This window comes from Callorhinus ursinus, unplaced genomic scaffold (assembly GCF_003265705.2).
Source record: "Callorhinus ursinus isolate GAN/ISIS: 27379988/994484 unplaced genomic scaffold, GSC_fseal_2.0 scaffold62, whole genome shotgun sequence".
NCBI lineage: Eukaryota > Metazoa > Chordata > Mammalia > Carnivora > Otariidae > Callorhinus > Callorhinus ursinus.
The window spans coordinates 6,804,282-6,876,008 of NW_027397124.1; the positions used below are offsets into that span (position 1 = coordinate 6,804,282).

The following is a 71,727-nucleotide window of genomic DNA, read 5'->3' on the forward strand; positions in this document are numbered from 1 at the left end:
TTCATTCATTCAGTTAGTCAGTCAGTCCAAAGAGCACATCTCATAGCTCTGCACCTCCAGGCTCAGCCTAGCACCTGGCACAAGGGCAGTCCCTGGATGTGAACTGAAGATCAGGCACAAGTGTCAAGAGAGACAAAGAGCACTGACCTGGGAGTCAGGAGGCTGGATTCTAGTCCTACCTCTACCAGGAACCTGCTCTACATGTCCTTAAGGAAAGGAATTCAACATCTTGCTTTTGTCCCTTGTGTCTGCTAAACTGCAGAAAGAGGAACACAGGATCTTCTGTTTCATCATAACACAGAGACTTAGAATTCAGACCTATTCCCTTAAAATTATGTGCCAGTACTATAAGGTTATACAAGACTTACATCAAGAGTTTCTTGGGGCGCCTGGGCGGGCTCAGTAGCTTAAGCGTCGGACTCTTGATTCCAGCTCAGGTCATGATCTCGGAGTCCTGAGATCGAGCCCCACATCCAGCTCTGTGCTGAGTGTGGAGCCTGCTTGAGATTCACTCTCTTCCTCTCCCTCTGCCCCTCCCTCTGCTTGTGCACTCTCTCTCTCAAAACAAACAAACAAAAATAAAAATAAAAAACCAAAGAGTTTCTTAAAGCAAGTGTTTCTGCCCTCATGGAGTCCATTCTCTGCTGAGGAAAATAGACTAGTCAGTAGATTACTTTGGTCTAGAGGTAAAATGCTAAAAGGGATAAAGAAGTAGAAAGCAGATGTTCCCCAAAAGGTATGCTGCAGTGAAGAGGGAAGGAGGGAGCCAGTGTAACTGACCAGAGTGGTAAACACACAGGCACACCCACTCAAGGTTGTGAGCAATTTTTTTTTAAAGATTTTATTTATTTATCTGAGAGAGAGAGAGAATGAGAGATAGAAGGCACGAGAGGGAGGAGGGTCAGAGGGAGAAGCAGACTTCCTGCTGAGCAGGGAGCCTGATGTGGGACTCGATCCCGGGACTCCGGGACCATGACCTGAGCCGAAGGCAGTCGCTTTGACCAACTGAGCCACCCAGGCGCCCCTGGTTGTGAGCAATTTTTGACATTAGGGACTGTGACTTATTCATCCTGTTTCTCCAGCAGTAAGAACAGAGTAGGTTCACAATTCGTTGAATTATGAACAAGAAAATTTTAAACAGACTTGTTCTGACAAAGGATGTATATTCATAAGCTTGCTTGTCGCTTCGCATTTCAACCAGTCTGATCATCCTTTTCTTCCATTTGCCCCCTTAAAGAAAGCAGACTTTTTATTATAATTTTACGTGCTTTAAAACTTAAAGAATTTATAAATATTCTACCAATTTGGAGTTAAGATAGTTTGGACAGAGATTGAGACTACAGTTAGCTTTCCGTTATACGAAACCAGGATTTGCAGTGAAGATTAAAATGCAACTCTTGAGTTTCTTTTAGGTACTTAAAGAACAACTTTTTAAAGCATCCTTCAGATAGTTTGGCAATACTTACCAGAATTGCAAATGCATGAAACCTCTGATCCAACAATTCTACTTTTATAAATGTATTGTATATCCTTGCTTGATCTTGCAGCTGCTTTCTTACAGCAAGAGATAACAAAATAACCTAAACGAACGAGGAGCATCTTTATTTACTGATCTGAAACTATCTTCAAGATACATTGTGTAAATGCTAACTAAAACAAACAAAGGGTAGGACACAGTATGCACACACACACACTTGGCTTGTATGTGTACGAACTATTTGTGGAAAGATACACAAAAAACTGGTGGCTTTGATTGACTTTGGAGATGGGACCAACTGTGAGAAGGGGATTACTTATACCTTTTGTTCCTTTAAATTTTTATATTTAAAAAATGTTGTAATTCTGAATTTTATTTTAAAGATTTAAAACACTTCTTAATTAAAAATGTAAAATGCTTTCAGATCTACCATTTGCTTCAAGAGAGAGAAATTGAATATCTAATTATCAGGGGAGCCAGGGAGAATTACTTTTCATCGTTTACATTTTTGTCACTTTTAGATTTTGTATCATGCATATTTAGGGGAGAAAAAGGAAGTACCTTTGAACATGTTAGACCTTCCATATCACTTTGTTAATTAAGTGATTATATAAATTCCTAAATACAGTCAAACTAAACTTAAAAATCATATAAACCTTTATAATTATAAATTCTAAATTTATTATAATTCAAACTGACCATCTACATCTATATCTTTGGGGTTTTATGGTTTTGCTACTGACAGTAATTTTTCAAAACTGTCACTTATAGCTCTATACTTCTAGATATTCATATACTTAAGATAGTAAAAGCTTATTTTAAAATCATATTTCTCTTATTTGACCTTTAGGAGTAAGTTGTAGAAGCCACAGAATTAAGGTTGACATGATGTTCTCTGAAATAAAATTAATGAAATATGTAAATCTATTACCTGACAAGCCAGTTGTTGAATATATTCAACGTGATCATTATATGATCACTTCTAATTGTCTTTCTAAGCTCTAAGCATCCCATTTATCCAGAAGTTCAAGCCCAGAGGCCTTTCACGAATAATAGCTTGGATATCAGGATGCCAATCCCAACCATTCACTAAAATTCAGTCTTAGAGTTCGCCAGGATTTATATGGCCCAAATAAAATTGCCAAAGTGATTTTTTCATGGTTATATTATTCAGAGAGATAAGCTGTTCCTATGATGTATCCGTAGAAATGATGCTGAACTCTTCATCAGTTCATATATGAGATCGTCTTTCAATATTTAAAGCAATCGCTTAGGCCCTCATATTCAGATTGGCAACATTCACTGTTTCCTGAGTCTGTCTATCTTGGATCACTCACGAATCCTAGGCTCAGGCTTCTGCCTTCCAAATAGACAGTCCTGTCAACACCACCAGAAGAACTGATGAATCTGATCATTTCTGACTACACACAATTTTCTGCTGCTGCTATTTCCATTATGGCCACAGGGGGACACTGTTGAGAACTGGTGGTCATATTCATCCAAAGCTAGAATGCCACCATGTAATGCTACTGGTATCTCAATGTCTTAATAAAAATTGCTTGCACTGAATTGGAACTCACTATGAGCCTATGCTGTATTATGTCTAATCACATCATCTTATTTAAACCTCACAATATGCCTGTGAGTGATATTATTATCCTTATTTTATAGATGCAAAAACAGATGTAGAAAGATTAAGTAAAATGACCAAGATCACAAAGTAGTAACTCTAACCCAGGCTTTTGTTTGGTTTTGGCTTTCCTTTTTTTTCTTCTAACCCTAGTTTGACTGACTTTCTAGCCACCGTGATTATAAGTCCATCCCTTCAATATGTTCATGCTTGTTGACCTCATAATTCCACTTCTAGGATTAGAGAGGCACATAAAAGTTTACGTTCAATGCAGTATATAATGTAGGGATATTATTGGAGACAATCTAAAGGTTCAACAAGGAGACACTAGTTAATTTATAATCCATCCACAGATTATAATGCTAATAGATTAATTTATTAAGTGAATTAAGCTAGTCATGGTTCTAAACATTTTGTTTCTTGACTCAGTTAACCCCCCACAAAACCCTAGGATAGAGCTATTATTATCATATTTCATCCAGTCTAAGATACCATTGTTATAAAACACCCCCTTATTTTATGCACCACTAACAAAAATGCTGCCAATTAATCTAGGATACAATGCTTTCTCATCGTCACGGTGAAGTACACTTTGATTTCAGAGATTTTAAAATTTGGGGAAAATGTTTATCTTAAATTCGATAAAATAAGCTATTATCATGTCTCATTTTATGGGTGAGGAAACTGAGGCACAGCAAAATTAAATAATTTGTCCGAGGTTAAAAAAAAAAAAAGGCTGTAAGTAAAGGTAGATAGGTAGACTAGTGATCGGGGTGACCCACGGTCCCAGTTTGGTCGATCTCTGTGTGTCTGTCTCCTCCTCGGTCTGAAGGAAAAATATAATATTTTAACAATATTAAAAAAAAAACCCAGGGACGCCTGGGTGGCTGAGTTGCTCAAGTGTCTGCCTTCGGCTCAGGTCATGATCCCAGGGTCCTGGCATCAAGTCCTGTGTGAGGCTCCTTGCTAAGCAGGCATCTGCTTCTCCCTCTGCCTGCCACTCCCCCTGCTTGTGCTCTCTCTCTGACAAATAAATAAAATCTTTAAAAAATAAAAAATAATCTCCTCCCCCCCCCCAAAAAAACTATCAAAGATCCTCAAAGAGAGTAATTCAGGCGCCTTAGACTACACAGAGGACTTTTGGTCAAGCCTGAAATCATAGGGAACATTTCCATCAGGGCTATAAGAACACCTTCTATTTGGTGAATTACCTAGAGCTCTGAGCTACAGAGTTGCAATTCAGGGAAAGAGCTCTGTATCTTCTTCACCACTCTCTGAAATGTTTTATGTAAATGAGTAGCATTGACAACTTTTCTCTTTCCTGTAAGATTTGTTTTTTTCCCTAAGCGATTGCTGCTCTTTTGGGAACTTGAATGGTCAATTAGATTTAACCTCATGCACAAGGGCTTGCAAATAAATGTTTTGAAAATGTGTGAACACCAGCTTTTGTGGCTGCAGTTTGACTTCATATATTCTAGCCTGAGTGTTTTTTCTCTTTTTGGGAGGCTAGGCTTTCTAAAGTTGGTCCAGGGACCTGACTCTTTCCTGAGAAGCATTTGGCGAGATTATTACAATACAAGAGTTCTGGGCTTTACCTGCCGACTTATTGAATTGGACTATGTAGGGGTGGGATTCAGGAATCCGCCTCTTTTACAAGCTCTTAGGTGTGCTATAACTGGAGAACCTCCCCCGAAGACCATCACCACGTGTGTGTGATGCCATGGAAGTCTACACTTTTCTGAAGAAGTTGTATTACCCCATGAAAAACACCTCACGTGATCTAGTTATTGCTAGAGTTACTTTTCTCCCCGGAGAACAGGTTAGTACTTTTTTTGCCATATTCAGAATAATAATAATAGTAATAATAACTGTTTGCTAAATTTGCTTATACTATTTTTTTTTTTTACTTAGGTTACAAAGAGTTCTATGGATTCACATAAATGTGAATTTTGATTGTGGAGCCAACTTTAATATTGAGTTCTATGACCTTAGACCCTAACAGGCCCACATACTCAGACTCATAGTCACCGGTGTAGAGATACTCATTTCCCTTCTTGCCACATTTAATACTAACTCATATCTTCTTTTCCTTAAAAAAGGAAAGGAAGAAAGAAGAAAGAAAAGGCTCTTGAAGAGGCAAGAGGGAAGGGAGATGGCTTTGCCATGTTTCTTTCCTCTGAGTGTTGCTCCCTTTCAGAGCCTGTGTCACTGGTCCCTTTGCCCATCCCTCTGGAAATGCCGCTACTACCAAGCTATAGGAAGACTGTCTTCTTATGGGCAGAAATGCCTTCCCCGGGGCTGCAAGACAGAAGAAACCAGCTTCTAGTGGAAGACTGGTATCCGGGAACAGTGTGATCTTACCCCTCTGGATGGAGCCAGCATTTTCTCCCCAGATCAAGCCACTTCTGCTTGGTCTGTGGCAACCCAGCTGGGTTAGAAAAAGAGAAGTCTGCCTGATGAGCTTCATAGCTAAAGGCTCCAAGACATCAAAAATTAAGCTTATTCCAGGGGCGCCCATGTGGCTCAGTCGGTTAAGCATCAGCCTTTGACTCAGGTCATGGTCCTGGGAGTTTTGGGATCGAGCCCCACATCAGGCTCTCTGCTCAGCAGGAAGCCTGCTTCTCCCTCTCCCTCTGCTCTGCCCCCTACTCATTCTCTCTCTCTCTCTCTCTCTCTCAAATAAATAAATAAATAAATAAATAAATAAATAAATAAAATCTTTAAAAAAATAGGCTTATTCCAGTCTGTTCCAGTGTTCTAAAAAATAAGTACTTCATGCAGTTCCCTGAGACATAGAATAAGCCTTTAAATTGACCTTTCCAAAGAGACAGTTAAGACCTTCCTAAAACCTCTACAAGCTATGGAAAACTTTCAGTAATTTCTTAGTTGGGTTTTTCTTTAAAAATGTCCTGCTTCTTATCAGTTTTAGATATTTTTCCAAGAACCCCAGGGAGATTTGCAGTGGGATAATCCAGTTTCCACGGTAAAAATGAAACCACAACCACGTAGCTTATGATGCAACAAATAAAGTATAGTAAAAGAAGCACTGAAGAAAACCGGAAGGTTTGGTATCTTTAAAAGAAAAACCACAGCAAGATGGCTTTGACCCGCTGACATGGTTCTCCAGGTTTCTCCACGCACTGACCCAGGGTTTCTGTTTCTAACCAGAGCCCTCTTCAGGTGAAAGAAAAACCCAACCACCACCAAATTCTACTCTACGCCCCATGCCTACAAGATGTGAAATTTTATCACTGGATGTGCCATTTTCCCCCTGTACTCTCTTACTACTTTCTCCATTCAAACATTGAATAATAGCCATATTTACTAAGCATCCTCATTTCCTAAATAAGGCAACTACAGCTCAGAAGGATTAAGCGGCTTTTCCAAATCACACAGCAAGTGAAAGGAGAAAAAAAAAAAGACATCTGGACATCACATAACACTAAAACATGTTCTTTATTTCGCCCTAGACTTGCATCAGGAAAAAAAAAAAAAGATCATGCAGGTGATTATATTTGATTACAGTGTATTTATGGGAGTTCCCAAAAGCAATATTTCTTTATATCACTCCTCTCTAAAAGGAGCTGTGTGTTACAATGGTAAGAGACAGGATCTGTGGGTCAAAAAAGCTAGCCTCTGAACATGGTTCTGTTATTTGTCAGTAACGTGACTTTGGCTAAGTCACTCCCTTGACCTCATTTTCATCATTTATAAGTTGAAGGTGTTGGGTGAAATCACCTCTAGGATCTTTGCTTACTTTGGGAATCTATGCACATCAACTAATAATACAACTGAAGCATGGATTTAAGTGACAAACAGCTATTCCTACACAGCAACTTTGATGTGTACCAGGTTGCATCAGACATCATTCTCTTTATGTGAGGGCTACATTCTCAGAAAAGTCCTCTCTGACCTACGCAAGGTCTAGTCCAATAAGCGTCTCTCACACCCCCTAACTTCCTCCACTCTGTTTGTTTCCTACAGGGCACTTGTCACAAACTGTGCTCCTGTATGTGCCTCTTTCTCACCTAGCTGTAGGCTCCCTGAAGGCCACTGAGTTTGTCCACTGCTATTTCCCAGAAGCCAGAACTGCATAAACACACACTCAAGGATGTGTTGAATGAACGAATGAGTGAGCAAATTGCCTGTAAAATAGTGTGGTGGTTATTCTTTGTTTCTCACTTGTCAAGTTAATCTTAGGAGCAGTTACGCAAGATAAAGGCAACAAAATCTTCATTTCTGTGAATGACAAAGAAAAGCAGAATGATGTTCACCCAAACGTTGACTGTCCTTATCTCTGATCCAGGATGAGGGGAAAGGAGGTATAAATTTCACTATCTCTATTTTTCTACAATGTCTTGACCGAACATAAATTGCTTTGCAATCAGATTGAAGTTTTAAGAAAGTACAAACTCTTGGTGTGCGCTCTAGTTTGGTGTTCTTCTGGGAGCAGGTAATGCTGTAACCTGTGCATTGGGACGGGGGATTTCCGGGGAACCATGTGGTACCCCTGGAGCTTCCCCATCTTTAAATCACTGGGGGCAAAAGGATGCATCTCATTATGCCAGCCCCCCTTAAAGGCCTGTGTCCCAGACTATGCTCATGAATCCTGGATCTGATGGGTGAGGTGGGGAAGCTGACCTGACAGCAATTCACTTAGCTAGGACCCCTCGTCGTCATTGTTGGTAGGTCGTAAGCAAGCAAGGAGGTGGGAGCAAGTGGGGGTGGACTCAGAGCAGGGCTGTAGCCGAAGTAGGGAGTACTGGTCTGTGGCTCCATGGACAATAAATAGCAGCAGCTGGACAGGGTGAGTTGTCCCTGGAGCCCAGTGATTCCCATAAGTTCTCTTGAATGAGTGACTTAGCCCCTGCTAAGGCCAAGAATATAATAATCTAATGGCTATGTAATTCTGAAAGCCACATATCTGGGTCAGAATGTGGGCTCTGTATATTGTCTGAGTGATCTAAGTCACTTATTTCCAGATTTCAGAGCCTACATGTAAAACTGGGCTAATTACAGCAACTTTCAGGGTTACTATATTAGTAAAAGCTAATAAGTAGACAAAATTATTAGGTTTTTCTAAAGTATTATAAAATGGTATAAATTCACATAATAATTGATTTAACTTTTCTCCTAATGTCAAAGCTGTGTGTTGTTATCAGCTTTTGAAATTGTAAAAAGTCAGTCATTAAAAAGTAAAATGAAAACAAAGTAGCTTTTGTTTTCCTTTCCATAAAACAAAACAAAACAAAACAAAAAACCAAAGCTGGATGAATTCAAGTGATTAGCAGTGGGTCACATGGACAGAAAGTGACAAAGCAGAGGTTTGAATCTCAAAAGTACTCTTTCTATCTACTTGCCCAGTATTTCCCAGTAACATTCTCCTGGAGTTTTCTGAAATTCAGATCTTAGGGCCATCATCTACTGAATGAGACTTCCCTAGGTAATTCCAATAGGCCAATATGGAGTCCGGATTCCAAACCCAGCCAGGGTCAGCAGAGGAGTTCAGATTAGGAGTGAAAGTGTCTCCTCCCACTGCTCACTGCTGGGTGGCCAGGCTCACTGTGCCCCGTGCCCCAGGGGCCTGATGGCCACTGATGCCCTTCTCCCCTTCCTGGCTCTGCTGTTAGAATAGGGATGGAGCTGGACAGGAAAGCCTCCACTCATAGCAGGAGGCCCACCGTCAGCCTACATCATTGAAGAATTTTGCTACTTGGGTGGAAATGAGGTATTTAGATGTATCATGGAATATTAGGAAGGTGAGGGTAGGGTGCAAAAACAAAGTCAATAACCTCAAACGTGTCGAAAGTACCTGAAAACATAAAATTTATCTATAGGCCATGGTGCGCTGCTAACTATCTAAAAACCAGCCTTCTCAAAACCCTGCCCCGGTTTGTAGCATTTGCACTTTTCTGTGGTGTGACTACTCCCACCGTGGCCTATTTTAAGCTACCGGTGTGAGGCCACTGACTGCAGAGTTGCAAAGTGTAGTATTTCCACCACACATACACATAATAGATGTGAGTAACCTCGGGAGCCCGGGGAAATGATAAAATGCAACAAAATAATCAGAGGTAAGTTTTCAGTATTTATCTTAGTATTTATTACCTTGGTCTTTAATATCTATTTTACTTGTGATTCCATATAATTTTATTTTTCATAATGACTGTTTAGCAAGCAGCTCTCACAGATCCTGCAAAGTTCAACACTGGCTCTGGGAGCTGGTAAAAATGGGCTCCATCTATCATGTTACTGCCTGTAGGGGTCTGGGCAAAGGACTCTTGTTTTGGGGGACAGTGCTGGCCTGGGGACTGTGTATCTGTGCCAGAGGTGGGTGGGCGAGTGGGAACAGTGCTCACCCGCCATAAGAACATCTTAGACCCCAGCAGCACCTACACAAGCCTATGTTCCACCCCAGCACCGGGGTGAGAGGCGCAGAAAGTCCCTCTGGGTTCCTGCAGACCCCAAGAGGAATTAAAGCCAGTTTACTGTAAGGACAAGCAAAACTGGTGTTCTACTTTGGAGGCTTCCTGGGGCTCAGCTCTCCCCCTCATCTCGACTCCTGGAATATCACTGAAATTCCTTCGAACCTCTCCTCTCCCAATGAGAGATCAAAGATTAAAAATATAAACACCTGGCTGAGGTAGGCCTGAAATCCACTCACGTCATGAGGAAGGGTGCCAGAGGTGAGAGGAAAGGAGAGGCCAGGATGGGAAAGCAATCCAGGGCATTTCACAACTGGCCTATGGTCAGTCCTGTTTTCCTCCAACGCCAGACATGCACTGAGCTGCTTTTGCCGCGGGAGGCACCCACGTGTGGGGTGATGCAGGAAGTTATTATTTGGGCTTGGGGTCAGACAGGCATGGATTAGAATCCAGTTTCCTTGGACACACTACTTAAGTTCTTTAAACACAAGTAAATCCGCCCCCGCCCCCCCCCCCCCCCCAAAAGGAGACATTAGAACCCACCTCGGGACTATTGTGAAGTAATCTGGCTAAAGGGAGTGCCTGGGTCATGGTAAATCCTTAAAACGTAGTAGCTATCACTGTTATTTTAATATGGTCAAAGTGTACAGTGATGCTTGGTTATTATGAAATGCATCCATCAGGGCATCTTGATACTAAGAAAAAAAGTTGTGATGAACAGTAATCCATGGCTTTAATTAAGAAAGAGTTGACCCCCTCCCCCAACACACACACACTAAAAAGTTGGAGTCTGGCGGCACCTGGATGGCTCAGTGGGTTAAGCGTCTGCGTTTGGCTCAGGTCATGATTCTGGGATAGAGCCCTGTGTCGGGCTCCCTGTTCAGCTGGGAGCCTGCTTCTCCCTCTCCCGCTGTCCCACCTGCACCCCTCCCCCGCCCCATGCTTTCTCTCACTCTGCTCTCTCTCACACTCTCTCTCTCTCAAACAAATAAAAACAGTCTGTAAAAAATAAAAAAAAAATTAAAAGATGGAATCTGTTGGCAATTGTTTCTAGCACTGTAACATAACTGCAAGGGCAAACCACAAAATGTGCTTGACTCACTTGACTTAAAACAACTCACATGAAGATAAGCACACCACGACTTTTATAGGCTGCTGAAATAATGCGACCTGTTGCCCCACATGCTGTGTGTGAAGAATACCATCTCAAAGGAGGAGAGTTAAGTTCATTATTTGAGGAGGGTGTGCTATTCTAGTGTGATTTTTTCCCCCTACTATCCATTTACATTTGCAGTTATCTATTTTTTATTTTTTAATTCCAGCATATTTTTTTAAAGATTTTATTTATTTATTTGACAGAGAGAGAGACAGGGAGAGCAGGAACACAAGCAGGGGGAGTGGGAGAGGGAGAAGCAGGCTTCCCGCCGAGCAGGGAGCCCCATGCGGCTCCATCCCAGGACCCCAGGACCATGACCTGAGCCGAAGGCAGAAGCTTAACGACTGAGCCACCCAGGCACCCAATTCCAGCATATTTAAAAAAAAAATTTAATTGCAGTATAACTAGCGTACAGTGTTACATTAGCGTCAAGTGTACAAGGCAGTGACTCAGCAATTCTGTGCATTACTCAGTGCCCGTCACTGTACTTAACTTTATGCAGCAATGCCTCCCCTCAGCAAACAATACCTTGCCAATACTTACTTCCCTCCCATCCTGGGCAGTCCCTTTTCCATGCACCACTGGCAAGTGATTGCATAGTATTGGGGTGGGGGCCTGAGGTTAATCAGGAGTGACAGGAGGTACCTGAGGTTGCACATGGATAAGCTCCACAATCCATGTGGGACTGCTCTGGGCAATGTGGGAGAGCCCCACTGCTGGGCCTTTCTCCTCCTCTAAAAATGTGAAAAATGAAAGCACTTGCCCAGGCCCCAGGCCAGAGCCTTGCACAGTTTCTGGGGGGCAGCCTGAGCCGTGTGGCAATTTTGGAAGCCCGAGATTAAGAAATGCTGTACCAGGCAGGACTTTCTATTTAGGAGGTAGAAGAGAGAAGCATAGAGTAGTTTCTGTTTTCAGAGGGTGGCTCAAGGACCTCAAATTTGAGGAAGTCATAGCACAGAGCAATTAATAAAAACATCATAGAGATCACACAGAGCAGTGCAATTTAGGCACTTTGAAAGACCTACGTTTTAGCTCTCTGCACATGAGAACAGGAGATCTCTGATTTGCATACAGGCCCAATTGACACACAGCCCTCCTAGATAAACAGTGGCCACAGTTGAGAGCATTCCGGAACTTCCCCTCCCTTCCCAAGGCTTCCAGGGGATTTTTCTCCCCTTCCCCCCATGTGAGGACTCCATCTCTGCCTCAGGCCCCATTTCCCTTGTTCAGTTGCTATTCCCACTTTGCATAGTGCTGACAAAAGTTTATGAGTACAGTGTCCCAAAAGGAAGGAGGACAGAGAAATTGTCCCTTTCATCCTTGGCTGCACCCCTCAGACAACAGTCCTAGGGAGCATCTGAAGTGAGGGCTGTAGGATCAGAGGGCATAGTCTTGCACACAGTTGTCCTAGGAGGGCATTATAGAGACTCACCCCTATTCCTTAAGGAAATCAGGTGGGGCCAGGGGCTCTAGGGCCTGCCCCTCTGCAATCTCATCTGGGATGGGTGCCGCTGGGGCAGAGCAGAATTTAATGATATACCATGTGGTCTCTACAGATCTAAGGGACATCCCTAATCCACCTCCAGATGGTGAGTGAGGCCAAGCAAGTCCATCAGCCAGCAGCTGCCATGACCCAGGCCCTGCTGGAGGAAAGGTACCAGAGAAGCATGGCCCAAGGCCACGGAGACTTAGCAGTGGGGGTGGGGCACGAGGGAGGCCTGGTGGTCCTTGAGCAGGGGGAGTCCGCCCTGAATCTCCTCCTCCACTGGATACTTCCATCCTCTGGACTAATGTGTCTTTTTAGTGTTGTCCAAGCTAACTGCTATAACAGCGCATGCATGTTCTGCAAATTAAAGCTTTGTCATTTTGAAAGACTTAAATATGAAAAAGTCCGATTGTAATTGAAACCCAGGTACATTAGCATAAGAAACTTGTGTGCCTGAAAGAAAAGAGCTACTGGATTTTCTAAACAGCATTTCAACTTTAAAAAATTTTAAAGATTATAATAATGATTCTAAATTCATTACCCACATGTCTACCCGTACAGTGTCTCATCTGAAGGTTATTATCAGAAGTTTGGACAGATCATTATTCAAGTATGTTAATTGGTAAATATGTATAGTTGTTACAACAAACACCTGCAGAAAAAAGTTATGCTCATGAAATCAGCCTCAAGTTCCTCTTAACTTTAAAAATATTTTATTTAGGGGCGCCTGGGTGGCTCAGTCAGTTAGGTGTCTAACTCTTGATTTCCGCTCAGGTCATGATCTCTGGGTTGTGAGATTGAGCCCCTGCTTAAGACTTTCCCTTTGCAAGCTCCCCATTGTGCATGCTCTCTCTCTAAACAAACAAACAAACAAACAAAAAAAAAACCCCGAAACTTTAAAGCTTTATTCAAATTCAGTATTTAATTATCATCTTCAAATACTTCATATTTTACTGTTAAGAAAACAAAACACATTTTCCACCAAGCTACATACAGGTATCTCCCAGCTTATTCCAGTTTATTCCAGTATTCTCTAAGCATCATATTTTTTTTAAAGATTTTATTTATTTATTTGACAGAGACAGCGAGAGAAGGAACACAAGCAGGGGTAGTGGGAGAAGGAGAAGCCCCCTTCCCGCAGATCAGGGAGCCCGATGCGGGGCTCTATCCCAGGACCCTGGGATCATGACCTGAGCCGAAGGCAGACGCCTAAGGACTGAGCCACCCAGGCGCCCCTAAGCATCATATTTTATGAACACACACAAAAAAACTGGAAAGCAGCGTCTCATATTCTGTTCATTAGTGTAGAGCCCCATTTGGGGTTACATAAGTTCAATGTTCTGCCCCCTGACCTACCCATTGTTAATTATTTTGTTTCCATGAGTAAATGAGTTCTGATTTGCAAACTACGGTTTACAAACCCACTATTGTGCCAAGCTGTAGGTGGAGAAAACCTCAAGTAAACTGCAACCAGTTGCAACTCAACTTTAAAGCGCATTTTGTTGGCTGCCAACAGCTTCCAAAGAGCTGTTTTGTAATGTACATCATAATGGCTTCTTGAGTAACTCCCCTATGGTTGTGCACCGGCGCTGTCTCAGGTGGTTTCTCCTTGGCAAGCTGAAACCTCACTTTCCCAGCAAGCTCCTAAAATAGCAGGATTGCTTTTGCAAGTCTGTTGCAACAAAGTCCTGACCAAGAAAAAGGCAAGCAGTCTGCAAACTTTTTCATGCCCATTCACTCGTTCTCCATGTCCAGCCTCTTCCAGGACACCAGATCCAATCTTTGTTAAACTTTCAAAAATGCTTTTAAGTCAAACTTCCTCTTAATTCACCCCCGCCCCCAGATGAAATCTGCTCTCCTATACGTCCTGAAGAGCCAGAGCACCCTGCTGGGGCAAGCCATCTCACCAGCTCCCTAAAATGCAGCTGTATTTGGGATTTGGGAGCCCTCTCTGTAGGAAGTAAGGCTAATACTTAGTTCCCAGAAGATGAGGTGTGGTTTTAATGAGCTCATTCAACCGGGTGGAAGCGGGAGTGGTTCCATGTTTCTATTTTTAAAATACTTATAAAGATCATCCCTTGTTGCTCAAAGACAACAGAGGAGGGAGAGAAGTCTCTCACGTTACCATTAGAGATAACAAGGGCGACAACCTGGTTCCCAGAAAAAAAGCTACAGTCCTTTAGACTTCAGTTTTCTGCACACGTTGCCTCTCCCCAGTCAGAGCGGCAAAGGCAAAGTTAGTCCCTCCCTCCACGACCAGAAAAGCCCCGGCGCCCAGAAGGGCTTCTCCACTGGCCGCTGGGGACCCCTTCCACCGCCCGAGACCACCTGGACGGTTCCAGGGGTTGGCACGCATCCCGCGTTATTCATGTCACAGCACTCCGGGAACTAAAATAATTGGCCGGGGGAGGGGGGGTGTAGGGATTTGGTGCCGACATAGTCCGTCAGCCCTGGCCGTTTATTTGCTAGTTCGGCTCACTTTTACTGATGGGCTCAGCTACTTGTCAATCACTTTTTCAGCCTCATCCCTGCCTGACCGGAAGCACAGAGAAATGATAGGAGTTAAGGTCCTACGAGGGCCTTGCTTCTCACCTAAGCTAGCCTAGGTCCGTCAGCAATTTTCATAGGACTCCTCTGGATCGGAACAGCAACTCACTTTCCACAGAAGAAGCGTGGAAAGCTCTAGAGCGGGTCCGACGCCGTTTTGAAAGCGCGGGGTAGAATGAGAGTGGGTACTGGAAAAGACCGGGCGTGGATTGAGTCGAGGGGCTTTTGAATCTGGGCCCTCTGCCTGGGACGCCCAACGTCCTGGTCGGTAAGAGCCAGAGAATATCCACCTTACATTCTCTCTTTCTCCGGGCCGTCTTGCAAAATGTCTGGTTTATAGTAGGTGCTTGATACTAGGGAAGTACTGAGAGGCGAGGGGGTAGTGAGTTGCGACTCAGGTATTGGGAATGCCCTGCAGAGTGATTTTGTGGACAGAGGCGCTATTTTCCCTAAAACTGGCTTCCTGCGTCACCTGGAGGAAACAATTTCCACTCAACAAGGAAGAATACTATGAACACACTTTGATCTTCCCAAGCTGTACAGAAAACCCCAGATTCGCAGCCGGGGTTAGGAGGGGGCGATCAGTACGGCTACATTTCGTAATGGGACGGTGCCGCCAAATAACCCGTTCCAAGAAAGGCTGCAGAGAACAAAACTAGGTTTTTGCTGTCGGAGGACACCGGCCCCTCTCCGGGTGCTACACCACCAGGTTCTGGCCCCCCTTGCGGTAACCTCTGCCAAACCTTTATACTGGGGGCCGTGCGTGCGAACCACGGATCCTGGCACTCACTGTGTGTGGACGTGAACCGAAAAGTGGCAGGGCGAACCCGCGCTACCCGCCGTCGGGTGCTCGGACGCGGTTCTGAGAGAAGGCCAGAAGCCCACTGCGCCTCGGTCCTCCGGAGCGTGCGGGTGGGCGCAGGAAAGGGCCAGGGCCGCTCGCCCTCCCCGCCGCGGTCCGGGACACCGGAGTAGCGCGGAGGGCGCCAGCACATTAGGGAACACGATCTTCTTACCGGGACTAGGAAGGGGTGCAGAGGCGCGGTCGCGGGGCGCCTTACACCACCAGGTTGTCGGGTCCCCCGGTTGGAGGGAAAATCCCTAGGTGTCCCATGCCCTGGACTAGAGCCGCGGCTGCTGTCCCGGGGCCCCTCGGGTGGCGTGGCGAATAGCCACTCCCGCGCTCGGCCGGCGCCCCACCCGGCGCCGCGCTCCGCTCGTCCCTAGTCCCGCCTTCCGCTCCGCCCGGGCGCCCCGAGGACACGCGGCGGCGGGGCGGGGGGGGGGGGGAGGAGGACGGAATTTCCCAGAGAGGGGGCTCCGGCTTCCCCGCAACGCGGCAGTCTGTTTCTGTTTACGGAGTGAAAGGGGAAATGGAAAAGGCGGGGAGGCGGCGGCTGGCGTCCGCTGCGCCGCCCCTCGGCCGGCTCAGACGCCGTGAGTCAGGGGCGGACGAGGGCGGCCTGGGAGGACAGCCTGGGCTGGAGGCACCGCGCTCACTGGTGCCCTCGGGTCGGGACGACGCGCCCCGCTCCGGGATCGGTCGCCCTGGCTCCAGCTTCCGCTGTCGCCAGACCTCGCCGTCCCGGCGCCCTCGACTCCGGGAGGGGGTGGGCCACCAGCGGTGCACTGAGCCGTCTGGGGGCCGCGGCTGCAGCGCTCCGCCCGCCAGGTAACCCTCCGTTCGGGGGCTTCTGGGTGTCTTTGTGGTGGCAGCCCTCCAGGGTGCCCCGAGGGTCCCCATCCTGAAGCGCGGCTGCCCCGGGCCAAGGGGCGAACTCCCGGGCTCCCGGAGGTGGGGGCGTGTCCGCCTTGCGCGCTACTGCGCTTCCGCGGTTCGCGCGCGTCGCGGCTGCCGCAGGCACAGCTGGAAAGCACCTTGCGCAAGGGTCTCACGCGGTGCAGACTCCGACTCCTCCCCCTTCCTCCTCCTTCCCGGATCCCTAACGCGCGAGCAGTGCCGGTCCGGGCAGTGCGCGGGGACACAGAGACCCTCTGTCACCGTGCCTCCCGCCGCATACACCGCCCGGCCTGCTGCACTCTCCCCGCCGACGCCGGTGAGTGCGCCTCGGAGGCTGGGGACCCGGCTGCCGCCCGCCCAAGTCGTGGGGGCTTTTTATAATTTATAAGCCCTTGGTAGGCTTCCCCGGCTTTAAAGAATAGGAGGAGGGGAGTGGGGGCGGCGGTTGACGGAGCAGAGAACTTTTTGAATAGCTGAAACTTAATTTCACGCTTATGTAACCCGGACGCTATTCTGTGACTAAAGGGTCGTTATAGCAGAACGTGAATGGTGGGCTTTCGGTCTAAGAAGAAATGTTGGGGGGAGGGGAGAGATTATTTCACGGATGTTTCCCGGTCGTAATGTGATATCGGGACTCCAAAATTCTTCTAGTTCTGGGAGGAGAACGACGATTAGACAGAAGAACGGCGTGCACAGAGATTGCCCCAAAAGTTAATAAGGAAGGCCAGGAACTGCCTTTAAGAGAAACGGCTGTTTCACTTTTGGAAAGACATTTTGGCACGGAATAAAGAACCCCTACTAAAAACAGGGAAAGAAACACGACTACAGTTGCATTAGGTATCTGTGGCCTGTGTCTCATGTATTTGCCAAGTAGAATATAACCCGAATCCAGCAGATGCCCCCAACTCTCTGACGCGTTGAGGTTTGTATGCAGTACTTGCGACAGCTGGCCCTTAAGGCCTTTTTCTTACAAGGAAAATTGGGTAGTTGAGGTGTCTAGAGGTTTTGAAGCAGAGTGGCTGTGCTCCTATATAGCTAGAATGTGTAATTCTGGGGCTTTTGGAGAAAAAATATAATAAGAGATATGCCCTGAGGGGCAACGTACTATTTTGGCAGAAAAATCTTTTAAATGGGAAGTAACCAAAGGTATAATTATCCTTTGTTAGGCAGAGGTTTATATCTATAATCTTGGCCTTTTTTCGTTCACACTTGCTAGGAATTTCTCCACTTCTGTTTATGTAAATGGAAGTAGCCAAGAGTGTAACATTAATGAATAAGAATAGGGTTTCCTCTTGGTGTTATTGCTGATTTCTGAAATAACTCGAAGCAAATCATTCTGACAACAGCTGCCCATTTCTCCATTTCTAAGATGGTTGTAGTTGTCTACTCCATTGTCAAGTGGGGATTTTATGAGGATTTTTTATTGTAAACTCCCGTGGGGAAGAGTCTTTATTGGTAAAGTAGAATACCTTCACAATCCACAGTTTTTCTAGATGGCTACTGATCTGTATAACTCAGAAATCACTAGCGTGTTGTCTGCTTAATGAGGGTCTGAAAGTGCTGAGGCTTTTTGCAGGGACATTTAGCAGGCTGACTGGTCATCAGGGTTGCTGGGGTGTACTGATTTGCGTGACAGGAGCCCTGCTGTTGCTAAGGAATTATCCCTGGCATCAGTGTCCTACACTGCCCTCCCTCCCCTCTCCCCTCTCCCCCCTCCTCCGCCTCTCCCTCAGCACATAACTTAGGGGTGTGTGTGTTCAGACCGCTTAGGCTTCACACATAAATGCTCCAGACTTTCTGCAGAACTTAAAAATCAAAACCTGTCTTTACTCACTGGATCAGCTGACTGACTTGTAAACTGTGTGGACTTTTTTTCTTTCTTTCTTGAGTCATGTTACTCCTGGGAACTTTATTTTCTCTCTGGTGAGCCATTAGCTAAGTCCTGGAGCCTTGGAACTTTTCAGCCACTGGGGTCCTCCATCTGGCTGGTTTTGTTTCAACTTCCTTTTCTCAGTAAATTTTGCAAGCAGAAACTGCAACTGAATGGCCCAGGGAAATCAGAGTCGAATGTTCCTCTGTGAACCTAAGCAATTCCTTTCCTAACTCAAGACTCTAGGAGCCTGAATCGGTCTTCCTCAAAGGCACAGGAGATCTGTGAGGGGAGCTTCCATCGCTCTCTAGATGTGACTGTGGTTAACAGCTATCAAAGCACTTCAGAGGTTTTTGCTTTTTTGTCTTTGTCTCTTGTTCTAGATACAGCATTTAAAACCTTACTGTGAAGAAACCCAGGGAACAGGTAGCCGCATCCCATTTGCAGATAAGAAAGGAGGCCTAAGCAGTATCTGCAAAGCCAGGACTTCTCTGTGTTGTGCACATACCAGCAACTACGGAAGGCAGAGCTTTTTGACTCTGCACCAGACACCTTACACACCTGAACTTCTTTAAACCTCACAACTGCCCTATGAGGTAGGTGCTGTTATGCCTCCATTTCACAGACAGGGGAAGTAGAGGTGCAGAGTGGGTAAGGTGCCTGCCCAGGAACCTGTAGGCCATGAAGGAAGGGCTGGGAGTCCAGCCCAAGCAGCCTGAGTCCAGGTGGAATACCAGACTGCAGGATGCGAGAGATAGCATGCTTTCTGCAGAGACAGCTTGCATATCAGAAAATGGTCATCAAGTAAGTGAATAGCGTCCCTGGATTGCCTTGGTCTTTTCTCAAATGAATTTGGCTCAGAGGCCAAAGGTGGAGTGGTGGTCACCAGCGCTATAGGTGCCCCCCCCTCACCCCCCAGGTGGAACATTTCCTGGAGCTTTGTACTTGAGCTCCTCAGATGGAGGCCTGTGGCTTTTAGCACTGAGTATTGAATGCGTTAAAGGTTTGTGCTTTCAGGAACCAGAAGCATCTTTCAGAGAGGATTTCAGGAGCACAATAGTTTAAGTAGAAGTTCATGCCTCTAAATTCTCTTTTGTCTTAAATCCTTTTATCTTTAATCCTCTGGAATGGAATTGTTCTAAAATCCTCAGCAACAGCATCATTTTTTTTTTTTAATCCTGGGTTTACCTTCTTTTTCTCATTTACAGATCCCAGATGTAGCGCCTGATTTGCATAAAAGAACTAAAATACAGCACTGGTTAATGTAGTTAGCTTAGCTAGCCTTACCCGTGTCTTGCTTAGGATAGATTCGGCTGTCCTGGCCTCTTTGTAATACCACAACTTCTAGAGGGTGATTGATCTAAATATTACATTAACTTTCTTGGGTCATTGAGATACATTGTACAATTAAAGAATTCTGGTCTCAAGAGGAGACAGCTGATTCGCAGCTAAAAGAATCTTCCCCTTTCTCATAGGTCGCTGGCAGGAGGATTTGAGGCTTGTGGTCCCCAGTCTAAATAAGCTGTTTAATTTATTTGCATTGGAATTATTCCTGAAACTTGACCTATCATCATCAGTTTGCTTAGATTCAAATCCATTTTACAGGCTTTTGGCTGAGGGAGAAGCAGGCTCCCAAGGAGCAGGGAGCCCGATGCGGGACTCGATCCCAGGACCCTGGGATCATGACCTGAGCCGAAGGCAGACGCTTAACAACTGAGCCACCCAGGCGCCCCAGTTCTTTTTCTTTAAAGTCACCCAGGGCATGGAGGCCACAGAAGTCTGTGTGGGGAGGGTTGCTCCCTTGGAGGAGCAGTAGGGTTGGAAGCTGTCAAGGGCCAGGAGCCTCAGCTCCTCAGATTTCTGAGCTGCTCTTATTCATTCATGTTTATGTTTAGTGAAAGTTTGTTTTCAGTGGCTATAGCTGATGCCACCAGCTCAGTGAGTGAGTGAGTAAGGAGTAAGCTCTCTGGATCTCAAGTTTCCCTTCTGCAAAGTGAATGGCCGGACTAAAGGTTATCAAAGGTCCCTTTTTTCACCATCTGTCAACTTGAATTTACACACTCTTGACACAGAGCCCTCATTTTATAAACCGAGGCATATGGAAGCCTGTTCCCAATCCTTTGCTGTCATTTTCCCATTGGTCTTAAAGGCAAATACAAATATGGTAACTAACTGTTTGTCTTTTCTTTTGCAGACTCTCTAGAAAGCATAACAGTGATGGAGTACATGAGCACTGGAAGTGACAATAAAGAAGAGATCGATTTATTAATTAAACACTTGAACGTGTCCGATGTAATAGACATTATGGAAAATCTTTACACAAGTGAAGAGCCAGCAGTTTATGAACCCAGTCTCATGACCATGTGTCAAAACAGTAATCAAAATGAGGAGCGTTCAGAATCTCTGCTGCTCAGTGGCCAAGAGGTGCCTTGGTTGTCATCGGTCAGATATGGAACTGTGGAGGATTTGCTTGCCTTTGCAAACCACATATCCAACACCGCAAAGCGTTTTTATGGACACCGGCCTCAGGAATCTGGAATTTTATTAAATATGGTATGTTTTTTTCCTGATCAGTTGAGTGCTGTGTGTTCAGCTTTACTCCTGCAGCTTCATGTAAGCAGAGGGCCAGTTAAACTTGGTTTAGACTGGCTACCATATGCGACTTTTAAAAACATAGTATCTGTAAGAATCATCTCCGTGTTAAAGATGCAAAAAAGGTCTTCAGTCAAAGTTCCACTTAAAGAATCTTTTCCATGTGTCAGTGACAGTCATACGAATAGGTCATTAAGAAGAATGTCTTTTAACTTAACAATTCATTAGAAAGCTCATTCATCAGGTAGGCAGAAGAAGACTTCATCTGAGGGGAATCAATACTTTATCTTTAATTAATATTTTTGAAAACTGGATTTTTTTTGCTCCTCTCTTGTCACATCTTGGAATGTCACAATATTAATACTGGCTAACTTCAGTTCTTGCAGAAATATGGTTTGCAGGCAATAAATAGCAATGCACAGATTCACTCTCTTTAATTGGCAAAGTATGAATGGCAAATGAGATATTTCTTTAGTCATACCAAGTATGCAGATAATCCAAAATATTGTGACAACACGTTGTCACAATAGTTGATCAGATGATGTGTTTGGGTGTGCCTGGGATTCTGGCAGTCTTAGTGTGTCAGAGGTGAATGTAAATGTTGGCTAGAGGTCATCTAATCTTTTAAAAAGGACATTTTGCAAAAGAGTAGGTAGTAACTTGCAAAATGTGCATATTGATGGAAGTGACTCCTTTTCTTTAGGTGCTAGTTTTATGTGGCAAAATGGCTAATGTAGGGGGAGGGTCAGTGTTGAACGATTGGAGTCTGGACAAACTACTTAACTTTTTTCTTTTTTTTTAAGTAGTACATTCATTCAGTTGAAAACAACACAGTAATTTAGGTCAGCTATGTAGTAAATTGTTTTGTTAGAAACCAGTTGTGTTTAGCTCCAGCTCAATTTGGAGCAAGATTACTTTTTGCATAGTTGCATGACTTGCTTTGGTCTGGATATACCAAACTGTGTTTAATAGTTGACTAAGTACTTTACCTTGAGAATATTACTTCTTATACATGGAAGTAATATTGAACTAGGAGCACTACCTAATTTTCTTAACATTAGGACTACCTAATTTTTTTAACATTGTCCTAAACAAAATATTTTTGCTTATAAATATGTAGAAACTTGCATTCATTTCTCCTGGCCCATCAGACTGAAGAGAGGTGGGCCATGGAACTTTATTGGGAATGTACAGAATAGAGCAGGAAAATTATAAGGAATACAAAGAAATAGCTTTCCTAAAGGTTTTGGAGTGGAGGAAAACAAAAAAGCCAATGCAAAAAAGGAGAGAAACAAAGACATTACAAGGAAGTGCAAATTTTTTTTATAGATTTTATTTATTTATTTGAGAGAGAGAATGAGATAGAGAGAGCACGAGAGGGAAGAGGGTCAGAGGGAGAAGCAGACTCCCTGCTGAGCAGGGAGCCCGATGCGGGACTCGATCCCGGGACTCCAGGATCATGACCTGAGCCGAAGGCAGTCGCTTAACCAACTGAGCCACCCAGGCGCCCAGGAAGTGCAAATTTTATCAGCAAAGGCTAGGAGTAAAATGTTGTCAGTCCCAGCTGTGGAGTCTATGCTCAATAAGTGAACAAATGCATATTCAGGAGAAAATTTAAGACTACATATCATAAAAGCAGGGATCTTTAAAACTTTAAAAAGATTTTAATTTAAAAATGATCAAGAATATAAAGCAAGAAGTTTTAAAACCAGAGTGGAATAACAGGAGAACCTCAAAATCTGCAGGAATGCAGACCATGCCTCACTGGGAAAATCATCCCAGTGGTCGATGACTCTCGGGGCTGTGGTTGACTCTTCTGTTGCTAAGCTTAAGAATCGGATACATCCTATGACTGCTAGTAACCAATGCCAGGTCCATGCTTTATAAATAATGGCATAGGAATCGTGACTTGCCATGCTTGACCTTTGGCAGTTCGAGACAAGCCATGGTTTGCTTTTGGCTCCCACTCATCCTCACATGGTGCTCTCCTTGGAACCATCCTGTGTTCGAGATCTTTGTCTTCTTGAGGCCCTCCCCCTAAGACCCTATCAAAACTTTTCCATTCTGGGCTTCATTTGCTGCTATCTGTTTCTCTGCTTTAATAAATGATCACTCATTATCTAACAGACAGACAAGCTGGTTCCAAGGTAAAGTTCATCTATAAAGTGTATCTGCATATGGACCAAATGTCTTCATTCAAGTATTCATCCATTCACTTGCCAGACATAGGTCAGATATCAACAATGTATCAGGTACTTTTCCAGGCGCAACAGATCCAGTATGGAAGAGTCCGGGCTCTCTGGTAGCTTACTGCCTGGTGAAGGCCTGAGGCAAGTAAACAGGTGATTATAATGCCGTGTGCTACTTCCCGATACAACTACACCCTGATTGCTATGGGGATGCTCAGACAGGGCACCTCACGTGGCCACAAGGGAAGAGAGACTGCCAGAGAGGCTTCTAAAAGGAACTGATGCCTAAACTGTTGAGTTGGAGTCCGCCAGATAAAGGGGATGGAGAGTGGAGAGTGTTCCAGATGAGAATAGCATGTCCAAAGGCCCAGGGGCGCATAGACACATGGTGTGTTCCTGGCAGCCAACAACCATAAAGCCCATGGAGTTAATTAGACAGGGTGGAGGATCAGGAATTACAAAAATATCCTGCAACATTGGCACATAAAATGTTGGTCTGCACGTGTATGCAAATGTGTGCTCTCTTTCTAAAAATATTTGATAAAGATTCTACCAACATCCGGCAGGACCTGGGGAAGAAACTTTAGGAGACCAACCTAGGTGTTGCTTGGTATGAGAGTGCTATGGGTTATTTATACTCTAGACCAATTCATAACCTGAGTGGGGAATGAATAACTGAAAATGGGTTGCAAAGACTGAACTCATTGATGATTAAACGGGGAGCTGGAGGGCCCCAAAGGGCTCGCTCATAGATACGGGTGTGAGATGTGGGAATGCTGTTCCTCAGGGGTTAGTCATGGAGTCCTGGCTTCTCAGGGTTGGAAAAACCTTAAAGATACTTGAGTCAAGCCCTCTGTCTGATGCTTACGTCACCCTGATCATCATATTCGATAATTGTTGGAACATTTTGGTCTGTGCCTGAAAATCTCCTTTGACAAAGTTTATCACATACTGGGGCATTTAATTTCATATTTAGCTAATTCTGATTGTAGGAAAGTCCTCCCTCGTAATGCACTAAAGTCTGTCTCTGACTCTCCTTAGCCCTAGTCCTACTTTTTGGCCATAAAAAAGGTATAGATGTTGAGTAGTGTGAGGATGAAGGCCCATGAATTACAGTGCCTGGGTATGTATTTCAGCTCTGAGATGGATTAGCTGTGTGACTTTGGGCTAGTAACCCCTCCATGGCTCAGTTTACTCATCTGTAAAATGGGTCACATCATAGCACTCACTCTGTGGGGCTATTGTGTGGGACAAATAAGGAATGCATGGGACCTGTTTACACAGAGTGAGTGTTGAAAGAGTGCAAGCCATTGTGGTAGTTGCTGTTGCAAATAATTGTTACTCTCCTTTAGGACGGTCTTTCCAATACTTTAAAACTTGCATGTTCCCCACATCTTCTCGCCTCTGTCGCAAACACTTCTCATTGTGTCTGCTACTTGTCACCGGAGGGTTGCTTTCATCCTCAACCTGGGTTGCACCCTTGGAACTCAAGCCCGGGTCAGTGTCTGCCTTACAGCCCCGAACTTGAAGCATGGCAGTCCATTGAGTAGGAAAGAGCCACCTTTGCCTTCATTCTAGATAATATGCCTCTAGATAATAGCCCAAGGTTGTATTTGTGTCCTAGCAGCCATACATATCCTACAGGTTCTTTATGGAATTTATTCCTATTAAAGTACTTAAGAATTTTTCTCAAGGCCTGCTGCTGGGCCCAGCATTGTTTAGTGTCACTAGTCTGGAGAAGGAACTCAAAAGCCTGCTTATAATGTCTGCACTTGATGGTGGCTTTGCTTAAGCTGAAGAATTGGCAGACACGAGCAGCATAGAGTTCCATAGGATTATTTGGTAGGGTCCCTAAAAATAGGAAAAGAAGGGGGGTGGGGAAAACCATTGCAAACCCAAAGAGGGAAGGTCTAGGGCCAGGGGAAGAACCGGGGACTTTGCAGAAGTGCCTACTAGTCTGTGCTCGCCTATCACACTGAATGTGTCGGGGCCTATCATCAAAGGAGAACCTGCCTTTGGAGGCGTATCACCAGAACATGGGAGCTTGTAAGACAGGAATGAAGGAACTTGCAGTATTCCATCTAAAGAGGCGAAGGCTGAGGTGCTCAGTGACTTGTAAATGTAGGCTTTTAGTAACTGGCTTTTGATCCTGGCTAAGCTTTAATTCCTGTCTTCTGGAAGATAGAAGGCACACAGGAGATGGCTTTGGGGGTCAGACAGACCTGCGTTCGAATCCTGACTTTGTCATGGCCTAGTGAGTTACTTAACCTCTTGAAACCAGTTTCCTCATCTGTAAAGTGGAGATAAAAATAGTTCTTACCTCCCAGGATGGCTGGGAGATCTAGATGAGAGCTGAGCACAGTGCCTTCCTTATAATTAACACTCATTGTATGGCTGCAGTGACTCTTCTTCATCCCTTGGGTCAAATTGGGCTATCACAGATTGAGTTGGACAAGAGTAAAACGTACACGAATGAAACCCTGAGTGGATAGCTGGAGCCGAGGTGAAACAGGAAACATAAATACTTAATAACGAGAACGAGGCAATGAGCAAGTATGGTTGAGTGCCGTGGGTATGGTTCTGTCTACATGTGGCAAGGGACTGCATTTATCATGTCCTTAGTGTGTTGTAAAAAGAGGACTTCAGTAACTTGAGGTGACACACTTCTTGAAAGGAGGTCATATTTCAAACAAGGCAAGACCCTGGGCTGTGGTGCTTCTTCATTTTCCTGCTAGGGCTCCACTCGGGGGCTGGCTCAGGGGAGTGCGCAGGAAATACTTCATTTTAAATGTAGTGACTTCACATCTCGAAGGATTGGAGTCTCCTCCTCTTCATTCCCTGACTAAGAGCACGTGCATCCATTTGTGAGCAGTAATGGAGCCTGAATGAATAACCCTGGGATTATTACAACTATTCTCTTGGCAGTGGCCTGCTGAGGGGCCCGCACATCTGCCAATGAATCAGGTGGTCATTCTTTTCCCATGTGGTCTGCATTCCCCTTCAGCCTCTTCTGCGCTTGAAATAACTTAATGTCACTTGGATAGTTTCACACTTCCCGAATTCATAATCTGAAGTCGTAAAGTTGCTAATTACATGGAGGCAAACCTTGTATTGTTGAGACTCTGTTCCCCTTGAGAGAGAACATGGTAAACATATTGTAGGCATGTGCTCCAGGTCATAACTCAAAATAACACATCTTATTAATTTATTCTCATATTTATCACTATAATTCTTTCTTTCTTTCTTTCTTTCTTTCTTTCTTTCTTTCTTTCTTTCTTTCTTTCTTTCTTTTTCTTTCTTTCTTTCTTTCTTTCTTTCTTTTTACTCTTAAAATTGAGATATACTTTATATGCAGTGAAATACACAGACCTTAAATGTCCGTTTTGTTGAGTTTTGACAAAAGCATCCACACTGCTCCCAGGATATATGTCTTTTAATTTTTGAGTCAACTGGTTTTGAAACCACTTGTTCCCAGTGTTGGCCTATTCAGGAGCTCTTGGAGGTTAAGGGTCATCTCTCTCTCTTGTTCATAGCTGCCCTCCTCGGCACCAAACACAGTGCCTGGTGCTTTTTATGCACTCAGTATATACTAAGTGAGCAAGTAGATGAGAAATAATTCTGCCCCTTACTTGATTTATGCAGCACTTTCAACTCATAGCTCTGGCATAACACCTTATTTTCCAGAATCCTCTACGATCATCAGTTTATTTCCACGCTCTCTCTCCGTATGCGTCATGTGTGAGTAATAGCTATGCGGACTAACAGGTTAGCACATTATAATTGGAAATGAGTCAACTTGCAGGCACAGTTTGTATTTATGCAATCTTTATTTTCAGCCTTTTGGTCACAATAGTCATGTTCCCTTAGATAAATAATTTTAAAAATTTTGACAATTAATTACTCACCAGGAGGTGGAATACGATCAGGTCTGACCAGGGACGTGTTTCTGTTACATGCTTTCTCTGGCTTGCTGAAGCTCTAAATATAGTCTCCCTACACTGTTAGGAATTACATAACAGTGACATTAATTTCAAACACTGCGCTGAGGAATGGGATTTAAAGTAACCATTTTCTAAAGGTGTGTCTTTTTGATCTAATGTAGCCAGTTTCTGAAGGGTGTGTCTTAGAAAAGGAGTCTGCTGGAATTCTCATCCTCCTGCCTGTTTGTTTTGTTGTAGGTAATCACTCCCCAGAATGGACGCTATCAAATAGACTCTGATGTTCTCCTCATCCCTTGGAAGCTGACTTATAGGAATATTGGCTCTGATTTCATACCTCGGGGGGCCTTTGGAAAAGTGTACTTAGCACAAGATATAAAGACTAAGAAAAGAATGGCGTGTAAATTGGTATGTACTTTATAACCAGACATCCTGCACCGTATGTATGTTTAGCACCGTGGCTCTTGTTTGTTGCCATTTGATTGGATCTTATGTAAGGGCGCCCTGTCCGAAAACATCCTTCTTTTTTTTGGACTTGCTTGCTCCCTGGGGTTCAGCCCCTAAGTCTGTTTAAGTGCATAGTTGGTTTTAATCTAGTTTGCGTTGATAAAGCAGAAAACGCTGCTGGCTTCTACAGCAGGACCTTGGATAACATCATCCCTCTTGCGGTAGGGTGGAGTGGAGGGGAGCTCTCCTGCAGGAGCAAATCTGTGTGCTGCTCTTTTATTCCCACCCACAGGGGAGGGAACCAGGCAGGGAAGCCAAGCTGGGAAAGCTGCAAGGCTTCACAAGACTGTAGATTAAAGGATTGAATATAAATAGACCAATTATTGCAAAGACCCTGTCTCTTCTTAAGTAGCCATTGCTGAGGCGTCCCTGCTTTGGAAGGCTGCCGAAGCTGGACACGTACACACCCTGTGACCCAGCAATTCTACTCCTATAGGCACACACCCAAGAGGCATGTGCACGTGCTCACCAAAAGCTATGCACGACTGTTCATCATAGCACTCTTTGTAATAGTCCCAAACTGGAAATTCTCCAGATGTCACAGTGTGGTATATTTACACAGTGGGATACTGTACAGTGAAGAGACCAAATGGTTTACAACTGTAATAGTGTGGATGAAACTCATCACCATATGTTAAGCCCAAACAGCCAGATACAAAGTAAGTTCTACTCTATGAGATTCCACTTCTATACAGGCCCAAAATAGGCTAAACAAATCCGTGCTGTTGGAAGTCAGGATAGTGGGTGCCCTTGAGGGGCAGTGACTGGCAGAGGTCAGGAAAGGGTTTCTGGGGGGGGGGGGGCTGGTAGAGTTCCATTTCTTGATCTACATGGTGGTGACATGGGTGTGTTCAGTTGAAAATTCATTGAGTTGGATACATAACCAGTTTTATGCATTTTGGTACGTCTGTTTCACTTTAAAAGTTTTTAAGAGTGCTCAAAAACTAATGATGTACTGTATGGTGACTAAGATAACATAATAAAATAAAAAAGTGATCCATATCCATCAAAAAATAAAAAGTAAAGTTTTTAAGAGTTCAATAAAATAAACTCCCTTTTGATTTGCTGAATCTGGCCATAGTGTATCTTATTGTAATTTAAAAAAAAAAAAAAGACCAACAATAGATTGGCCTCATTTGTTCCTTCATAAAGATTTGCTAGAGTATCTGTTCTCAAAAGAAAACAAGGAGATATTATAATAAGCCATTTGAAGCTTGCATTTAGAAGAGACATGTTCCAACTCTTTTAAGAGACTCTAGTGACATTTTAGAAAGGTCTTAGAACCAAAATGTCCTGTTTTACAGTTTCATCACAAAAGGCATGAAAAAAGAGCTTTGCAGGTTTGTTTTCTCTAGAGTACTTACATTTAATTTTTAAGCTGTATTTTTTTCTTAAAAAGAAAACCATGTAAGATGATTAACAACACTTAGCAGATTCAAAAGAATGTAGGTTGAAGAATGAGCTCTCTTTCCTTGAGGCAACTACTGTGAATGAGCTCTTATACGTCTTTCCAGAAAATTTCTATGGACATGGGTCATGTATGGCTTAAAGAGATTTTACAGATGGGAGCATAATGCATGTACTTGTGCATCTTGCTTTCTTCATCCGACTCTGTATTTTGGAGACATTACATATCTATCTGCACTGAAAGATCTACTTTTTTCTTTATTAGTGACTTTTGATTTTCCTTAGGATAGATTTTAAATGCATTGCCAGAGCATGAGCTGTGGGTCCAAAGACGTTATATTATCTCATAACAAGTGGAAATATTGAAAAGACAACCTAAAATCTAGGTGCCATAGAAAGTACATGCAAAATAGATGGGAAATTATCTCTCTTTTGATTCAATTACAAATAATTCTTTGGTTGGATTGCTACATTCTAAGTGAAAATAATATTTTACATTTTGTCCTTATTTTCTTATTTTGAACTGTTTACCTAAAGCTGATGTAATGTAAAAGCAGGTTTGAACATTATTTTAACTTGGCAGTATAATTTCATGCAGATCATGATCTCCTTGAAGGCATTTAATTGCCCTCTGGTTTGTGAGTTGACCTATCTCATATATATTTTTGTCTAGAATCTTACTGGTATTTTTGTGTTCTAGATCCCAGTAGATCAATTTAAGCCGTCTGATGTGGAAATCCAGGCCTGCTTCCGGCACGAGAACATCGCTGAGTTATACGGCGCTGTGCTCTGGGGTGAAACTGTGCACCTCTTTATGGAAGCAGGCGAGGGAGGGTCTGTTCTCGAGAAACTGGAGAGCTGTGGACCAATGAGAGAATTTGAAATTATTTGGGTGACAAAGCATGTTCTCAAGGGACTCGATTTTCTACACTCAAAGAAAGTGATTCATCACGATATTAAACGTGAGTTACGTTTGGATGTGTAACCCCTTTGGCTTAGAGACGAGTTGGACAGGAGGCAGATGGGCTCCTCTCTTCAGTCTGAAGATCCTCGGTGGTGGAGAGGAGAGCTGCCCTCGAGGGCTTTCCACCTTCCTCCCCTGTGCTCATGCAACAGGTTTTAGCACCAAATGCCAAAGACCCACTATCAACCCTTACTATTTAATGCTACATTGAACTAACAAAACTTTTACTTTAAAAAAAAATGGGTATTTTACTTTTTCATTTTTGGAAAGTGGCATGATAATAATATGCTTATATCTTAGGATTTGAAAGTCCAGCTCCCGAGCATTATTATATTTTTCCAGCTTTATTGAGATATAACTGGCATAACATTGTGTAAGCCTAGGGTATATGATGTAATGATTTGCTATATGTATGTATTGCAAAAAGATTACCCCAATAGGCTTAGTTAACACATCCATCACCTCACATAGTTAAAATCGTGTGGGTGTGGTGAGAACTTTTAAAATCTACTCTCCCAGCTACTTTCAAATATATAATACAGCATTATTAACAATAGTCACCATGCTGTGTATTACATCCCCCCCAAACTTGCTCATCTTATCACTGGCAGTTTGTATGCTTTGACCGCCTTCACCCATTTCTGCCCCCCCCCCCCCCCCCCCCCGGCAACTGCAATCTGTTCTTTTTATGAGTTCATTTGTTTTAGATCGCATGGACTAGTGAGATTCGTACAGTATTCGTCTTTGTCTGACTTCTCTCAGTGATTTCGCTTAGATCTTCAAGGTTTCCTCCATGTTGTTGCAAAAGGCAGAATTCCATCCTTTTTTGTGGCTGAATAATATTCTCTTGTACGTGCACATACACACACATCGTATTTTCTTTATCCACTCATCTGTCCTGGACCCTTAGGTTGCTTCCATGACTCGGCCATTGTATCTTGAGCGTTGTCAGCGTGTGCAAGCATTTACTCCCGCACTGGCCGCGCTCTTGGCACATATGAAGTGATTTGCACTCGAATTCTCACTCGTATTTATCCTCCTCTTTTGAATATAATATAGTCGTCTCAGTAGGGAGCACATTTCAGGCTGTTCTGATTTGGGACTCATCATTTCAGGTGATGTTTTTATTTTATTTATGGGTATACAGGCAATTTTATCCTAAAAAATGTCCTCTTTTTATAGCTAGCAACATTGTCTTCATGTCTACAAAAGCTGTTTTGGTGGATTTTGGCCTAAGCGTTCAAATGACTGAAGATATCTATTTTCCTAAGGACCTTCGTGGAACAGAGGTAATTCTATTCCCACAGGAAAGGTCAATAGCTTTTTAAGAGTAAAATTTAAAAATGTTCTGGTGTTGTTGCAGAAAGGACAAAAAAAGGGGAGGAAAACCATTGCATCAAATGTTACTATCATGGAAACATGTTTAATGAGCAGTTGTTCTGTGCCAAGTACTAATTTTAGCATTTTATTTATTTTTTATTTTATCTTATTTTTTTAAAAGATTTTATTTATATATTTGACAGAGAGACAGCGAGAGAGGGAACACAAGCAGGGAGAGTGGGAGAGGGAGAAGCAGGCTTCCTGCTGAGCGGGGAGCCCGATGTGGGGCTCGATCCCAGGGCCCTGGGATCATGACCTGAGCCGAAGGCAGACGCTTAACGACTGAGCCACCCAGGCGCCCCTAATTGTAGCATTTTAAATTAATTATATTATTTAATCCTTATTATCATGCTATTATTAGTAAATACTGTTATTGTAGGCAAATACTATTATTTACAATAAGGGAATAAGCTTGAAGAAGTTAAAATAAATTGCCCAAAGTTACTCAGCTAGTGACAGATCTGGGACTTAAACCAATTTTTTTTGGAGTCTAAATTCTAACTACTATGTAACTTTTTAATATAACTAGTATATATATTCTTAGTATAACATATATATATATATTATTGTTTTGGTTCAATTAAAGTCATAATTGTCATAGTCGTTAATAATATATATTGAGGAACAACAATATTTTAGGCTTATCTTTAATTCTAGAGAGCCTATAATAAACTTAAAATTTATTATAGCACAAATAAATTGTATTTAGAGATATAAACTAGCTCTAATATTTATTTCATTTGTGAAGCAAAAGCAAAACCAAACCACAAACTTTTCTGAATGTAAATGAGTTTGTGAGGAATGCATTCATGGGTTTTCAAATAATATATTTAATTTAACATATACATGATTGGGCTGAAGAGTGGATTCATGTAGAAGCATCTATTGAACATGGCTATGCGTCAGGCTGTTGTGGGTATCGGGAGCACTGGCCAGGGGTCAACAAGGACTGTGGCCTTGGTGGTACTTCAGCAACCCCCACTCTTTGGTGAGAGGACCTATTTTAAATTTACCTGAATTATTAAAAAAGCAACAGTTTAGTTCATGGTAGATTATGATGGGCATGGGGTTGGATGCAACTGGGAAGGTAAATGTGAGTGGAAGCTGCCTCCCCGGCCCATGCTTAACTATCAGACCCTCCCAGCCCCATGCCCTCTCTCTGCTCTAAGTGCCCCCAGCAAATGGAGGGAGGGCACTTAGCTGTGCCTTTTCCTTAAGATTACCAGGTCAGGGGGCACCCGGTTGGCTCAGTCGGTTAAGCATCTGACTTCGGCTTGGCTTATGACCTCAGGGTCCTGGGATCGAGTCCCAAGTTGGGCTCTGCGTTCAGTGAGGAGTCTGCTTGTCTCCCTCTGCCTCTACCCCCCCTCTCAATTAAATAAAATCTTAAAAAAAAAAAAAAAGATTACCAGGTCAGTCTTAGTGTTTAACCAAATGACAGCCCTTAGTCTAGCTCGTAGATATATTGCACTGAACCCGATTGCAGTGCAAAAACAAGCAAACAAATAATCATCGTCTGAAACTAAAATTGTATTAGTTTTTTCTTAACTCTCTCAAAGCCAAAACTCTCCTGGGAAGCAGAAGAAATTGCTAGTATTACTGAAGTTATTCTGTAAAAGACTTGAGGAAGGATCCTCGATAGTTGTCTTTGAGCAGAATGATATTTAGAAGAGAAAACTCTAGACTTCTTTAAAAGAATGTTTTAGTCCCCAGATCTTAAGAATACTTCACCGAAGCACAAAATCTAATAAGACTTAATGCTTATGACATGTTTTTTTTGGAAAATGTTTCAGCATATTTTGGCATTAGTCAGAAGTTCAGATATGTGACATTCTACCCTTTTTCCTGGAGCCAGTTTGAGAAACAAACTATTTATGGTATTAAAGATAGAAAATACCTTTCTCTTCCCGGCAGTGTGATCAAATTGAACATTTTGCAATGGCTGGACAAAGAATTGTCTTCCTTGGGATTCTCTAACAGAAAGAGAATGTGTGCTTGAGCATGAGATAATAACATAGTGTTTACTCCTAAATAGTATTTTGGATTGAGTTATTTTCAGCAAATGTAAATTGCTTTTTACAAAGCACTAAACTGGCTTTGATGTTGAGAGTTATAAACTTTCTTCAAATCAGCCTGCATTTACTATCTGTATGGTGCTCACCAGTCGAAGTTTGATATTGGTGTGAAATCACCATTGAAAGCTTTCAGTGAGCTTATTTTAACTCTTCCTAGTTAAAGAGCCAATAAGATGTTGCTAGTTAAAGTCAACCATGTAGACTTACTTTCCTTTGGAACTTGATCACTTGACTGCTGAATAGCTGTAGATGATTGCTGATCCTTGCAGTGCAGCTGGTCTCCTCTGTTTGATCTCTCCCAGCATTCATATTCAGAACATTATACTGTAACCATAAAATATAAGCACAGTGTTAATCTGGCATATACTTAACTTACTGTTTTTTAATTACATCATACAGAGAAAGAATAATGAATGTAAATAGCTAATTAGAATTACCTTTTTTTTTTTTTTAAGAGAGAGAGGGCGTGGGGATAGAGGGGCAGATGGAGAGGGAGAGAGAGAGAGAATCTTAAGTAGGCTCCACACCCAGCATGGAGCCTAATGTGGGGCTCGATCTCACAACCCTGAGATCATGACCTGAGCTGAAATCAAGAGTCGGTTGCTTAATTGACTGAGCCACCCATGCGCCCTTAGGATTACTTTTATAGCGTGATTCTTTTTTAAAAGTTCTTATTTTCTTCTGAGCCTGTGATTGGGCTTACTTGATGTAAGTTAACATGTCATCATCACATGCACGCGCACGCTCATGCACACACACACACGTGACACATTTCTAATAAATGTGTTGAGAGGTGAAGGCCTTGACCCCCGGACATACAGGTTGCCTTGCATGGTTCCCACCGGGCCTATTTCATGCTTGCAGTCAGCCAGCCTGAAGAGTTCTTGAACACCATGCCCCGTTGCTCTGGCTCGGGTAGAGCCTACAGAAGCAGGAGCTCTGAGCCATGAACACTGGGGGATCTGCGTTCCGTGGTAGGGGGTGGGGGAGGAGCAGCTACGCCACCAAGTGGAGAGAATGCTGCATCCCTAAATGTGCCATCCCTGGGGGCCTCCAGAGCCCTGTATACAGAGCTGCTGTGGGTTACACCAAGAGTAAATACTTTGCCTGCTCTTTGCTTAGGAGGGCAAACAAGGGGAGAGGAGGTACACTATCCTCTATGGACAGCTAATCTCTCCCACTGCATATGTTTAACTTTGTGATTATATTTAGTAAGAAAGTCTGTGGGGATCCAAATGCTCTGCCTTCACTTCAGGAAATGTTTGAGAACAAGGAGCTCAGTTTAGCCTGTTCGTTCAGACAGACAGACAGAATGAGCAAGGGAACAAAAGCAAGCCAGCCAGGAAGTGTGTTGTAGGATGGTGTTGAATATGGTTAAGACGGGGAAACTGGGAAATTTTCCCAGTTTTTGTAAGCCAATTTTTTTGTTTTTTGTTTTTTTTTTTTTTTACTTACTGACTCTGAAATATATTCCCGGAACACTTACCCCTTTCTCCATATTCAGACGATGGGCAGCATAAACATTTCTTAATGTTAAATATTGATAATTAAGATTTTAACTACTGTATCTGTACCAGCCATAAATACAGATCATGGGTCACCAGCATTTGCTTGCTTTTTCTTTCTTTTTTAAGTTTATAAGCAGAGACTTCTTAGGAGAACTATTTCTGAAACTAGCCCTGCTTTTCCAGCCTGAAACCAATTTTAAAATGGCATGCGTTTAATATTTAGTCACCGGGCTACGTGGTAGGTAGAAATAAGAAGTAGTTTGTATAAATGACCAATTAGGACCACTTTTACAACATTACACTCGAAGTGCTTCTCTCCCATGTGATTGGTGTTAATACCCAGTGGATCTCTGCCACATTTTATCGTGGCAGATAAGTAGAGGTTTGGCAATTTAATGACAAATGTGAAGTGAAGATGTGTATTTGTAGTATTCATTTAAATATTGAAAGGAATTGTTTTTTTTAAGATTTTATTTATTTGCTTTTGTGCTTGTGCGTGAGAGAGCATGCGTGTGTGGGTGTATGAGTGGGAGCGGGCAGAGGGAGAAGCAGGCTCCCCGCTGAGCAGGGAGCCTGATGCAGAACTTGATCCCAGGATCCTGGGATCATGACCTGAGCTGAAGGCAGACGCTTAACCGACTGAGCCACCCAGGTGCCCAGAAGTGGTGTTTTAATAGAGAAGTTAAGCCTCGGTCAGTGCCTTCCAGAACCTTGATGAGTGGGTGTTCTACTCATCATCCACCCATCAACCCAGATGGGTTCTTGGCTGCAGGCCCATGGCTGCCCGGTCTACCTGTGTGTTCAGTATGTGGAAAAAGAGTGTTCTTTATTAGGCTGCAGATACACCTCAGGCCAAAGCTGCCTGACCACCTCCTCTGCCCCCCAAGGGTGTCCCTCTCCCTAGCTTCAGGGAGCATAGCCGTGACATGCTCTTCTGAAGGGCTAAAACGTGCAGTAATATGGTAAAGGTGGATGAGCCAGCTTCCAGAAATGGATGAGGGAAATGGACACCCCGGGAAATGGGGGAGAGTCAGACTGATGTTTTCTCCTTCTTTTTTAGATTTACATGAGCCCAGAGGTGATCCTATGCAGAGGCCATTCAACCAAAGCAGACATCTACAGCCTGGGAGCCACACTCATCCACATGCAGACGGGCACCCCGCCTTGGGTGAAGCGCTACCCTCGCTCAGCCTATCCCTCCTACCTCTACATAGTAAGTGGGGCTCAGCCGGGGCTGAGGGCGCAGGGGAGGTTCACCTGCTCAGGAGAGCTGCTGTCCCTCCTCTGTAACATACCCGAGTGGGATGATGTGAACTGGTGACTCAGGAGGCGAAGCTGAAAGTTCTTCCTACATGGAGGAAAGTCCCATTCCTGCAAAGAAGGCATTGCTCTTGCAGTGGGAATTGGCTAAAATGTGCATTGGGCATATATGCTATTCTGTTATTCGTGCCTCATAAAATGCCACTTAGTAGAGTCTGAGTAGCATAAATCTCTGAGCCAAAGAAACTGTGTATATGTTCTTTGAACACTTTCATAGAAGAGATATGAGATTATAGATCCCCAAGCCAGCTTGGATATAAGGAAACATGCCACTTCCATTTTACCACTGGGAGATCACAGAGCAGATCCTTCCCCTTTACAGCACCGTGACCCTTGAACTTCATTCACCCAAAGGATGGGTTTAACTCGGGGTGATTACGGAATTAAAGGGAAACTCGTGTAAGGGCATGACTGTAGTCGCTGCAGGGCGTGTAGTGGGAAACAAGTAACTTTCCAGGTCTTGTTCACCAGAACACTCGAACTGTTGAGGGTGTATTTTCGTACCGTTGGTGGTAAGAGAGCTGGTGTGTTGCTAGATCCACAAGCAGGCGCCCCCGTTGGAAGATATTGCGGATGATTGCGGCCCTGGCATGAGGTTGCTGATAGAGGCCGCCTTGGAGAGGAACCCCAATCACCGCCCGAGGGCAGCAGACCTACTCAAACACGACGCCCTGAACCCCCCCAGAGAGGATCAGCCACGCTGTCAGAGTCTGGACTCTGCCCTCTTTGAGCGGAAGAGGCTGCTGAGTAGGAAGGAGTTGGAGCTCCCTGAGAACATTGCGGGTATGGACACCTGCTACGTGCAGTGCCCCTTGCCTCCCTTCTTTCTCTGTCTACCTCAGACGGCCGACGCTGGTCCCGAGAGGGGTGGAAAAAGAGTACCGTGACGTCTTGAGTGCCATCAATTGTCTAGGAAGTCTCAGCAAGGATGTTATTTAGCAAAAGCATTAAAAAAAAAAATTGGCTAAATGACCAGCAAATCATAACATGTTTCAACACAAATGTAGGTAACAACAGTCCTTGAGAATCGCCTCTGACTTGCTTTTTTGCACGGGGGAGTATCATTTGCCTTTAAAAACAAACCAAGCCTGGCAATCTTGCTTGTTGGTTCTGCACAGGGTTCTGTTTCATGCAATTACAGTAAAGTCACGCCAGTCCTTGGTTGGAGACATCAGGGCACTGCTCCTGCACAGATAAAATATTGAATTTGAAGTCAACTTGGATTTTTGTCTTCCTCTGCTTAAAATCTCCTTGCCAGCCATGAATCTTTCCCACTTAGCAAAGTCAGTACACATTCCAGGAACATTGAATATGCACGGAGAGGGTTTCTATTTTTATTACTGAAATCTGTGGCATTCTTAATCCATTTAGGTCCAAACCCAGATGTCAAGCCTGGAATGTTTATTTGCATTTCATCCTCTTGTCTGACTTTTCTGTATTTAAAGAGAACCATCTGGGGTGTTAGAAAACATGCCAGAATTTCTAGCTAATTTCTTGTCCTCATTGACTCTTTTTCGAACCCTTTCGTCTATGTCATATTACATAAACTAGCCCACAGTCTATTACTCTAAGTCTGTAGGTTTTTAATTAAACCATAGCTTGAATGCTGTTTGATTAGGGCCAAGTGTTCGTTGTTTTTTTTTTTTTTCCCCCCAGAAAAAAACAGGTATTTATTGTTGAGCATGTCACCTGGTCATTAATTTTAGTTTTTTCAATGTTTCCCTTTTCAGATTCATCATGCACAGGAAGCACTGAGGAATCTGAGATGCTAAAGAGGCAACGTTCTCTCTACATAGACCTTGGGGCCCTGGCTGGCTATTTCAACCTTGTACGGGGTCCACCAACACTAGAATATGGTTGATCGGTGGCATCATTTGCTCTAAATAAGACTCAGCACTGGGCTCCTGGAAGCTGGTTCTGCTGACTCTACACCGGGGCTCTGTATAGGGAATCGGCCTCTGTATAGGGAAACAGATAAGGGCTCCCGTGACTCATGAATGTGACTCCACGTGGCTCCCATGGGTTTGATTCGTGAAGCTGCCTTGGTAGCCCCCAGTCTAAAGGTTCTCATGTCTCAGGTGGTGTAACTCAAAGGAAGTTGAGAGTTCATAGAAGGATCATTTCTGGTGACTGATTCCATTCACTGTGCACTTTGCTCAAAATGTTATAAATACTGAGAATATCACAAGGATAATGTCTTAGCCTGAAATTACTATTCTTGGTTCTAATTTAAGGTTGAGAACTTCGTTTAACTCAGATAATTGTTTTGTATATATTGGTGTATATTATATGATAACTCCTTGAGCCTTTGTAGGTAGGTTCTAGTATAAATTAAAGTCATTATATTTTGGGTGAATAGAATAATTTGAATATTATAGCAATAAGCTGGACTAGTGTCTTAAAAATGGCTGATTATTTAGGAGCCATCTGACAGCAGACCACTAGTGACAGGTTCTGTTATGTTCCTATGGAAACATTTTGTACTGTATATGCTATGCTTAAAACATTTAAAACATGATGTTTTGAATGTGGATAAAACTGTGTAAACCACATAATTTCTGTACATCCCAAAGGATGAGAACGTGACCTTTAAGAAAAATGGAAACATTTCTAAATTCTTAATGATGCTACTTTTGTAACTCTTCTGACTACTTTCTTCTAAGCATTTGTATATTAAAATAGCATACTGTGTATGTTTTATATCAAATGCCTCCATGAATTTTTCTTACCTATACATATATTTTTACTGTTGTGAATATGTGAGTAGTCCCACTTAAAGTATGTTTTTACATCATGCAAATGAAACCAACACTTTTATCCAGCATAATTGGTCAAATCAACCGAATAAACTCAGTATTTTATCTTAATTCTTGGAGAGAATGTGATTCTCAACTGGGACTGGGGGTGGCTTATGGGGGTTGGGATATAGGTTGGAGGAGAACGTGTATCATGAGGAAGCAAAGAACACCTGAGAGGTTTGCAAATTGTTCATAAGCCCCTCTTCTGTTGCTGCAGCCTTAAGCCATTGTTGTCTGGATTACGCCATGTCCCTCTGGCGCGTGGGCGCAGAAAAAGAATTGTCAGCCACGGGTTTAGGCTAAGTGTGGTTCTGTTTTGCATCTTGTTTTTATACATTTATACTACCTTTGAATATATGCTTGTCGGTTCTGTGTCTGTTGTTTGTCAAGTTAATAACTAACTTGTCTTGGGGGCGCCTGGGTGATTCAGTTGGTTAAGTGTCAGGACAGTGGTTTATGGCTTAGGTCCTGATCTCATGGGTTGTGAAATGGAGCCCCTCATTGGGCTCTGCACTCAGCGCAGAGCCTGGCTAAGTTTCTCTCTCTCCCTCTTCCTCTGACTGCCACCCTGGCTGTTTGTGCACTCTCTCTCTAAAAAACCGAAATGAAATAAATAAAATAACTAACTTGCCTTGCAGAAGGTAAATTTTAATCCCGAACACAAATCCTGATGAAAATTGTTGGATGGGAGTTGGATTCATTCGTTCTCTGAGCAAACCGTATGATGCGCTTCTGTGTGTGTTACCTAAAGCCATCCTTGGAATCCTCACAGCACACGCATGAAAGATGGACCGTTGTCTCCGGGTTTTTTGCAGAGGGGGAGCTGAAGCACAGTGAAGTAGGTCACTTTATGCTTCAGATCACAGAGCAGGTAAAGAGACAGAGCTGGTCATGGAAGCTAGGACTTTCTACCGCTAGTCCCCCTTTTCTTCCTCATTGTGCTCCTGGCAGGTGATAGACCATCATAGGTGGTGGATTGTCTTGCTGCAGAGAGCCCTGTGCTCTCGCTGGGATTCAGATCTCCAAATAAGGGCAGAGGTGGCTTCATCACCAACCTAATGAAGCTTCAGCCTCAGGGCCCCTCGCTTGCCTGGGCGCCCCCATGGCCCTGTGCCCGCATCTATATTATCCTACATCGGCTCTAACAAAACCTGGACCTGTCCCTGGGCCAAGGTGTACAACCTTTGATGATTTTCATGAAAAACCGAAACAGTCAATATGAATTGTTTAGTTAACAAATTCCATTGGGAGAAAAAGCATGCCTTTTAAATAAATTGGAGCTCTCATGGAAAGATCTGGGAATGTTTGCCAAAAGATGATCAGGGGCGGTGGGGGCCGAGAAAGCGGTCTTGAGGGGTAGCAGGGTACATTTGGGGCTGGGCTCTGTGCGCGGGGCACCTGCAGAGCTGTTGACCTAGGAAGCCAAGAGCTGCAGCCTGGGATGGGCCAGCAGATAGAGTCAGATTAAGAGAAGAAGGAGGCCCTGAGCTGGCCCTGAGGGAATCCATCATTTGCTTCCTGAGAAGGCAAGCAGTGGGGGCTGTCAGGCTTGAGTGTAGCTGGGACAGAATGATCACATCCTGAAACCTGCTTCTTGCCCCTCTGATAATTCCTGCTTCAGGCAACAAGGCTTCTGATTATGTGCGGACATTGAAATGCTTCATGGAAGACAGACTGGACCTTTCTGGCTTGGGTCTGGAGGTCATCACGTCTAAGCCCCTTGTTGGATAGGGTGGTCTCTAGATAAACTTGCTGGTCATCACGTGGCACATGCTGGAGCCATGCCTTCTGATTATCACTCCCCACCTTGTGCTTGCCTTGGGGTCTGTATAATAACCTGAAAGAGGTCAGGAAGAATGCCTACCAGGAATTTGCTGGCCCTAGTGGGGATTTGCCCAGCCTTGGACAGACAGCTCTCATCGGGGGTCAGCCAGCGCATCCACACCTCTGGAGCGAAGGTTCCACCAGGTGTCTGCCCTGGTGCCGAGTGCTGCAGTCGGACTTGAAGTCCGAGGCATGGATTCCTGTCAGCCCCCGTGTTCCTCCCTAGTGCATGCCTGTTATCAGACCGACTGAGCCAATCAATCTTTTCTTTTTTTTAAAGATTTTATTTATTTATTTGACAGAGAGAGACACAGCGAGAGAGGGAACACAAGCGGGGGAGTGGGAGAGGGAGAAGCAGGCTTCCCACGGAGCAGGGAGCCTGACGCGGGGCTCGATCCCAGGACCCTGGGATCACGACCTGAGCCCAAGGTAGACGCTTAACGACTGAGCCACCCAGGCGCCCCGCCACTCAAATCTTTTCTTGATAGCAAATGTCAGTCGTGTACCTCAATACGGAAGCCGGTGGCTGTGTACAGACTTGCTGTGATTTCAAATCCATGTTTTGAAAGCTCCTTATGGACAATGTTGTTTGTGTTTGAACTTGCTTTGAGTAACTTATTTTGATCAAATGGTTTTGAAATCGGATATTAGGACTTAGTTCTCGAACTCTCACACCTGGAGCGGAAAGGACCATTGTGTTACTGACACCACAGTAACGGCTGCGGTGTCCTCACTCGATGGAAAACCAAGAGGTTTGACCAGCAATTCGAGAGGGATCCGGCTAGATAAGACTACTCTTTGCTGATCTAAAGAGCTCTCCAGAGATCTTGAGACACCTGCTTCTGCCGTGGCTAGGATAGTCTCGGTCAGTAGGGCTGACAGTCTCAGGAAGAAGAGCGGACATCTACTCCTACCTTGGTGAGCCCACTCCTTGTAGCCCGTGGTGCAAACCGTGGAACAGTCTCTGGACCAATAACCTTCGGAGCAGCCCACCTTGCCTTCCAACAACGGCCCCATCGCCCGCCAGCTCCAGGCCGCAGCAGTGAGGGACCTACGCCGGCAGCTGATAACCGGCTTTTAATTGGAAGGCCTGACTACTCCACTGAGAACCAACTTGTACAAAGGTACCCCTCAACGAAATTTGGACTGTATTTCTTTCACCTTCCCGTTGCCTGGAACAATAGTGTAATTTATCTGTCATTGGTTTGGAGTATGTTATTCCTTTATTGGCTTATTAAGAGGCATTATCTTGTATGCTATTGGCTTGTGAAATATTACTATTATGAATTTTAATTCCCGTAATGAGTCTGTGTCAAATAAATTATTGGCAAAGAATCTCAGTCTCTGAGCTTAATTTGCCCTGAACAAAACACCAGTGTTTTCTGAAGGACCTGGGGGGATTTTTTTTTTTTTTTTTGTAGGTCTGCAGCGTGATTGGGAGTAAAGATTGCTTGATGCCACAGGTCCATGGCCAACCCCTCAAGGGCAGCCAGGAGGGAATGCACCCAGGGGAGAGCAGACCTAGTTAGTGGAGAGCAGGCCAGCTCTGGTGGAGAGCTGAAGCTTTATTGGGGACCTACTTTGTGCCAAGAACTGTGCTGGCCCCTGCGGGGTAGAGAAGTAGGAGAGGACCCAAGCCCCTCAAATATCCAGTGCCCGCTGAAAGGACACGCCTTCTATGTTGCAATTGTTAGAAGACTATTTTGACGCAGGTCCCCACTGTTTCAACAAAGACTTCTTTGGCCAAGCATTTACTTGCAGTTTTACCTTCTGCCTGTGAGCTAGATTTTTAAATGTCGATCTAATCTCAAATGCACAAGAAAACCATGATTATAATAACATGGTTTCAAAGCGCACCTGGGGCCAGAGAGAGGAGGGATACAAAGTAGCTATGGACAAAGCACATTTGTACTCAACTGTATGCACCCTCAGCGGGATTTTTGCTGGGCTCTCAGGAGGGCATGCAGGACAGAGCGAAGAGGGAGAGAGCATGGGACAGCGAGCAATCCTGCTCCCTACTCTGCTGCTCCAGGGCCCTCAACAGCTGGAGCTTGGCTCATCCCTCTACACAGACTACAATCTCCCCCCATGTTACCCATAGTTAACCTAGATGTGGGGAATCTGTTTTGTCTCCCTCCAGAATCAGTTAGACGCGACCGCTCGGAGCGATCCCATCTGAGAACAGAGCGCATGCTTCATTTATTTTCAGGGTTAGTTGAAAGTTCTGGGTACTTAGGAAATTCAGAGATATCTGTTGCATCCAGAATGCACGAGATAAAAGCTGGTTATGGGGGTGCCCAGCGCGCAGTAGTTGGGTTTCAGGAGATCCCATTCATTCTGGTGAGCAGAAAGGAAAGCCCACTGGAAGTGCGGATCAGAGAGGCGTCAGCTAGAGAGCACAGCATCCTCTCATCACAGCTCCGCGGGGAGGTGCCCTGAGCCCGCCTATCACTGTATCATCGCACGAATACCACTAACGATTACGGGAGTTACAGCATTGCTGTACACATGTTGGCTCTTATTATTTTCTTTAACTCATGCTAGATTTTCTCTCTAGGAAGCTGAACGTCCTCAGGTCTATCTTTCCCGCACACGTGCAGAACTCCACAGAGCAGGAACGGTCTTGCTTGTGTCACTGGCACTGGAAACAGGTGGCGGTCCGTTTATAAATTCCACTAGATGGACTCTTCTGAGTCTAATGAACATTCTCCCAGGACATCAAGGAGACGAAGGGGAAGAAGAATATTCTCAGGAGAAAGGGTTAATGGATGCTACTGAAGTCATGGAGCTAGGAATGGAGTTGAGTTCTGGTTGAGTATCTCTTTTCCCAAAAGCGCCCAAGGGGGCTGGTGGCTGGGAGCCCCCAGGCAGTGCAGATAATGGAGAGGTTACGGAAGAGCTGGGCCAAAAAGGTCTGCCAACTTGCGGGCTGGTGTGAAAAAGCATTACCCCCTTCTGTACAACTCTCTCCCTCCTGCCCCCCCCCCCCCCCCCCCCCCCCCCCCGCCACCTTCCTGCCCAGGTGTTTCTTCTGATCGGAAATTCCGGTCTTGCCAAAGTTTGGGTCCGCAGGAAGACAGAGGACTGGGTGGCGACTCGGGACCACAGGGACGCTCTGTACCGCTCGCGGCTTCCCTGTGTGGAACACGCGAGTCCTTGCCAGGGCCAGCGAGCCAAAAAGGTCCAGTTGTTTCTATCTTAATTAAGTTGCATAGAAAAGGAAGAGAATGAACGAGGTAATTAATTCAGATTTTCTCACTGAAACCCAAAGTTTCTTTTTCTCGTCTGGCCATCAGGCAAGAGCAAACAGAAAAGATTTGGCAAGTGCCTTTGTCACTCACCATTTCAGCCTGACCCACTCCCCTCCCAATTCCCCAGGCCAGCTCTCCAGAAGAAATTGCTGCTAGCAAAGATACTCTATGCATATACAAACATGTGATTCTGCAACACCGTTCTTTGTAAAACAACAATAAAATGTACACCTGCTAGCATGATTTATACATAACTTTATGTCTTGTTTTTTTGACAGACTATTTCCCATTATGGAAGGAAGTGTTTTATAATAAGAGTAATCTTACTTAACATAAGTCTTACATCTGTCTTACACAAAGCCTTTTACCAACCACTTCTTCCGTAAGGCGGGAGGCTCAAATCCGGCTCTCCTTCTGCTTTTCTTTCCTCTTCTGGGGATGAGGCATGGAACTAGATGACCTCTCAGTTTGCTTCCAGCCATTAAACTCTTTAAAATTTAGTTTAGGGACACCTGGGTGGCTCAACCTGTTAAGCATCTGACTCTTGATTTCAGCCCAGGTCATGATCGCTGGGTGGTGAGGTCGAGCCCTGCGTCAGGTGTGGAGCCTGCTTGGGATTTTCTCTCTCCCTCTGCCTCCCCCTGCCTCCCTCCACCCCCTAGCCCCATACTCTCTCTCTCTCTCTCTATTTTTTTTTTTTTACTTTATAGGAAAGGAAATGGAATGGTAACAAGTTTACGGATCTAAGGTCTGAATCTGATTGCGCACAGAGCAGGGATGGGGATCAAAGCCCTTCTCTTCTACATCAGGACCTTGACACAAGAGCACACAGCTGTGTGCCATTCACGGCTGCCTTCAGGCTATCGAAGGCCCAGGGAATCCTAGAGCCGAAGCAAGACAGCAGTTTATACTCATGTAAGCTTTGGGGTGTGGGGAATTGATAGGAACTACGTGCCTAGACTGATCAAGTTTCCTTTGTCCTGATACCAAGAGGTTGGATCTTATCTCTGGTTGATGTCATGGGATGTGATCTATGTGGATGAGAATAGGTTCTGGGGTAAAGGAGGCAGGAGAGGAAAGGTTCTACACATGGAGGCAGATTCAAGGTGATGGTGATGGGGGAAGAACTGATGGTGTTTGGTATAGAAAACAAAGCCAAGAGCTGCTCATTAAAGTTAACGATGACGAAGGATGTTGCTAAGTGCGAGCTGTGTGCTCAAGATCTGGGGGAGTAGGTGTGGCTTTAGTCATATTCCAATGAACTACCTCTGTGGGAATCAGACTCCTTCCATGTAAATTACACTGTCGTCTTGGCATTTAACCAGATTCTAGTCACCAATTCCGACGTAGAGGGTGGTTTCCCCATACCACCACCAATTCTGAGATACCTGCTGTGTGTCCTATAATTCAACTCGATTCTGACACCGCCTTCCTGGAGACAGCATCAGATCCCACAGGCCAAGGGTTCAGTCCCACGAAACTGCCCCCCACCCCCACAAACACACTTCAGATGCCAATCACAAGTTCGAGTTGTCACCCAGACTGCTAACTCACTGGCTATCCATCAGAGGTCCCCATGACTTCCTCCTTGGGTTTGATTGATAGAGTGGCTCAAAAAACTCAGAGAAACATTTTATTTACTAGATTGCCAGTGTATTACAAAGGATATTAAAGGACAGGAATCCACAGCCAGAGGAAGAGATACATATGGTGAGATTCTGAACGAAGGAGCTTTAATCCTCATGGAGTTTGGGGCCTGGCGTGGTGGTACATCACGTGTCCTGGGTCACCTACCTGGAAACTCTCCAAAACCCATCCTTTTGGGGTTTTATAGAGGCTTTATTACAGAAGTTCAATTGGTTAAATCATTGGCCATTGGTGATTGATTCAGCCTTCAGCCCCTCTCCCCTCCTGGAGGTTGAGGGGGTGGGACTGAAACTTCCAACCCTCTGACCACATGGTCGATTTCTTGGCATCTGGTCTCCATCCTTAGGTGCTTTCCAAAAGTGACCTCATTAACATAAACTCAGGTGCGATCGAGAAGAGTTTGTTATAAAGATCAAGACCCCTTTATCACTTTTATAAATTCCAAGGATTTTACGATGGGATATGGGGACAAAGACCAAATATATATTTCTTATTATCTATAAATCACAATATCACAGCATTATTATTTCTGTTTAGAATCAATAGAATCACAGAATCAATCAATCAATTGTGAACTCAGCAAGTGATGCTAAATGTCCTAAAAACAAAGCTCTTCCAAACTAACCTTAACCTTAGAGCTGGCAGGTATGGTGGGGAGTGCTAGTCTCTTTTGTCATGTAGCTCGATGGCTGAGACTCAGAAGGCAGAGGCCACAGTGGATCCTGTTTGCCTCCTGTAAGCCAGAGCCCTGGCCTGGGCAGGGGAAGGCTGCGTTCAGGATTTACAAAGTCTGTTCCCTTAGACGTGGCCAACCTGTCACTGAGCCATTGTTATGTGAGGTTTCATACTGTCAAGCAAGGGAAGAGCCCCAGAAGAAATGAGCCTGACATTTACTGAGTGCAGGTATTGTGGCTGACATTTGGGACATTATGTATATTAGTAAACCAGGGAACCGAGACTCTGGGAGGTTGAGTGAGTCATGTGAGGATATATTCCCAGTACATGGCAGACCTCAGATTTGAACCCAGGTCCATGTGATTCCAAAGTTCATGCCCTTCTCACTACACTCAACTGCTGCCCTGTGTCACTGGGGAAAGAAATTACCTACCAAACCTCATTAAGGTGAGAATCCAAATCCTCTGAGCTTACGCCTACCTCTAGAAATATTTACTTGAATTATTATAGTATTTGTTACTGGGATACAACCTCTTCTTTTTTTTTTAAGATTTTATTCATTTATTCATGAGAGAGACAGAGGGAGAGAGAAGCAGAGGGAGAAGCAAGCTCCCAAGGAGCAGGGAGCCTGATGCGGGACTCGATCCCAGGACCCTGGGATCATGACCTGAGCCGAAGGCAGACGCTTAACGACTGAGGCACCCAGGCGCCCGACACAACCTCTTCTCCAGTACAAACAGAACTGTATAGAATGTGGTCTTAGCTCCTAAAAACTTTACAGTCTGGCTGTCCAACTAGACCAAAACCCATAAACGAAGCAGCCAGGTCACTCTGTGTAATTCAGGACATAACGGTATGGCACAGTGTTGTGTAGAGTACGTAGAGAATATAAAGTTGAAGGAGGAAGAGCCGTGATGAGAGCAGGAAGGGGTCTGCTTCAGTTAGGGTCTTTCTTAGACAGGGCTCTCCAGAAGAGAGAGCATGAGCCCGAGTTTATATGCTGATGTTTTATAAGGTGTACAATCCTGGAGCCGTGAGAGGGAGGGAGGAGGGAAGAGAAGGAAGAAGGAAGTGAGACAGGAAAGGACGGGAAGCAGATGAACAATAATATTACTGAACTGGCCACAGCTTTAGGAAAAGACAGACAGGGCGCCTGGGTGGCTCAGTTGGTTAAGCGACTGCCTTCGGCTCAGGTCATGATCCTGGAGTCCCGGGATCGAGTCCCGCATCGGGCTCCCTGCTCAGCAGGGAGTCTGCTTCTCCCTCCGACCCTCTTCCCTCTCGTGCTCTCTCTCTATCTCATTCTCTCTCTCAAATAAATAAATAAAATCTATAAAAAAAAAAAAAAAGGAAAAGACAGCCGGTTGCTTCATCACACCAAGTATCTTCAGAGGGGCCGTATAAAAGAACACCATGTCCCAGAACAGCCTCCTGACGGGATGAAGGGAAAGAGACTCATTCTCTCCCCCTCCTATCTCCTCTCTCATTGGTTGAGCTTCCTGCATGAGTGTTAGCCTCCCTACAATCTGGGTGGTGTCTTCAGACACCTTGGCGCAGTCCCTGGGAAGCCCGTTTCCATGTGCCTTAGCTTATCACTTCATCCAAATCCATAAGTAAGGGGAGGGCCTGTCAGGCCTGGGCATCCAAACTGCTGGGGCTCCCACCGGAGCATGAGCAACAGAGACCATGTTGGCACTTTGGTGGAGACTTGGAGACGGTCAGTGTTGGCAGCTGTGGCAATGGGCAGTGGTTGGGGGAGTCTCCATGAGTAAGCAAACCAAGGGCACTGGAGACAAGGGGTTTCAAGCGCATCTGAGGAGGTGTGTAAATTGCATCTGATACAGAGTTCCCTGAGAAGAAAGATGGGGCATTCAAGAGGATATTCTGGAGTATCCTATTCAAGAGATAAGGTAATCTGAGAAAACTATTCACAGTGACACTCTTCCAGAGATAGCAATGTAGGAGGGGAAGCTCAGGGGGATATTCGATAGCTCCGGGCTAGTAGCAGCAGAACTGTTACCAACGCCAGGCTGGAGGGAATTAAGGGAGAGAGCAGTTACTGAACTCAGAAAGACAGTCATGTAGAAGAAGTCACCTTGAAAGGCACAGTGACCTTTGGTCAATGGACATGGCCAACCACAGGGCAATAGCACAGAGGAGTTAGAAGGTATCTGCTCCCATCAGAAACCAGAGAGTAAGAGTCTACTGAAGTAAACATGGGGGGTTCACCCCCCCTTGGGCTAAAAGCTGGTGGAGAATGAGGAGGTCCGATCTGGAGGGGCATTTGGCAGATCTCTGGCACAGGGTCTCAGAGAGCACCTAGTTTAGGTCTTTCTCACTCCGGCCATTTTTTTTTTTTTTTTTTTTTTTTAGTTAGATGAGAGATGATATAGCTTGCTTGAGGCTATAACCCTGGGAGAGACCTGTGAGTAGGATATGGCTGGGCATAGGGAAGCTTACCACGGGCAAGGAAAGCGGAGTGAACAAATGCCCAGGGGCAGGAATGAGCAAGACACATTTGTGGAGCACCAGTGGGGTCATCCTGACTCAACAGAAGTTGAAGGATTGTGAGAAATACTGGTAAATGGGTGGGATCATCCTTTGAAGGGCATTGAGAACAGGCAGGTCCATTTCCCCTTGGTGTGGCCGGAAAAGAGGTTGCTATTGAAGGTTTTGAGATGAAAGCAGCACTCAGTAAGATCAGCCGAGGCAGAAACAATAAATCCATTTCAAAAGAAAGGGGAATTGGGTCCAGGGAGTCCAGCTGGGAAACTGTTAAGTAAATACAGAATGGACTGATGGAAGCCTGGATCTGAATATGGTAGAGGATATAATCATAAGATGTGCTTCAAAGGGAAAATGGGTAGGAGTTGCGTATTGCTGGATGTGGAGGTGAAGGAAAGGAATGAGCCAGTGGACAGAAATGTTCAAGTCTGGGGGACTGAAATGACATGGCGCTTGACCGAGAGAGAAAGTGAGATGGGCGGTCCTCTAGGGCAAAGGTGGGGACTGAGGTGATGACCGGCTCAGCTGGGACGTGTTGAGACTGGGAAACCCACTACTTAATCATCTCTTCATCTTGACGTGCAACCAAGGTTATCATCAAGGAAAGGACAGAGCAGTGGTGCATGCACCAAGCCTGGGGCAGTGGGAGCTGTCCTCCAGAGCCCAGGGGACAAGGAGATGGGTTGTCTATAGGGAACTCACAGACAATCATGCAACCAACTAGAAGTCAATGTGCTTTTGATTATTACTATGGCCTGGTCAGTGATACAATGCTCCTTCCTGAAAGAACTCTTTTGTTGCTCTAAATTCTAAACAACTGGCTTTTAACAATACATACATGCTTAAAGTTAGCACATTTTAATTACCTGTTCCTTTTTTTTAAACTAGTTATTTTTTTAAAAGAACTATGATAAACTATACCACATTAAATATAAAATCTACCATTTTAACCACTTTTAAGAGTACAGTTCAGTGGCATTAAACATTTCAAGGTTGTGTGACCTTTACCACCAGCCATCTGCAGAACTTTTTTCATCTTGTAAAACTGAAACTCTGACCCCATTAAACAGTGACATTAAACAAACTTCCCGTTGCCCCTCCTCTCCAGCCCCTGGTGACCACCATTCTGCTTTCTGTCTCTATGAATTTTACTACCCTAAGTGCCTCCCAAGAGTGGAACCATTACTTATCTTTCACTAAACATCAGGTGGTAGCTACTTTGGGGAACTAGTTATAAAGTTACCCCCACAGAGAACTCAGCCACATGTACGTGTTTCAAGAGTTAAGTTTTTAATGTCACAGAATGAAGTTCACCCAGCTGTGGTTGGGGTCTCTAGCCCTGTGATCTCACAGATCCCTATGTTTAAACAGGAGATTCACAATGAACAATGATTGATAGCCCAGTGGTTTTAGAGAAGAAGCAACAGAATTTATATCACTTTAATTCAGTCACTCTATGTGACCATTTGGAATTCTTATTTGTGTTTTAAAATTTAAAATGGTAAAGTAGAGTGCACACTGTGAGGCGAAGTATTTTTGGTTGGTAAGTGTAAAATTTGGTTCATACAGGACATATTTTAAATTTAAATAACATCTTTAAAATTAAAATCATTGTGTAGTTCCTAATTGTTGGTTTCATTTTTTTATTGCAGTGTCATTGACACACAGTGTTACATTAGTAATTGTTGGTTTTAAAGCTAAAAAATAGATCAAAAACCTTTTTTGGGGGAGGGCAATACCATGTGAAGAATAACCGGGTGCAGAGGAAAAATGAGCCTCTCACAATAAAGATGGTTCTTTCTCTGTTGTTCCACAGAAAGGAGAAAAGTATGAAACAGGGAGTTGACATATGACAACTTCATGGTTTTATAAGTATCTCCCAAGTACTTAAAGTGCAGAGAGTATAGATGGTTTACTACAATTTTTAAAAAATGTGTTTTGTTTCTGTTGAAGACTGCTTGCTGATGAGATTAAAAAATGGAACATTCAATTTTGCGGCTGGCTTTAAAACCTGAAGAAATTTGATCTTCAAGTCCGTGAATGTGAGATGGCTGCATCACATCTCTCTCTTGCTACAGAAAACCCTGGCAATGGAATGCAAACTCTTAAAAATTATGGATCAGATCTATCAAGAGAAAATAGACGAGGAAAGAGAAAGCATGAGAAATCTTATATCATCATTTGAACCTAATTGTGTTTTTAGCCCAACTGAACTTCTCTGTGGTTAAGGAGCAGATACATTATTCTGAATCAAAAGAAATTTGTTGGCACTGGCAGATATTTCCAGTCTCAAACTGCAGTCCAGTTTTGAAGGAACATTTTGTAAAAACTAAGCATACTATTCTCTTAGAGGAGAGTTTTATTTCATGCACATTTCCAAAATATTCAAAATTCATTTATTCAACTGAGAAATTACATCAAATTGAAAATAGTGGTAGAGGTTTAAAAAAGAATACACTGGCATTCTTTTTCTTGCACTCCTGATATTTCTCACAGTTATTTAATATTTGAAGTGATTAGGTGTGTCCTCATGGAAGATGGTCAATTAAAATAATCAGTTTTAGGCATCTTTGTATTTCAGGAAAGATTGCTACCGAATGCATCAGAGAAATCTTGGAACAATTGGATATGGGTGGACGTACCCAATTTGGTGCCAGTGTCCAAGAAAGACCAAAGAGATAGATCACGTTTTTATTTGTATCTTCTGCAAATCATTCTCTGCACCTTTATAGTTTACACTTTTGGACATGTTTATTTCACATGTGATCTTTTTTGGAATTATGGGAAATTGTATTCATTCTTTGTCATCTCACCTCATCGATTAAAAATGACCATAGATTGTAGGTAACAAACCCAAAGCCTTTCCCAGAGAAATGGAGTGTTCAGTATGAAGCTGTGCAGACCACAAAGACTAATTATAAAGAAGTAATCCCAACTCTGAAGGTGGGAGGATCAGCTTAGATTTTATGGAGAAGGCCTTTGACTCTGCAACCACAAAATATCGAACAAGGGCTGTTGACATAGAAAATAGAATTAAATTTTGAAGAAGAGTATGGAGAAATGACAAAAGATGCTGGCCTTCCATTGCCAGAAGAAACCCAAAGTGCAATGTTTGAATGCCCCAGTTGTTGTCCCCAAGAACTAGACACTAAAGTAATAGGTCGGGGCGCCTGGGTGGCTCTGTTGGTTAAGCGTCTGCCTTCAGCTCAGGTCATGATCCCGGGGTCTTGGGACTGAGGCCTGCGTCGAGCTCCCTGATCAGCGAGGGGGTCTGCTTCTCCCTCTCCCTCTGCCTGCCACTGCCCTGTTTCTGCTCTCTCTCTCTGTTCGTCAAATAAATAAATAAAATCTTTTTAAGAAAATTTAAAAATAAAGGAATAGGTCAAACAATGTCAGTGTTCACGCACTGATTTTTGCAGAAAGAAGGAAAACTGTGCAAGTTTTTAGTGAGTATAGAGAACACTCTACAGTGAATTTTCTGGAGAAAATATTTACAAGATAATGGAAATTTTTTATTATTTATTTATTTTTTTAAAAGATTTTTTTATGTATTCATTTGTCAGAGAGAGAGAGAGAGCGAGCACAAGCAGAGGGAGAAGCAGGCTCCCTGCTGAGCAAGGAGCCTGATGCGGGACTTGATCCCAGGACCCCAGGATCATGACCTGAGCCGAAGGAAGATGCTTAACCGACTGAGCCACCCAGGCGTCCCTGGAAATTTTTTTAATGTGAAGACTTTTAAGCCACTGGGATCAACCCCCAAGAAATGAAAACATTGACAGTATTCCAATTTCTTATTGTGAAATGCCATTGATATGAATCTCTGTTAAACTATATTCTTTTGGTAACTCTGTGTATATCTGTTGTCTCATGTGGAAGAAACGCTTTGTAATTAAAATTCATAAACATTGCTCTTCAATCAACTGTAAGTGAAGAGAGATGTACAAATCTGACCTTGCTATAGAGTGTACTGCACATGCATATGCAGAGAAGATCGACTAAAAATCAGTCTGTCATCGACAGATTTGCATGAGTTACAGCTGGAAACCAGAAACTATAATTTATTATTCTTTACTACAACAGAAAAGAAATAGTTTTTTCTTCTCTCAAAAACACATTCACGCAATTAAAAATATTAATCTTTTACATTTTTCTCTCTTTTTTAAATATTAGTTTCAGAGGTAGGATTTAGTGATTCATCAGCTGCATATAACACCCAGTGCTCATTACATCATGTGCCCTCCTTCATGCCCATCACCCAGTTACCCTATCCGCCCTCCCACCGCCCCTCAGCAACCCTCTGTTACTTAGAGCCAAGAGTCTCTTATGGTTTGCCTCCCTCTCTGTTTTTATCTTATTTTAGTTTTCTTTCCCTTCCCCTATGTTCATTGGTTTGTTTCTTAAATTCCACATATGAGTGAAATCATATGGTGTTTGTCATTCTCTGACTGACTTATTTCACTCAGCCCAATATCCTTTAGTTCCATCCATGTTGTTGCAAATGGCAACATTTCATTCTTTTTGATGGTTGAGTAATATTCCATTGTACATATATACCACGTCTTCTTTATGCATTCCTCTGTCGATGGACATTTGGGCCCTTTCCGGTTTGGCTATTGTTAACATTGCTGCTATAAACATTGGGGTGTAGGTGGCCCTTCAGATCAAATACCCAGTAGTGCAATTGCTGGGTCATAGGGTAGTTCTATTTCTAACTTTTTGAGGAACCTCCGTACTCTTTTCCAGAGTGGCTGCACCAGCTTGCATCCCCACCAACAGTGTAGGAGGGTTCCCCTTTCTCTGCATCCTCACCAACATCTGTTGTTTCCTGACTTGTTAATTTTAGCCATTCTGACTGGTGTGAGGTGGTATCTCATTGTGGTTTTGATCTGTATTTCCCTGATGCCGAGTGATATGGAGCATTTTTTATGTCTGTTGGCCACTTGTATGCTTTCTTTGGAGAAATATCTGTTCAGTCTTCTGCCCACTTCTTGACTGGATTTTTTGTTTTTTGGTGTAGAGTTTGATTAAGTTCCTTATAGACTTTGGATACTAGCCCTTTACCTTTTAAATGTAGTATTTCTGTTTATTTATTTTTGCTGGCATGGTTATACAGTTGAAGTTCAGTAAGAAACTATTTTCATTGTCTGGGCTTCTTTTCTGGTCACAACTATAATTTACTTCATTTTATGATTATGATCGAAAGTGATTTTGTCCTATAGAGGAGGTGAGTATTAAAAAGTGATCTGCTCCAGGGGTTATGGTAGGTCTGCCACTGTGATAGAGTCATCTTTGCAAATTATACAAAGAGGTCCTTTTTTGCTAAGGTATTCAGAACAGAGAATAACTTCTTAACTCTTTAGTTTTTTTTTTTTTAAAGATTTTATTTATTTATCTTAGAGAATGGAAGAGAGAGAGCATGAGCAAGGGGAGGGGCAGAGGGCGATGGAGAGAGAGAATCCTCGAGCGGACTCCCTGCTGAGCACGGAGCCTGATACGGGGCCTGCTCTCACAGCCCTGAGATCACGAACCGAGTCAAAATCAAGAGTGGGACGATCAACCGACTGAGCCACCCAGACACACCCCCCTTGATTGAATTTTGAGACTAGGGCTGGGACTTGGATCCTGTTTCACTATAGCCAGATTGTGGTAGATGAGAGGGTGTATCCCAAAGTTCACACATAGTAGGTGCTTTAATAATCATCTCTTGAACAAATAAGTGAATGGAAAAGTGAATGAAGAAGTGAATGAAGGACCCTTCTATCTGGCAATCCCTGTTCTGCACAAAGGAACATGTGGAATCTTAACAGGACTTGGAAGGGATTTGAAAACACCCTCCAAAGATACCAAGGATGAAATAGTTTATGAGTGAGGGGGCTCTAGAAGTTTTATAAACTTTGGCATGGCTTTTAATATCTCGGTTGTACACAGCCTAGTTAGCAAAAAATTATGAACCATAAAAAACCCAAAAAATTATGAACCATAAAAACCAAAAAATTATGAACCATTTCCTTAATGAATTAAAATTTAACTTGAGAGGAAGCTAAGTGGTCAAGAAAGAGGGCAAAATAACAAAGTTTGCATGAGTAGGAAATAACATGGAGGGGAGGGATCCCACTGTACCTAAACAGTTATAGCCAACACATGTTTTGGCTCTTTGACACCCAAACTGGAGAAGTGAGGTTTAGTAATTTACAAGACTGGCATGAAGCTTAATAAGACTTTTAGTTCAAAGCTTCAGTTGTGGATTCCTCACGTTTGACCTAAAATAGCCCAACTACTCAAGAAGGGTGGTATTTGCTTCCTTCCCCTTCTACTCTCACTGATGGTAATTAAGAACCAAACTGGGATAACTAAAAAAAGGCCCCCAAAAAAAAAAAAAAAAAGAGGAAGGGTGTGAAAAGGGTTGGTGTGAATTTTTAGTACATTTTCGGTCAGTGTGTACACTGTCAACTTAACACTATGCTTTCTCCCTACTCCAACTCCCAACTCCTTTCTAAAGCACATGCAGGGGCGCTTGGGTGGCTCAGTTGGTTAGGCATCTACCTTTGGCTCAGGTCATGATCTCAGGGTCCTGGGATCGAGCCCCATGACCAGCTCGGCGGGGAGCCTGCTTCTCCCTCTGCCTGCCACTCCTCCTGCTTCGGCTCTCTCTCTCTGACAAATAAGTAAAATCTTAAAAAGAAAACAACTATATCTTCTAAACAACAGGAAGGACATACCACATAACAAAATGTTAATATTTTATTTATTTATTTTTAAAGATTTTATTTATTTATTTGACACAGAGAGAGACACAGCGAGAGAGGGAACACAAGCAGGGGGAGTGGGAGAGGGAGAAGCAGGCTTCCCGCCGAGCAGGGAGCCCACCCCGAGGTGGGGCTCGATCCCAGGACCCTGGGATCATGACCTGAGTGGAAAGCAGACGCTTATCGCCTATCGACTGAGCCACCCAGGTGCCCTTAAAATGTTAATATTTTAATTGCTACATTTTGATTGCAACTATGTGTTATTTTTACAATGACAAAGAATCACACTTTGTGATTTTTAAAATGCAACAAAAAAGAGGAAACTGAATTCAACCATGCAGTTGAGAGTAGTGTTTCAAGCATCGTGCCAACAACGGCGATTTGACTTTAAAAAAAAAAAAAAACACCTGGGGTAACCTTGGGGTGGAGGGAAGTTTGCATTTGTATAAACTACCCATGTGCTGGCTACAGCAGAAGTGGGCCCAGAGTGAGAAGGGAAATAAAACACAGGGCTGGTAGCACGTGCCCAGAGGGCAGGCCAGATGCCAGAGAGCGGAGCCTGCCAGAAAGGTTTTAGGCAGGAATGAGGCGATGTCCCAGAGGATGCTGGAGAATGACCTGGACAAGCCACAGGACACCGCCTGGAGCCGATCAGCCCCACCGGCACCAGGATGGCCTTGCTTGGCTTAGATCCCTAAAGATGGAAAGGGGGAGGGACAGAGGGGAATCTGAGTGAGTTGAGTGGCCGTGGTGTGTGTGTGTGTGTGTGTGTGTGTGTGTGTGTGTGTGTGTGTGTGTATCACAAGGCACATGGGCAACAGGGCCCTCAGGAAAGACCCCTGGAAAAATTCAAAGAAGGGTACATGCAGCTTGACCAAAGGGAACACCAGATTCCACCTACCAAAAAAAGTGCAAGGTGCCAGAAGGAAAGGTGTCAAAGGTGAAGAACACTTGGGGCTGGAGCGAAGATGAGTAAGTCACCATGAGGTGACACTCAGCCGAGGAGCCCAGCAGGCGAGGGCAGGGACTGGAGCGGCGCGCCAGGGCCAGGAGCTCAGGGCTTGTTTGTTGTGCTGGAGGAGTCTGGCTGGAGGGGAGTGTCGGGCATGACTTCTGGCTTGTTTGGTGGCAGGCCGGGGCAGTCATGTAATGACAGCTTATGGGGACCTTCCTAAAATAACAACCTCGGCAGCAGCTAACAACAACAAATAAAGTAAAACAACAACGCAAAAGGAAGCTTGCTGGAGTTTTTCTGAGGGTGTGCTTCTCGCTGGGCGGGAGAAGGCACGCCCTCGGGGGCGGGGGTGCGAGAAGCGGGACTTCCCCAGCTGAGGTGGGCAGTGCCAGGGGTCCGGGAGACTCAGCGTCCAGGAGCCTCTGGACCTCTCTGCCTGGCAAGTCCATCCTCCTGGGAATGCGCCCCCCTCTTCTCGCTCCAGCTCTGGCTGATTCGCTTAGGTATGCAAAGCCGGATCTTGGGACTGGAGACCCAATGCCGTGATCTTAATGTTGACCTCTGGGTCAAAAGCGCTAAGGTGTGTCAAACATTCACCAAGGACATCAGTTAAACAAAATTAGTTCTTCCTTCCCCAGGTATCAACAAAACTTGGCAGAAGAATCTGAGAATGTAAGCGACATCACCATACACCACCAATAAACCTATTTCTTGCAGAGGCCTTAATAACCAAGCGGTTAGGAAATCTCTCCCCTGTGTCCAAGAAGAGATCTCATCGATCCTCCTGAGAAGAGACTGAGAGGAGATATGCCTACTCGTGCTGGGTCCTCTCAGTCACGTGTGACCTCAGGGGTTCCTGGTTGTCTTGCCCCAAGTTCACACATAGGAATTGATGAAAATATTCCCATGGCCGTACACACACACACACACACACACACAACACACACACACACACCCCACCAAGGTGCAAAACTTGGGAGCTCAGAAACCACATTTCCTGGCATATGGTAATGCTAGCCATCAAGGAGAGACACTCAAGCTGATGCCCCCAGATAGGACCAGAGCTACAGATGGAGTCCAGGTGGCACTCAGATCTCTGGTTCTAGGCTTTCCTCCAACCCCGCTACATCCCTGTCCTTCCTACTTAGATCTTTGAATCAATAAATTCCCCTTTGGGGCTAAACTAGCTTGCCTTGAGGGTCTATCCCTTACCGTTGACACGGTGAGGTTAGTGAAATCAGCGTGGCACTTGCCAGAAGGTATCTGGCTGCCGAGGAAGAAGGGCACAGACCTCACAGCAGAAGCAGGCTGGTTACGGTCTGGGGATTCGTGAGCCACAAGTTCTTGCTCGTGCCTTTGGAAATGTCCTGCTGGATGTTGCTGCAGGTGCCTGGAAAGCTGGGGCAGGGTGGATAAGGGAAGTAGCACAAAAACTTGGTGGAGGGGAAGGGGAAAGGGGAGGGGGGAAGACCAGGCAACAGATGCCCCTGTTATTGCAACTACAACTTCAGTGACTATGACCGTGAATACGACAGCAGGTTTAGCCCACCATTTGGGGAGCTTATTCAGAGGAGGAATCTGGCTGATCTGGGGGACAGTCTGAGATGTGCAAGACGTGACTCAAGAAACCATTCGGTCAGGAGTAGTGACTCAAATCTGCAGGATTGGGACATACATGCATCTCAAAAAGAAAATCCTATGACATCTCAGCAGTATAGTAAGCAGGTCATATGTCTACAAACACTGGGGTGACCATAAAACCCCATTTGGGACAGTCCTGGTTTACACCTCTTGTTTTGGCGTGCTGACTGACAGCACCTTCTTTCGCACTCAAAGTATCCTGGTTTGAATGATAAATTCTGTAGTGGCCCCAGCGAACAGCTAACTTGCCAGTGTGTCATGATGGAAGTGAGGGTTGGGTTTCAAGGTCCCAGCGTGGCGGTTAATGGTAACTTCTGCCCAAAGGAACGCAGGGAAGCCACAGGGAACAGCGAGAGGGCAGGGGAGGAGGGAAGGAGCAGCTTTGGGAAGAAAGGGGAAAAAAATGAAGCTGCTGCCCACTGTTGGTCAGAAAAAAGAGGAAGATAGAATAAACAAAATGGTATGGGACAAAATCAGCAGCCAGAAGAAAATTGTTGAGGACAGAACAGGTGGAGCCGCTGAGGAGATCTGATGAGTTCAGAACCACAAGGACACGTGATCCTGGGCACGGCATGGATGACCTTAGAGAATACTGAAGTGTCACAGATGGAGATGAATGAGTCATGGGGGTAGAACCAGACGGGGCAGAATCCCGGGGATGAGTAATTTGCTGCAGGCAGTCGGGTCGGTGTGTGTCACCGCCAGGGACCAGAGCGGCGCAGAGCTGATGACAAACAAGTTCGGGACTAACTAAGGTCAAGGGCAGAAAACAGACACCGTGAGCCCTCCGAGCAGGCTGTTGCTCTTTCTCCGGAGGATTCAAGCTTTTTACTCTGAGGAATCCAGGGTGACTGGGCAATGCCGGCTCTGGGATAGACCTTGAATCCTAAAAAGACGAACATCTAAGATCCACCCCTTAACTCGGGCAGGCAATGAAAAGGAGATCCCGGGGAGTTAAGCATCTTGCAGTGTCCACACAGAACTGAATTCAGGAGGTAAAGCTGCGGTGGCCTGATTCTCAGGGCAGGGCTTAGGTGTATTTTGAAGAACTCACCGGCCCATGCGATGCTACCAAGAAGCCCCCTCTTTTGGAAATTAACCATGTACACTAGAATAGTAAAGGGCTTCGCAAACCTTGAAGTGAAACATCAATTTAACCCAGGACTTTTGGAACTTATTTGACACTGGTACCCATTTTTTTTTTTTTTTAATGTAACACAGAGCTTCTTTTTGAGATGCATATCTAAGAAAATGCTTTGGAAATGAGACCCATCTAGGCTTTGACTGCTCAGAAGAGACCCGGGGCTGAGGGCGTCTCTTTGCCTTTGCCTCCAGGAGGCTTTACAATATGGGTGTGAACAAACAGCCATGCTCATTTGGTTGATAGGAGTTTCAAGTGGGAAATGCCGGTGTGTGTGTGTTTGTGTGTGTGTGTGTGTGTGTGTGTGTGTGTGTGTGTGTTTTGTTGGGTTCTATGGTCCTTATGTTGTGCATTCTCCATCCACCACTCCAGGTCTGCTCCCACCTTCTCCACCTGCCCTCCACTGAGAGGGTTGACCTGTACAACCACATTAGGGTGCTGGGGATCCCTTGTCACCCTCCCTCCTGACTACTAGTTGTATCTGGATGAGACGAGCCAGTAGGATAGGAGGAGAAGCATGAGGTTAGGCACTTCGTTCCTTGGTTCTCCTCTTTGTAACAAGATCCCAAGTGCTGCCGTATGGCCCTCGCTTGCTCTCTTTCCTGGCTCTTGTGACCCCTTCCTCCATGCTCCTTGGGCTTGGGACGGTAATGGAGCCCCCACGCCTCCTCGCCCAGTGGACTGCACTATACCTTCTGGTTTCTCCACACTCTCCCACATCTGACAAGCAGTCCCTTTATTAAATTCTCCTCAATTTAAGTTTGTCATTGTTTCCCGTGGGGGCCTTGCCGATACAGTCCTCTTTTGCGGAGACTTTGGAGTCATTATTCATTCGTTTATCTGGCAAGGGCTGATGGAGGCCTGCAGGGAGCCAGGCACTGCCCTGGGCACAAGGAACAACGGTGAACAAGACGGAGCAGAGCCCTGCCAGCATGAAGCTGGGTGAGGGAAAGACAATGACATCAGTACATGACCGACCACAGGTTGGAGTCCTAGGAAGGAAATAAGCACAGCGCTATTAGAATACGGATACACTTATCCCGCCCAGAAGGCCAGGGAAGTCCTTTTCTGAAGAGACCTGAGGAACAAAGTGGTGGAAAACCAAAGGAAAATTTGCCAGGCAGAGGACGTAACAAGCACCGGGTCCCTCAGGTGGGAGAGAGTTTGACGTGTTGGGCATGTTGTTTTGCTCTGTTTTCCACCATGAAAAATCTGTCATGGTGGCATCTCTACAGCACGCTGCCTGGAAGGAAAAGGAGCCAGCGTGACATGGCGGGCAGCGAACGGGTCGTGAAGGGTGAAGCCTTCATGTGGCTGCCATGCTTTATCGGGGACCACACAGCTCTAGGCCACCTTCCCCTCTGCCCTCCTCCGCAAGCCGTCCTGTCCTGCGGGGGCTTGGCCACCAGGGGTCCATGTCGCTCTCAGCCTCATGAACTCCGTGTGGTCCCCCCACCCCACCGTGGGCCAGTGCCCGCAGGCCTTGCACCAGAACATGACCTGGACCTGCTCCAGATGCGAGAATCGCCCCTGGATGGCTGCGCTCTTGCTGATGAAGGTGGGGGGTCATTTTTAGCTCCCTCCCACGGGTAGGATGTCACAGACCGCTGTTCTCACTTTATTGGGGGCTCACCCAACAAAAGAGCTGCTGTCCTTGCTGTGGACATCAAGCATCTGCTCATCCACCTCCTTCACGTGCATGTGGCACCTGACACGGAGGCCACGGTCAGGCGGCAACCATGGGACTCCTGGCGTCTGATGTGCTGGGTGAGCTGGAGCACGTCAGGGGCTGCTACTGCCGGTCACGCCGGGCTGGCAAGAAATGGCAGAGGCCCCAGTGGTGGTCCTGTCAGGAGGAGTCAGAGTGGGTAGGGACCAGGTCACACATGGCTACCAGCTCCAGGGAGACGAGCCCTTGGTTTACCTTCTCTGTGCCCACCGGCCTCCGCCCCATCCTGGAGACCTCAATGGGTGCCTCCAGCCCAGACTCCCCCCACCCAAGCTCCATTCACCCCCATCTGGATCATCATGCAAGGCAGGGCTGGGTCAGGAGGAAACTTTTCTCCTCTTCTCCTAGGCCCACTCCTTCTCCCACATCTTTGGGACTCTCATTACTATGCCCCCCGTTCGTTGCCTTTGCTGGAATTCTGAGAGCCGTTCTGCATTGTCCCCTCTTTGCACCTTCCACTTGCTCACTGAATCCTGTATCTTCTATGTCTGAGTTGTGTCCCCCACTCCCACATTGCAGCCTTTGCAACCTGCCTCACACTGCCCTCTGCTTCCCTGCTCCTCCTGTCTGGGGACTCCGGACATGCCTCGTCACTCTACTACTTAAGCATAAAGGCTCTACATCCTTTTCACATAAAATTAAAATTCCTTAACCCTGCACGTCATGCACAATCACCTTGCCTTGGCACTTCTCCAGGCCCGTTTCCTAGCCCCTTCCCCCCCCACGCCCGACACATTCCGGCCCTACTCCTGGCGACCCTGGGCGCCGAGCACACATCCCACTCTGACAAATGTCCTTCCCACCTTCCAGCCCCATCTCTGCCTGCTTAACCAGTGGGAATTTAGGTTCTCGGGAATCAGCTCAAGTGTCAACTTCTCCAGGAAGGGTCCCTGCCACCTTCAGTCTCTCCTCCAGGCCATATTATTCCTTGTGCTATGTGACAAAGACTGGTTGATTCCTCTGTCACCCTCCTCTGTGAGTCCCTTGAAGAAAGACTGCGCCTTTCATTTCTGTGTCCCCTGAATTTATTACCACGCCAAGTACATGCTGTGTGTTCAGTGAATTCATAAGGAAATGAAGGTCTCCGTAGGAAGGGAGGAAAACGACAGTGAGAAATAGACACGCGGGACGTGGTGCGGACGCAGAGGAGAGAAGAAAGGACAGAAACGTCAAACAAGGTCCTAGGCAAAGAGGGAGGGGAAGTGGAAAGAGGACCGTGAATGTACCATGAAGGTTAGAGGCACGGGCTGCAGGGATTGACGTGGGAGAAACGGTACGGGAAACACTGTCGCTTACTGAGCAGTGGGAATTCGGATAAATCAGTCAGTGAAGACTTCAGTGGGGTTAGTGAAGATGGCATCTTCATTCTACATGTATAAAAGCGAACAGGAAGGGTCTGTTTCCTTGAGGCGCCCAAACTACTATGGAAGACCAAGGAGCTGTGAACCTGGGGTATTATGTAATCAGCCATGGACGGTCAGAGCCTCTACTTATGAATGAAATGGCAACAGAAATATCTGCAACAGTAAGTGATCTAGAGAGAAGTGAGCTCCATCCCAGTGCCTTCCCTATAAGATACGTTTTAACCTGCTTGTTTTGCTGACTTTCTTTAACTCCCACCTCGAGTTAAACTGGAAGCCGGAAGCAGCCCAGCCTGTGTTGAACAGGTGCCGATTTCTTATTACCTTTATTTGGAATTTCTGGTCATTTGGACATGAAAGCTACACTGTGAGGAAATCTAACTGTGTGGGAATGAATTAATTCAGTAGAAACACTGAAGCACTAGGGAAAGAAGGAAGGAACGTTTATTGGCTGAACACCTAGGAAGTGACAGGAACCACGCGAGAGGCTCTACTGTTTTTCTCATCTGGTGTCTTTCCTTTGCCATATTGTTTTCAAATCTAGGCCATCTTCGGAAGATGCTTTAATGATTCAAGAAAACATACCCACGATATCAGATTTTCCCTTGCAGTGGGAGGAAAGTGTGTGGCGTAGAGATGGGGCTGGTTCCAGGCACATCTGTGAGGTTAGGAGGTTTTCCCCTAGTGAGACACCACCTCCCCCTCCTATCTCACCTCTGTCCCCACTGGCCTTCCTTGCTTCACAGCACCATGTAGTAGACTTATTCATGGTAAAGTACCAGCGAGTGAGCATGGTCTATTTCCCGGGTATTTATAATTTGAATGAAAACTGGAGAGAGGGCAGCGCTTGACTAAGAGAACAAATGACAGGTGGTGAAATTTCAGGCATTGTAAAGAAGACTGTTCTGTAGGAAGGACGGGGGAAGAGTTATCTTTCCCAGGCCCTTCAAAGCACACGGTGTAGGCAGCCAGATCCCCACCCACAGGCAAGGTCGATCCATGGCAAAGGAGGTGCTGTGCGGTCTTGTTGTACCTCAGATCTCTCAGGCACCTCTAGGGCCTCTAGGTACCGAAGAGACAGGGTGAGAGCAGATCTCCCTGGCCGCCTGATGTAAGCCAGTTGGTCAGTCAAGGCCCACAGCCAGGTGTCAGCGGAGGGCACCCCGGGGCACTTCCTGAAGAGGCATCTAGGGGAATCACTCTAGCGTGCAGTTCTGTTTGCAGGGCCAGAGAGAGAAATTTCCCCAGACCTCACTGACCACTGTTTACCTCCTTGAGCACACTACAGGCACCTCACCTTCACCACTTCCTTCCCACACCTTCCCTTGCCTTTCCTGCCAATCTAGAAACATTACAGTATTCGTACCTAAGTCTTTGGAGAAATGAGTTTTCCCAATCCAGAAAACAGTGTCGATTCGAAACGAGTGCATTTAGAATTAGCATTAGAGGTATTTCGAACTCAAGAGAACAGTTTAGCACCTTTTTAAAAAGTCTTATGGCAACAAAACCCTGAAAAGTAAATAACATGAAAAGATCACTGAATTCCAGAGCAAAAAGAGACCTTTAGAAAGGATGTAGCAGAATTCTGTTAATGCAGAGCTGCTGAGACAATCTTGCAAGAAGGGAAGCTGATGGTCTAAAAGACCCAGAGCTGCCAGGAGTCAAAACCAAAAGGAAAGTCTCAGGTTTTCTGACTATGGACCCTGTTCTACTTCTATGACGACAGGGTCCAAAAGACGGAAGAGAGAGGCCCATCATATCATAGTTTATAGTGCGAGGCTGAGGCTGGATGGATTCAAATTGGAGATATTTTTCAAAGTGAGATGTAAGAAGTTTAAGGTGGTCAGTAATAGGAAAACCATGAAGCTTTCAGCCTGGTGAATTTATCTTCAACATTTACCAGAATCTTCAATGGAAGCCCATTTGGCTGGAGAATATAAATTCTTCTGGGAGGAACACTGTCATCCAAGGGCGCTGTGTGCAGTTCCCAACATCAGAACATGGACTCTTGAGCTCTTGCCGAGCAGTAGGCTATGGTGTCTAATGTCTACGACACGCTGATGTCCTAATCCAGAATTTTTGCAAGACGGTACTCTGGTTGGATTTGAACACAAGTATGCAGTGGGAAGACAATGTTGTATAGAACAAAGAATTGCAATCTTTGGAATTGGACAGACATGAATCCATAACTCACTCCAGTGGGTTGAACTGTCTGAATGTCCAAGTCCTCACCTGTAATGTGGGATTCAGAGTATTTACCCCACGGGTGTGAAGATAAGGTGAGATAATACATACAAAGTAAGTGGAATATAGTAAATGTCAATGCAAGATAATTCTCCAGCCTTTCAGCATTTTAAGGAGTAGAAGAAGGCAAAGGAGAGATTGGATGAAAGCAGGCAATTGAAAATGCATTCTTATCTGGACTGCAAGCCAGGACTCAGTGCTGAGAGGAGACGAATAAGACAAGCAGGATCAGAGTACAGGGGAGACAACACAATTTTTAAGGTAATTTCCCTTAATTTATTATTCCCTTTGATAGAGACCAGTCTCGGCGATGTTCTAATCTAGACGACATTAGATTTGATTTTACACAGTGGGCGGGGCTAGGCTTGCTTTCAAAATGAGAAAAAAATTTGGCCTTTCTAGTCTTTATTTGTAACAGCTCCAATTTTGCTCATAAGAGAATGCTCACGGTAAGAGAAGCTTAACAAAGCATTCAAAGCCAGATATCCAGTTTTGATCCCTATGCCCTTGAGACCCACCGTGAGTTAATGAACAGGCTCCCAACAGATATTGTAGCTCAAGGAAATGTTGAGATCTTAAAGAATCCATTTATCAAAGGAGGTAAAGAAGGACGAGGGAGCAAAGAAAAGAAGGAAGGAGGGAAAAACATCAAGCAGGCAAGCCAGGAAAGAAGGAAGATGGCCTGTTTAATTTGTCCATGTGGAATTAATGAAGTGGTTCAATGGGAAAGAAATGGGAGAAAAAAGCCCTGGGGAGAGAAATGGGAGGTGGAAATGAAGAATAGGTAGGCTTTGCTCAGGAAACAGCTGCAGCCGGAATGATCAAGGAACCTCTGCAGCTAGAAATGGGTCCCCATGTTTCTGATGCATCGCCCTAAGCACGGTGTCATGTAGTATTTTTCACACTTCGGGGTTGTCTTAGTCTGCTAGGGTGACCAGAACAATATACCGTAGACTGAGTGGCTTAAACAGCAGAAACCTATTTTTCATTGTTTTGGAGGCTGGGAAGTCTGAGATCAGGGCGCCAGCACAGTTGGTGTGTTGTGAAAGCTTTCTTCCTGGCTTGCAGAGGGGTGTGTTCTCACCTTCTAGGCGTGTGGTCACATGGCTTTCCTATGTGTGTGTTTGTTGGGTGAGAGATGGGAGAGAGATCTCTTCTTCTTCTTGTAAGGCCACCAGTCCTATTGAATTGGAGCGCCACTCTGATGACCTCATTTAACCTTAATTACCATGTAAATACCCTATCTCGAAATACAATTGCATTGGGGGTTAGGGCTGCAACAACTGAATTTTGGTGTGTGTGTGTGTGTGTGTGTGGTGAGGGGGGGGACACAATCAGTCCATTGCATGAGTTATGAAGTCAATTTAGTGGTTTGCAATGAACATTTATAAAAACTTAAATAGAAAAAAAGAGAACAAAGTGCATGCACACAAAGCTGCTAGGTATGGTTGTCAGGTTGTGCACTGCACACTTTAAGAATGTCACTTGCATTTTAGTTTATGTGGATGACACCCCTAGTGTATTTTGTGCACCACCCACAGGTCATAAGGTGGTGGGTCTGATAAGTAATGATAAGTATCATATGAAACTTTGCTTTGTATGCATGGGTATGAGTGTGTGTGTGTGTGTGTGTGCTGGTGTGTGCTGTAAGTGTGTTTCTTATTAGGAATTGTAGTCAAAAAAGTTTGAAACTTGTTATGGTGGTCAAGTCATTTTTTGGTTGTCCAGCGTTGGAACACCCTTTCTGGTATTGAGGAATGCCCAACTTTATGACTCAAGGAAGTCAAGACCCTACAGAATGCAAATGGAAAAGCATAGTCTGTAGCCTCTCTCCCTGGAGTCCAGAGTAAGATCTCATTAGCAAGCTAGCACAACTGGATGTTCTTACCTAAAACCTTGAATCTTGAAGGGTTGAAGCAGAGACTCAGGGCAGGTAGAGATTACTACGGTGGCAGGATGGGGTTGAGTGGCAGAAGGATGGCCAGTCAAAGATGGAAAGTGACTGGGATCTGGTAGTGAAGGCCAATGGCAGCATTCTAAGCAGCCTGACCTGTGGTATGCTCAGCCACCTGGCCTCCTTTGGCTGCTACCTGTTTCCTGATGCCCGAGCCATTCACTATGTTTCCAATAAGTTTGGCATAAATTTACCGGAGACAATTTTTATCATTTGCCATCAAGGACTGTGATCAAAATACACAGATTTTTCCAGGTAGCTGGACTTTGGATGTGATTCACCCATCCCCTTCGCCTACATTTTCAAGCCACAGAAATAATGGAATGCAAATGAAGAAGTAAAGAAATAAATGAGAAGAGAAAAATATATATATTCCTTTATTTTTTTTCCAAAGCATTATTTAACAAGCATTGTTTTGGGAAAACAAAATAAAAAAAGTAAGCATTTCCTTTTAATTACAGCATATGACCATACAAATGCGGCCTATGTGGTCAAAACCACTTTTCTGTGATTTTTCTGATACCCTATTTTTACTCCTACGAGTTAGCACTTATTAGTATGAAGCAGTCTTCTCCTGAGGCATTTACTATTTAGTTACTATCCACAACAATCAAGACAATATGCAGAATCTATGCAGAATATACCCAGGTGCCCCTTCCAAAGACCAGAAGCTTGTGCACACTCAGCTGTGTTGATTTTTTTTTTTTTCTGAAGGAAAATGTTATAACGCCTTCCAATCAGGTTTTTTTAAATGTTGTTTTATTAAGACAGTGTGTAGAGAAAACAGCAATCGATAAGACTTTTTATGCAAAAGACTTATTATTCTCACACTTTTCAGGTAGGTATTCCAATTTGGCATACTATTATTCAGTTACCCTTTCAAGAGGGCTTGTGTTTCTATTTTATGTTTTACCTGAGTAGAAAAACATCTCATTTCTCATACTTAGGAAGTGGTTTCAGCAGCTGGAAAGACCTCAGTCACAGACGGTGGTAAGTGCAGATGGCAGAATGGGAGGTTCTGACAATATACACCCCAGGCTTCCCACTGATGGGAGGAACCATCCAGAAGTGACACATGTCAGGGGCTAGGGTAAAGCAATGTGAGCATTTGCATCAATCTGACCAAATAGATGACAAAAAGCCAAAGAAATCACACAGGTTAGTTTTCATGCATCAAAAAACAAGCCCGTTGGTTACAACAGTTTTTCACCTATGAAGTCGGGTGTCAAACTCTCAGAAGTTTAGCTAATTTCCAGTTTGTCACAATGTCTTTTTTTTTTCTTGTATTTTTTTTTCTTTTTCTGCATCATTTCAACCTTCTTCTTGTGCCCCAGGCTTTGTGACCAGCATCACGCTTGAGAGAGAGAGTGAGAGTCACGAGAGAGAGAGAGGGAGAGAGTGTGTACAGAGGAAGAGGGAGAAGCAGACTCCCCATTGAGCAGGGAGCCCGATGTGGGGCTTGATCCCAGGACCCTGAGATCATCACCTGAGCCAAAGGCAGCCGCTTAACTGACTGAGCCACCCAGGTGCCCCTAGGCCAGATCTTTCTGTTAAACCCACGACCTGTGATTCTAATTGCTTACTTGACGTCTTGACTTAGATTCAGGCAACTTAAACCCATCGTCACCAAAACTGAAATTCTCTCTGGTCCCACATCTGCCTCTCCTCAGTATATGCTTCATGTGCTTTCCTAGCAATTCACAGCCAACCCCCCCAAGGCCTCAAGGAAGACAAGCGGCCATCATTCGGGACTGCACTCTCTTCCTCACTTTGCTGCTCTCCCCATCTTCCTCCAACACATTCTCAGCACCCTCGACTGTGATCTTAAACATGAATGTGAGACATCCTCCCACGGAAAACCTTTCAGAGTCTTCCCATGGCTCCTAAGATAAGGTCCTGAGATAATGCTGCTGACAAGGCCCTGTGTGTCCCCATCTGTGTGTCCAGGCTCCTCGCGTGCCTTTCTCCTCACTGCTCAGCGCACTCCAGCCACGCTGACCTCTAGTCCCTCTATTTCAGGCACAGCATAGGCTGCTGGTTCTAGCCCCCAGGACTTTCCCACCCACCTCCCATGGCTCACTCTTTCCTCTCTTTCACCGTCTGCTTAGGTCCTTCTCCTTGCTTCACACTTAGTTTCCTTGCCCTGTCTTCTTTTGTTTTGCAATGTATTTTTTGATGAAAGTTATAGTTGTGCATAGTTTAAGAGTTAAATTGTTCCTTATGGTTTTTAACCCACCCCCCCCAAAAAAATCCCAGTTCCCTGAACTACCCCCTTCCATTATTTGCTCTCCAGGGGCAACTCCTTTCAACGATTCTGATTCTTTTGGTAACATTCACCTTATTTCACTATGTAACATACTTGCTGCTTCTTTATTTTCCTGTTGTAGGCATAATCTATTCTTTTCTCAATATTAAAGGTGAAGATTTATTTTTTTAAAGATTTTATTTATTTATTTATTTGAGAGAGAGAGAGAGAAAGAGAGAGTGCGCACAAGCAGGGGGCAGGGGCAGAGGGAGAGGGAGAAGCAGACTCCCCGCTGAGCATGAAGCCCCACACGGGGCTCAGTCCCAGGACCCTGAGATCATGACTTGAGCTGAAGGCAGACGTTTAACCGACCGAGTCATCCAGGCGCCCAAAGGTGAAGATTTAATTCTCTTTCAGACCCAACCACCTACCACATTCTTGGACACTTCCCATCTCTCTGTTTTTCCAACAGAGGGGGGCTAATTGTCTATGTATTTATCACTGATTATCCCCAGGTCGCCTCCATTTGTGTTAACATTGTTCAATAAAATCAAACATATTGGGTATTTGAATTATTTTGTCTTCTTGATGGAGCTTTCCCAGGAGCTTCCGAACCTGTGTTTTGGATTTGTGTTAGTTTGGGTCCTTGAGGAAGTAGACATGAAGATAGTATTTGAAGAGTGAGAGATTTTGGGGGAGAAATACCTGTGGAAAGATAGAGGGTGAAAGCAGGGGGAGGCAGGGAGAGCCTTCAGAGCAGGATGCAGTTCTGACATCTGGGAAAGGAAGGAGGGAAGGAAAAGCCTCAGGCTTCAGGGCAGCTCTGAGGAAATCCTGGCATGGCTGGTTGAGAGCCTCCCTAGAGGAATCCCACGTTGGGCAAAAGTGCTCAGGTATTGGTGGGAGCAGCGTGGGGTGAGCACAGCCCAGCATGGCAGCTGGAGGCTGTCCCTGACCGTTCCCTTTCCAGCAGGTGCCCTCCTGAAGGAAGCGCAGAGGGGCTCACCCACATCATCCCAGACTGGTTGATCTCTAGGTCCTCTGCTCAACGTTGTGCCTTCTGCTCCACAGAACCACGAGAAGAGGCTAGAGATCTTGAGAGTACCTTTCACCATCAAGAGGTTTCCTACCATCAGTACGTTTCTTACCTACTGATTTCATGAGAGTACTTTCCTCATAGCTTCCTGAGAGACAGTGCATGGGAGGTAAAGTTGTAGGAACCTGTATTTTGGAAAATATCTTGATTCTACTCCCATGCTTGATTGATAGTTGGCTGAGTATAGAAGTCTAGATAAGAAATGATTTCCCTTCAACATTTTGCAGGCATTTTGTTCTATTTTATCCTACCTTCTCGTGTGGTTCTTGACAAACTTCAAATCCTGCGGATTCTTGATCCTTGACTGCAGTATTCTGAAACTTCATGGCCATGTGTCTTAGCACATGATTCTGGACTTCTAGACTCTTAATTTGGAAACAAGTTTTCAGATTTGGGAGATGTATATGCATAAGTTCTTTTTTTTAAAGATTTTATTTATTTGACAGAGAGAGAGAGATAGCAAGAGAGGGAACACAAGCAGGGGGAGTGGGAGAGGGAGAAGCAGACTCCCCACTGAGCAGGGAGCCGGATGTGGGGCTCGATCCCAGGACCCTGGGATCATGACCTGAGCTGAAGGCAGACGCTTAATGACTGAGCCACCCAGGTGCCCTATGCATAAGTTCTTTAATGTTATTCTCCTATTCATTTTTTCAGTGAGCTTCCTCTGGACTCTTCATTAGATTCTACAATTTTCATGTGTGTGTGTGTGTGTGTGTGTGTGTGTGTGTGTGTGTGTGTGTTTCCTTCTACTTTTACTTTTTAATTTCTGGGATATTTCCTCAATTTTAACTTTAAAACTTTGCAGAGATTAAATTTTTTTTCTCTGATTATATTTTTATTTTAAACCACCTTGTTCTTAGAAAAACCTCTTTGAAAACATTGTTCTTATTTCATGGAGAGAATATCTTGTCTTATTTTATTCAGAAGAAATTGATGGTAGTTTCTTTAAGTTTTCTTCTCTTTTTCCTTTATGTTTTCTTGCCGATTCATTTGCTTTGACCTCTATTTTTCCTATTAAAAGCCTTCTTCAAATGTCTGCCACTCCTTGGCTGTCCACTCATAGTTAGCAGTTGGGTGTTCAGAGCTGACTGGCTGTGCTGGGCATCTGGGCCTGGTTTTGAACTGTGGGGTGCACTTTAGCATGATCAAGATATGCTGTTTCATTGGGAAAAACTCACTCTTTGTACCATTATTTGTATCTCTAGGTCTTTCCTTTTGAAGTGGATTTTGGATTGTCTGGTCTGCTGTCCGGGTGGTTTAAGTCTGGCTGTCAGCCTCTGGGAGCCGAGTGTGGTCAGGGTCTCAACATTTCGCACGTCTTCACTGAATCCTTCTTTCCTTGGAACCTAAGTATCACCTTCAATAATGCTGGTTTCCCCCAGCCCAGACGCCCTCTGTTCTACCCTTTCCAGAGAATACACCTCTAGGCTTACACCAGGAAGGGAGGGACAGTCTCAGAAGTAAGGGATTAGATGTGGAGATTTTACTGCTATTTAAACAGACTTTTAACCAACTCTCTGGTGTTCAGTCTTTCTGGAAGTATCAGATGACGCCGTTTCTTCAGCATTCTGGAGGTCTACCATTTGTATCAGGTTCTTTCTTGACTTTTCCCAACACTGGGTTAGTGTTCAATTTCTTGGTTCTGCAAAGTCTGTTGCCATATAACTTTCCAATTCCCCCCATTTGTTTTGGTCTTTATGGTT

The 71,727-nt window shown here is 44.6% G+C and overlaps 1 protein-coding gene across 8 annotated transcripts; it reads left to right on the forward strand.

The window, feature by feature from the left end:
* The first annotated feature begins 16,010 nt into the window (after positions 1–16,010).
* Positions 16,011–42,159, forward strand: MAP3K8 (mitogen-activated protein kinase kinase kinase 8). Of its 8 annotated transcripts, none has more exons than XM_073885457.1 (10): positions 16,165–16,393; positions 17,114–17,299; positions 18,716–18,928; positions 20,527–20,885; positions 27,292–27,459; positions 29,666–29,927; positions 31,112–31,218; positions 35,953–36,105; positions 36,749–36,995; positions 37,943–42,159. In XM_073885457.1, exons 4-10 carry the CDS (start codon positions 20,550–20,552, stop codon positions 38,071–38,073), a joined length of 1,404 nt encoding a protein of 467 aa, XP_073741558.1. In that variant the 5' UTR covers positions 16,165–16,393; positions 17,114–17,299; positions 18,716–18,928; positions 20,527–20,549; the 3' UTR covers positions 38,074–42,159. The 8 variants fall into 8 exon arrangements, with proteins under 8 accessions (XP_073741560.1, XP_073741558.1, XP_025741629.1 ...); XM_073885458.1 differs by lacking the exon at positions 16,165–16,393 and adding an exon at positions 16,617–16,778 and having other exon boundaries at positions 17,114–17,384; XM_073885456.1 differs by lacking the exon at positions 16,165–16,393 and adding an exon at positions 16,617–16,778.
* The last annotated feature ends 29,568 nt before the right edge of the window (positions 42,160–71,727 follow it).

Excerpts from the sequence above, each read along its gene's own strand:
- MAP3K8 (XM_073885459.1), top strand. The coding sequence starts at position 20,550 with ATGGAGTACATGAGCACTGGAAGTGACAATAAAGAAGAGATCGATTTA. Across the intron at positions 36,106-36,748 it reads ATCCCTCCTACCTCTACATA|ATCCACAAGCAGGCGCCCCC; the intron begins GTAAGTGGGGCT and ends GTGTGTTGCTAG. Across the intron at positions 36,996-37,942 it reads GCTCCCTGAGAACATTGCGG|ATTCATCATGCACAGGAAGC; the intron begins GTATGGACACCT and ends TTCCCTTTTCAG.